Here is a 62,500-nt window from a genome sequence, read left to right as displayed (position 1 = left end):
AAAGGCCTTCCTGGCATGAACCGGACTGAACTGAGTGACAGCCAAGTACCTAGAGAGAGTGAGAGAAAGTGAGAGAAAGTGAGAGAGAGAGAGAGAGAGAGAGAGAGAGAGAGAGAGAGAGAGAGAGAGAGAGAGAGAGAGAGAGAGAGAGAGAGAGAGAGAGAGAGGTTAAAAAGGGGGTTGTTACAATAAAGAATGCAGGATAAAAGAAACGTTGACCCTTCCAGGTCTTTCTGGAAGGGTCACCTTTCTTTATGAACTTAGGTTTTGTATACTATTCCATGTATGATCTTGCCACCCTGCTATTCGGCAGGGTCACATAAAATGTAAATCTTTGTGTTTCATGTGATGTAATCTGGTTTCATATTCCGTTCCCGTGTTGTCTGTAGTTTGGTTTGGGCCTGTTTTGCTTGACCCCCTGGGGAGCGTAGAGAAGCAAAAGGTGATAAGGAACAGCCTCAACCACCTTCTCAACCTCTTAAGGAACTTCAAGAGATAGATTAACATCTGGTTAACAAAGGCTTTCGGTTTATTGGGGGCCAGCTGCCCTCAAGGATCCGATCTAAGTGTATAACAGCAATTGCCTGCAAGTATTGTGTGCTTTTTGCATCTAAATATCTCATCCGTCTTAGAAACAATATCTGAAATTGCCACGACATTGGTCAGGGTTAGGTCAAGGTTAAGGTTATGGACAGGTTAGGGCCAGGGTTGGGGTTAGGGTCAGGTAAGGGTTAGGTTCTAGTGGTTTGCATGCACCCTGTTGCAGTTTTTTCTCTACCAATTTTTCTCTCCAGCTTTAAGCTTTGTTTTTTTATCATGCATATTTTTACTAGTAAGCAATTCAAGCTGTACCCTCCCTACAACATGCTAGTAGAGAGAGTGCTGGTTAGAGTACAGGGAACACTCTACTGGGTACTTACCCTAAAACAGTGAACACTCTACTGAGTACATACCCTAAAACAGTGAACCCTACTGGGGACATACCCTAAAGCAGTGAACACTCCACTGGGTATATACCCTAAAACAGTGAACACTCTACTTGGTATATACCCTAAAACAGTGAACACTCCACTGGGTATATACCCTAAAACAGTGAACACTCTAATGGGTACATTCAAACTATTACACTTGGTTTCAAAACCACCTATAACATTAGATTATATATATATATATATATGTATAATAACTGTACAATGCTACGCATATTATTTCTCCTAGTAGGAATCATCTTCTTTGGCATGTAAATATCTATGCTAATGAAACTCTTGAATTGAACGAGTGAGCGAGGGAGACGGGAAGGAGGGAGAGAGAGATAGAGAGAGATAAAGAGAGAGAGAGAGAGAGAGAGAGAGAGAGAGAGAGAGAGAGAGAGAGAGAGAGAGAGAGAGAGAGAGAGAGAGAGAGAGAGAGAGAGAGAGAGAGAGAAAAAGAGAGAGAGAGAGAGAGAGAGAGAGAGAGAGAGAGAAAAAGAGAGAGTGAGAGAGAGAGAGAGAGAGGGAGAGGGAGATAATATGAACACATGCTGAATTATTCATATAGGTCAAGATTAGTTTCTTGTATATTTTTAATTATGCTTCATTTAAATAATCCACTTGAGATTATGGGATGAGCAGTGTTGCCATGGGCCCAAAACCCTGAAGATGAAGGGTGATCGGTGCTATTGAGAAAGTCTCACAAAGCTTTACAAAGGGCTGATTCAAAACCAACATCCACCCCATGTAGAACGGCAGCATGAACCAATGGGTTAGTTAACCCGGGTTACTTAACCTGGGTTAGGGTAACATGGGTTAGGGTATTATGGGTTTGGTTACTAAGGGTTAGGGTAACATTAGGGTAACATGGTTACCGTTTCTCCTGGTCCTGCAGGTAGGAGCTCCTGTAGAATCCAAGCAGGTCGTTCTCAATGACCGCCTGAAATGTGATGTTCACACGGTACGTTCTCATTGGTCGCAGCTCCCGGTGCAGCGCCAACACATACATCTGATTGGCTGGGACGCTGAAATGTCTGAGGACACGTGCGGCCCCGCCCACTCCTCGGCTGGCTGACCTGGAGGCGGAGCTTCCTGACCAAACTGACACAGAGCTCACCTCAGGACCGACAGGTAGAGAGACAGGTAGGGACACAGAGGCAGACAGACAGGTAGAAAGACAGGGGAGTTAGACAGGTGAGTCAGACTGGTGGGTTAGACAGGTGAGTTAGACAGGTGAGTTAGACAGGTGAGTCCGACAGGTGGGTTAGACAGGTGAGTTAGACAGGTGAGTTAGACAGGTGGGTTAGACAGGTCTATTAGACAGGTGAGTAAGACAGGTAAATTAGGAAGTTGGGTTAGACTGTTGTATTAGACAGGTGAGTCAGATAGGTGAGTTAGACAGGTGGGTTAGACAGGTGAGAGTTAGATAGGTGAGCTATACAGGTGAGTTAGACAGGTGGGTTAGACAGGGGGGTTGGACAGGTGTACTAAACAGGGGAGTTAGACAGGTGAGTAAGACAGGTCAATTCAAATACTGAGCTACAATATGGAAAACGTTTACTAGGAAGTGTGTCAGTATGTACTGTGGTACTATGTTAGTACCAAAATACTATGTTAGTAATATATTACTATGTTATTACCGTGGTATTATGTTAGTACTATAGTAACATGTTAGTACTATATTACTGTGTTAGTACAGTAGTAATATGTTAGTACTGTAGTACAGTTAGTACTGTATTACCATGTGATTATTGTAGTAATGTAAGTACTGTAGTTCTGTTAATATGTTAATATAATTTATTAGTACTATACTATTCTGTACTGTGAATAATGTAATACAGTAAGTACTGTGCTACTATGTGAATACTGTAGCACTGTGAGTGCTGTAGTAATGTTAGTACTGTGCCACTATGTGAGTCCTCCAGTACTATGTGAGTACTGTAGTACTATGCAAGTATTATAGTACTATGTGAGTACTGTGGTAGTTTGCTAGCACTAATCTGGTTGTGATGTGAAGTTACTTTCTAAACCAGCTTGTCTGTTCACACTTGGCTCCATGAGCCATAATTGGATCCGGTCCAGAGGAGACAGATTTAGGCCAATCACGTTAGTCCGCGGTGGGCAGACCCCCGGGCTGCTGCCCTTTTGGCTCAAACGGCGACTGTGACGGCTAATTAGGCTCGTTAAGGGAATCTGTGAGGCTCATCTGGAAATAAAGGAAGCCCGAACCAGAGGTAAACAAGCTCTGGTTAAACTAGAGGTAAACTAGCTCCGGTTAAACTAAAGGTAAACTAGCTCTGGTAAAAACTAGAGGTAAACAAGCTCTGGTTAAACCTAAACTAGAAGTCAACTAGCTCTGGTTAAACCAGAGGTAAAAAAGCTCTGGTTAAACTAGAGGTAAACAATCTCTGGTTAAACCTAAACTAGAGGTGAACTAACTCTGGCTAAACCTAAACTAGAGGTAGAGGAGCTCTTGAGAGACAAGTAATAAAGCCCTGATTAGAAGCAGCTCTTGTCCTGAGGACCTGAATGAGGACCATGACTCTCAGAGCAGAGAGATGGTTGTAAGTGAACCCAGACAGGGTTATGTACCTCCAGGGTTAGGGTAAGGTACCTCCAGCGTTATAGGGTGAGGGTTAGGTACCTCCAGGGTTAGGTACCTGCAGGCGGTCTAGGGTGAGGGTTAGGTACCTGCAGGCGGTCTAGGGTTATGTACCTCCAGGGGGTTTAGGGTGAGGGTTAACCTCCAGGGTTAAGGGTGAGGGTTAACCTCCAGGGTTAAGGGTGAGGGTTAGGTACCTGCAGGCGGTCTAGGGTGAGGGTTAGGTACCTGCAGGCGGTCTAGGGTTATGTACCTCCAGGGGGTTTAGGGTGAGGGTTAACCTCCAGGGTTAAGGGTGAGAGTTAGGTACCTCAAGGCGGTCTAGGGTGAGGGTTAGGTACCTGCAGGCGGTCTAGGGTTATGTACCACCAGAGGGTTTAGGGTTAGGGTTAACCTCCAGGGTTAAGGGTGAGGGTTAGGTACCTCAAGGGGTCTAGGGTGAGGGTTAGGTACCTGCAGGCGGTCTAGGCTTATGTACCACCAGAGGGTTTAGGGTTAGGGTTAACCTCCAGGGTTAAGGGTGAGGGTTAGGTACCTCAAGGCGGTCTAGGGTGAGGGTTAGGTACCTCAAGGCAGTCTAGGGTGAGGGTTAGGTCCCTACAGGCGGTCTAGGGTGAGGGTTAGGTACCTCAAGGCGATCTAGGGTGAGGGTTAGGTACCTCAAGGCGGTCTAGGGTGAGGGTTAGGTACCTCCAGGCGGTCGGTGTGCAGCACGATGTACTTGGTGGCGTTGACACAGTCCAACCGGATGCTGACCTCTCCGGTGAAGGTGAAGTTGTCCATGTGGACGTGCAGGTCCAGGTCGTAATGGCGGGGCAGCAGACTGCCGGGCAGCCGGCTCCGCCTCCAGGGCCGCTCCTCCTCATCCCCCCCCCTCTCCCCCCGGCTGCCGTTCCCCCGGCCCCCCTCGGCCCTCGGCCCCGCCCCGGCCCGGGTCCCCTCCCCGTCTGGACCACTGCAGTCGTCGGCCCGCAGGCTGAGCAGCACAGCCACGCCCGTCACGGTGAGCAGGGTGACCAGGGACAGGGCGAAGACCAGCACCAGCCTCCTGTGGACCGCCACCCGGGACTCCGTAGTCCGGGGCCGGACCACCGCCTCGGACCACTGGTCGGACCGGGAGCTCCTCATGGTTGTGCCGCCCGGCCACGTCCTCAAAGAGTTTAGAAAGCAAACGTCTCGTTTTAAACCAAAAGACCTGAAGTCTCCAGAACCTCCAGAGGAGAAAATCTGGTCCTGGTCCTGTCTCGGTGGTCCTATCGCTGTGGTCCTGGTCCTGTCTCGGTGGTCCTATCTCTGTGGTCCTGGTCCTGTCTCGGTGGTCCTATCTCGGTGGTCCTAGCTCTGTGATCCTGGTCCTATCTCGTGGTCCTGGTCCTATCTCGGTGTTCCTATCTCTCAGGTCCAAGTCCAATCTCTGTGGACCTGGTCCTATCACTGTGGACCTGGTCCTATCTCTGTGGTCCTGGTCCTATCTTTCTGGTCCTGCTCCAATCTCTGTGGTCCTGGTCCGATCTCTGTTAGGGTTAGGTCATCATGTCCCTATGAAGGGTGAGTGGCCACAAGTGTTACACTTCACAGGATCATACCGCGGGAACCCTGAACAGCGCGCGCTTCGATCCGTTCGTCAGATCTCGTCATCCCAGCGCGAGACCTTCCTCTCTATGTCTCGATATCAAGATAGATCCCCAGATATCTATATCTATATATAGATATATAGATAGATCGATGGCTGAAAAATGAATATATCGATAGATCTCTAGATAGATAAATGTCTAAATCGATAGATCTCTAGATCGATGAATAAAATGTACTTTCAGTTCCAACTCTTAAATCTGACACCGGATTTCAGTGCCCCTCTCCCACTCCCGTTAACCCCGACGGTCTGTAGTCCTCCCGTCTGTAGTCCTCCCGATCTGTAGTCCTAACGGTCTCCCGGTCTATAGTGCTGCCGGTCTGTAGTCCTGCCGGTCTCCCGGTCTGAAGTGCTCCTGGTCTTTAGTCCTCCCAGTCTGTAGTCCTCCCTGTCCCCCGGTCTTTAGTTCAGGTCTCGGTTCCGTTAAGGTCTCCGATGAACTGATCGGTCACGAGCTGCTTCTGCTGCTCAAAGCGCGGGACTTCATCTGCTCTCCGGCGCACGAGGAGCTCCCGCTTTAAGGCGCGCGCATCTTGAGACTAACAGATGAGTTCCGCGAGCTAGAGAAGGTATATATCATGTACATATTCTCTCTCTCTCTCTCTCTCTCTCTCTCTCTCTCTCTCTCTCTCTCTCTCTCTCTCTCTCTCTCTCTCTCTCTGCCTCTCTCTGCCTCTCTCTCTCTCTCTCTCTCTCTCTCTCTCTCTCTCTCTTTCTCTCTCTCTCTCTCTCTCTCGCTCTCTCTCTCTCTCTCTCTCTCTCTCTCTCTCTCTCTCTCTCTCTCTCTCTCTCTCTCTCTCTCTCTCTCTCTCTCTCTCTTTCTCTCTCTCTCTCTAATAATTGAAAGAATAACGATTAAAGCTCTGGTACATCAGGCTGGAGAAGTGGTCTTCAGCCGACCTGTCCCCTGGGGTCCAGGGGGGACGGCCGGTGTCCTCAGTCTGACCGGGGGGGGGGGGGGGGGCGGTCATGGGTCTGGAGGTCGGAGGACTGGGGGTCTGAGGACTTGAGGTCTAAGGATGAGGACCTCTGAGATCTGTTCCAACCAGACCCTATCCTGACCTCTGATGGAACCCTGAACCGAACACAAGAGGTCTAAACTATTACCCTGATCCCAGGGTTAGGATGAGGAGGGTTTATAGTGGATTACCCTGATCCAGTAGGATTCAGAGGCGATAACCCTGATCCAGTAGGATTCAGAGGGGATTACCCTGATCCAGTAGGAGGGTTTATAATGGATTACCCTGATCCAGTAGGAGGGTTTATAGTGGATTACCCGGATCCAGTAGGAGGGATAGAGTGGATTACCCTGATCCAGTAGGAGGGTTTAGAGTGGATTACCCTGATCCAGTAGGAGGGTTTATAGTGGATTACCCGGATCCAGTAGGAGGGTTTATAGTGGATTACCCTGATCCAGTAGGAGGGATAGAGTGGATTACCCTGATCCAGTAGGAGGGTTTGTAGTGGATTACCCTGATCCAGTAGGAGGGACAGAGTGGATTACCCTGATCCAGTAGGAGGGACAGAGTGGATTACCCTGATCCAGTAGGGGGGACAGAGTGGATTACCCTGATCCAGTAGGAGGGATAGAGTGGATTACCCTGATCCAGTTTTGGGGGTTAGCCCCGACCCTACATTGGATTACCGGATCAAAATGTAATCTATGGATTATTATAAGAGACATCTGAATACAGAAATAAATCTACCAGTCCTTGACTCTACTGTTGTCATCCTGTTGGTGAGGGCTAGGGTAGTTAGGATGGTTCTCTCTCCCCCCCTTCTCCCTCTCCCCCCTTCTCCCTCTCCCCCTTCTCCCTCTCCCCCCCTCTCCTTCTTCCCCCTTCTCTCTCTCCCCCCTTCTCTCCCTCCCCTTTTCCCTCCCTCCCCACCTCCCCTCCTCTCGCTGACAGTGATGGAGTGTGTTTCTTCACCCAGAGATATTAAATAAAAAACGGAAACTTGATCCTGAGATTAGTGGCGAATCAGAGCGTAAACACATGTGACCCACATCCCATAATGACCCCCCCCTCCCATAATGACCAATAGATCATACTGAATAACTGCTGCTGATGGAAGGCGGCTGTGTCATCTATCTGGATGAGCTGCCATCGCTATGCATTCAGCTCTCTCTCTCTATACATCAAGCTCTCTCTGTTTCTCAATACATCGAGCTCTCTCTCTATATACATCTCATTCTAACGTAGAACCCCTGTTTTCAGGTAGGGTTAGCACTTAGAACCCATGTATTCAGGTTAGAACCCACATGTAGTTCCCTCCAGTTAACAGACACAGACACAAGACGTTCTTCTTCACAGGCATTTATTCGCTGCATCATGTTCAAGCTGCCACCAAACATGCCGTGAGAACTCATTGGCCGCGTTAATTCCAGTGGAGTTAAAACAAAATAAAAAAGGCACTTCTCTTCTTGTGTCTACTCTCAGTGAAACTAACGACATAATAGACTTAATGAGCTCCAAAGCTGCTGTTTCATCAATGAACGTTAAGAACCAACCAAACCTCAGAACAATTTTTGTGCTATAAAAGGCTTAAACAGGTCAGCTTGTACACATTTTTGAAGTAAAAGAAAATGCAGAGAAATATATATTATGATATATTAAAAATGATCAAACTTTAACTATTCTAATGAACTTAAATTACGCAACTGTCTCCGTTGGCAGCCACACCATGTATTCAGGCAGGGTTAGAGCCCATGTATTCAGGTAGGGTTAGAACCCATGTACATAGACACGAAATTAAACCATTTGAAAGATAATTATCTCTAGATAGACTTCAGCGGATCCATAAGCATAATCTTCATCATCTTCATCTTGTGGGGTTTAGACCCAATGCTCACAACATACAGGTTATAAAACGGATCCCTTTTCTACACCTTTAACCAGCAGTAGAATGACTGTTACCCACTGCTGGCTAACAGCAGTTTAAACAGTAGATTGGGATATTGATTTGGACTGAACTGAGAAGGGACCTGTAGTTCCTCATTTTTTGGGTTAGCCCCCCTACCTTAGCATTATTCCTAGATGACCCTACTGTTATCTTAGCCTAGGGTTATCCTGAATTACACCAGGGTTAGCCTAACCAGGGTTAGCCTACACAAGGCTAAGTAGAACCTTTCTCCTCTGTGGTTAGGGCTAGCCTCATCTCAGATCCGGTCCTCCGCTGCGATGGCAAATCCTCTGGGGTGAGCTGTCCACACACTTTACAGACACTTACAGCCATCTGTCTATAGCAGGTTAGGGTTAGGGTGTATAAAGTAGGCCTACAGCCATCTGTCTATAGCAGGTTAGGTTGTATAAAGTAGGCCTACAGCCATCTGTCTATAGCAGGTTAGGGTTAGGTTGTATAAAGTAGGCCTACAGCCATCTCTCTATAGCAGGTTAGGTTGTATAAAGTAGGCCTACAGCCATCTGTCTATAGCAGGTTAGGTTGTATAAAGTAGGCCTACAGCCATCGGTCTATAGCAGGTTAGGGTTAGGGTGTATAAAGTAGGTCTACAGCCATCTCTCTATAGCAGGTTAGGTTGTATAAAGTAGGCCTACAGCCATCTGTCTATAGCAGGTTAGGGTGTATAAAGTAGGTCTACAGCCATCTCTCTATAGCAGGTTAGGTTGTATAAAGTAGGCCTACAGCCATCTGTCTATAGCAGGTTAGGGTTAGGTTGTATAAAGTAGGCCTACAGCCATCTGTCTATAGCAGGTTAGGTTGCATAAAGTAGGCCTACAGCCATCTGTCTATAGCAGGTTAGGGTTAGGTTGTATAAAGTAGGCCTACAGCCATCTGTCTATAGCAGGTTAGGTTGTATAAAGTAGGTCTACAGCCATCTGTCTATAGCAGGTTAGGTTGTATAAAGTAGGCCTACAGCCATCTGTCTATAGCAGGTTAGGTTGTATAAAGTAGGTCTACAGCCATCTCTCTATAGCAGGTTAGGTTGTATAAAGTAGGCCTACAGCCATCTGTCTATAGCAGGTTAGGTTGTATAAAGTAGGCCTACAGCCATCTGTCTATAGCAGGTTAGGTTGTATAAAGTAGGCCTACAGCCATCTGTCTATAGCAGGTTAGGTTGTATAAAGTAGGTCTACAGCCATCTGTCTATAGCAGGTTAGGTTGTATAAAGTAGGCCTACAGCCATCTGTCTATAGCAGGTTAGGTTGTATAAAGTAGGCCTACAGCCATCTGTCTATAGCAGGTTAGGTTGTATAAAGTAGGCCTACAGCCATCGGTCTATAGCAGGTTAGGGTTAGGGTGTATAAAGTAGGTCTACAGCCATCTCTCTATAGCAGGTTAGGTTGTATAAAGTAGGCCTACAGCCATCTGTCTATAGCAGGTTAGGGTGTATAAAGTAGGTCTACAGCCATCTCTCTATAGCAGGTTAGGTTGTATAAAGTAGGCCTACAGCCATCTGTCTATAGCAGGTTAGGGTTAGGTTGTATAAAGTAGGCCTACAGCCATCTGTCTATAGCAGGTTAGGTTGCATAAAGTAGGCCTACAGCCATCTGTCTATAGCAGGTTAGGGTTAGGTTGTATAAAGTAGGCCTACAGCCATCTGTCTATAGCAGGTTAGGTTGTATAAAGTAGGTCTACAGCCATCTGTCTATAGCAGGTTAGGTTGTATAAAGTAGGCCTACAGCCATCTGTCTATAGCAGGTTAGGTTGTATAAAGTAGGTCTACAGCCATCTCTCTATAGCAGGTTAGGTTGTATAAAGTAGGCCTACAGCCATCTGTCTATAGCAGATTAGGGTGTATAAAGTAGGCCTACAGCCATCTTTCTATAGCAGGTTAGGGTTAGGTTGTATAAAGTAGGCCTACAGCCATCTGTCTATAGCAGGTTAGGTTGTATAAAGTAGGCCTACAGCCATCTGTCTATAGCAGGTTAGGTTGTATAAAGTAGGCCTACAGCCATCTGTCTATAGCAGGTTAGGTTGTATAAAGTAGGCCTACAGCCATCTGTCTATAGCAGGTTAGGTTGTATAAAGTAGGCCTACAGCCATCTGTCTATAGCAGGTTAGGTTGTATAAAGTAGGTCTACAGCCATCTGTCTATAGCAGGTTAGGTTGTATAAAGTAGGCCTACAGCCATCTGTCTATAGCAGGTTAGGTTGTATAAAGTAGGTCTACAGCCACCTGTCTATAGCAGGTTAGGGTTAGGGTGTATAAAGTAGGTCTACAGCCATCACTCTATAGCAGGTTAGGTTGTATAAAGTAGGCCTACAGCCATCTGTCTATAGCAGGTTAGGTTGTATAAAGTAGGCCTACAGCCACCTGTCTATAGCAGGTTAGGGTTAGGGTGTATAAAGTAGGTCTACAGCCACCTGTCTATAGCAGGTTAGGTTGTATAAAGTAGGCCTACAGCCATCTGTCTATAGCAGATTAGGGTGTATAAAGTAGGCCTACAGCCATCTTTCTATAGCAGGTTAGGGTTAGGTTGTATAAAGTAGGCCTACAGCCATCTGTCTATAGCAGGTTAGGTTGTATAAAGTAGGCCTACAGCCATCTGTCTATAGCAGGTTAGGTTGTATAGAGTAGGCCTACAGCCATCTGTCTATAGCAGGTTAGGGTTAGGGTGTATAAAGTAGGTCTACAGCCATCTCTCTATAGCAGGTTAGGTTGTATAAAGTAGGCCTGCAGCCATCTGTCTATAGTAGGTTAGGGTGTATAAAGTAGGCCTACAGCCATATGTTTATAGCAGGTAAGGGTTAGGATGTATAAAGTAGGCCTACAGCCATCTGTCTATAGCAGGCTAGGGTTAGGATGTATAAAGTAGGCCTACAGCCGGATTTAGTGCTAGCCCTGATCCCTGTGACTACACAGAGGAGGAGGAGGAGGAGGAGGAGGAGGAGGAGGAGGAGGAGGAGGAGGAGGAGGAGGAGGAGGAGGAGGAGGAGGAGGAGGAGGCGGGAGGAGAGGAGGAGTGATGAGCCATCAGACTTAACCCCAGCATTAACCAAGTTTCACTTGTGACTGCTGAACCCAGCCTTGGATTTATTTGACTATGACTGTGTTTCATATTACTACTTCTAATACTACCACTACTACTACTACTACTACTACTACTACTACTACTACTACTACTACTAATAATAATAATAATAATAATAATAATAATAATAATAATAATTTTAGTTAAATCTAAATCTTTACTTTCATTATTATTATTATTATTATTGTTTTATCCGAAATAGATTAAAATATGTTTCAATAAATACATTCAAAGAGGGGGACATATTGAGGGAAGGGTTGGTTGGGAAATGTTTCTTTGTGAAAAGTCCCTGACTGTGGAATTATAACAACATCCTAGTCATTTACAGGAATCGACCCCAGACTCCAGACCCCAGACTCCGGACTCCTTCCGCTCTGGGCTCCTCCCACTCTAGGCTCCTCTCCCTCTGGGCTCCTCCCCTCTAGGCTCCAGGCTGTTTCAACTGTAACGTTAAGAACCAACCAAACCATAGAACAGTTTTTGCGCTATAAAATGCTTAAACAGGTCAGCTTGTACACATTTTTCAAAGTAAAAGAAAATGCAGAGAAATATTAATATATTATGATATATTAAAATTATCAAACTTTAACTATTCTAATTAATTTAAATTATGCAACTGTCTCTGTTGGGAGCCACCCCATGTATTCATTCTATGCTCCTCCCCCTCTGGGCTACTATCCCTGACCCTCCTGGTTTCAGGCTCACTTTCACTCAAGCGAACAACAAGCGGAGTTTCTCTCGTCCTGACGTCAACATGACTCAAGTTAACGTGTGTCTCAAACGCACTTTCACATTCTTCAACATACTTTTTGCGGTGAGCAGCCTTCTCTTTGAAATATAATACAGGATATATGTTATCACAATATAGAACTGAAATAGTTATCCCAAATATGCCGCTAAACTGGCAGGAATGTGTTTGAAACTGCGTCGCTTGAAAGTAAAGGTATACCTTTACTTTCAAGCGACGCAGTTTCAAACACATTGTCAATAGTAATGACGACCACACGCATACATTACAACTATAGTTGTAATGTATGCGTGTGGTCGTCATTACTATTGACATAGGCCTAAATGCAATAAATCTATTGAAATGATAATGACCGATTGGTGTTTATTAAAGCTGGAAACTTAATCTATTCAAAAGCGATATATATTGACCATAAGATTGTCAATAATGTGATGGTGTGTCGTCATCATAGTTACATTGTTTTTCTAATTCTATAAACGGGGATCGCTGGTTTCTGTCGAGATAAAACCCGGAAGCAGCCGGTCAGTCTACCTGGCCGTACCGTGCCGTGCCGTTCAAGGCCTGTTGGGCATAACTCAAACCTCATGTTTCAGATCCTGGGCGCGCTGGTGATCGGCCTCGCACTGGGGTCCCAGGCGGTATCCCGAAACCATGGAGCCGGGGAGGTAAACCTCTCCTCCCTCTGTCCTTAAACCTCTCCTCCCCCTGTCCTTAAACCTCTCCTCCCTCTGTCCTTAAACCTCTCCTCCCTCTGTCCTTAAACCTCTCCTCCCTCTGTCCTTAAATCTCTCCTCCCTCTGTCCTTAAACCTCTCCTCCCTCTCTCCTTAAACCTCTCCTCCCTCTGTCCTTAAACCTCTCCTCCCTTTGTCCTTAAACCTCTCCTCCCTCTGTCCTTAAACCTCTCCTCCCTCTGTCCTTAAACCTCTCCTCCCTCTGTCCTTAAACCTCTCCTCCCTCTGTCCTTAAACCTCTCCTCCCTCTGTCCTTAAATCTCTCCTCCCTCTGTCCTTAAACCTCTCCTCCCTCTCTCCTTAAACCTCTCCTCCCTCTGTCCTTAAACCTCTCCTCCCTCTGTCCTTAAACCTCTCCTCCCTCTGTCCTTAAACCTCTCCTCCCTCTGTCCTAGAACCTCTCCTCCCTCTGTCCTTAAACCTCTCCTCCCTCTGTCCTAGAACCTCCCCTCCCTCTGTCCTTAAACCTATCCTCCCTCTGTCCTAGAACCTCCCCTCCCTCTGTCCTTAAACCTCTCCTCCCTCTGTCCTTTGACCTCTCCTCCCTCTGTCCTTAAACCTCCTCTCCCTCTGTCCTTAAACCTATCCTCCCTCTGTCCTAGAATCTCCCCTCCCTCTGTCCTTAAACCTCTCCTCCCTCTCTCCTTAAACCTCTCCTCCCTCTGTCCTTAAACCTTTCCTCCCTCTGTCCTCTCTCCTTTAGAGTAAACCTCTCTCTTAGAGTTAGGGTAACCAGGTCTCTTATGCCGCTTTTCCACCGCACATGTAGCTCGACTCGACACGACACAACTCGACACGACTCGACACGGTAGCAGCGCGGGTCCTTTTCCACCGCAAATAGTACCTCCGGGACGTGGGCGGGGTCGGCTGCGCGAAAGGGCCGTGACGTATTTTTTATACGCGACGCAAACAACACCTACGTAAACCACACATGGACCGAACCCACATAACAACAATGGAGGACATCGATGCGATGGTATTCGTGTTTGTATTATTAGCTGGCATGTTGAAGAAGTGGAATATGTTGGCTGCGGCGCTGCTATGGCTGTTACCAGCATGGTTGCCATGTCGCTCTCGTGACTTCGTCACACTCTCTGGCCAATCAGTGGCCGGCCGTCTGCCGACGTCACCATTTAGTATCGGCTCAGCCGCTTGGAACCTAGAGCGAGGCGGTACTAGAAAAAGCAGCCACTTCAGGTACCAGATACCATGTTTTCGCGGTGGAAACGCAAAAAATGCGAGCTGAGTCGAGTCGTGTCGAGCTGGTACCATGCAGTGGAAAAGCGGCATTAGGGTTAGGGTACCAAGGGGCCACATTATCAACCGTGAGTAGAAGAGCCTCTAAATTCTCTTTTACGAATGAAATTTAAGTTAAAAAGGAAAAAAAATGGGTATTTATCAAACCTGGACAAGGAAATCGTACGCACATTAGTAAGTCATCTATCTTGATAAATCCCACCTGTTCTTAAGTTCCATGCTCATGCACGCTCAGACCATTTGCATTTAGAAGTGCCTCGAATTAACCAAATATGGTCACAGACAATATATGGGCCGCCCAGGTGGAGCTTCTGCCCCCGTAACCCGACTCTGGATAAACGGTTTGAGGGAAGTAATTAAACTTCTCCAAAACTAAAATGGGAACGCTCGTAAACAAGGTTGAATCAAACAATAGTCGTTTTTTTGGCTCACCTAGCGCAGGAGGCATTACAATTAAAAGAAAGCTTGCTGCATGGGAAAAAGTGACTGATGCTGTTAATTCAGTTGGGTCGGAAGAGAGAACACTATCTGAAGTAAACACAGACTCGAGACGTCAGCAACTCGCCAAGCAGATCAGCGCAATCTTTGTAAATGCGCTCCCTGCGGCGAGGATTGGTTTGCCAAATCTTTCAATAACGCAAGACAAGACAAGCAAAATTAGACAATTTGAAGTAATTGTTTTCTAATTAAAGGAAACACAGGAAAGATATGGATGTTGATTGCTTAATGCATATGCTGACGCTCTTAAATGCTTTGCTTTTTGCTTGTAATATCACTATTCTACCACTAGATTCTGTTTGTACACATGACCAGAGCTGTGCTTATATTTACACACATTGCACATCCATTCCATACTTTTCATGGCAATGTTCGTACGCACTCCTTGCACACAAATCTGTGCATAAGTAGGCTATGGTTGATAAATGAGGCCTTAGGTATCTTAGGGTCAGGGTACCCGGGTCTCTTAGGGTTAGGGTACCCGGGTCTCTTAGGGTTAGGGTACCCGGGTCTCTTAGGATTAGGGTCCCCGGGTCTCTTAAGGTTAGGGTACCCGGGTGCCAGTCTGGGTTTTCAACATTGAGAAAAACTCAATCCAGCAATTGATCAGTTTGGTTATAATTCATATATTGATAAGTTTGGTAAGGAGTATGTTGATAGGTTTGGTAATAATTAATGTATTGATGAGTTTGGTATTAATGATGTATAAATAAGTTGAGTAATAATCATGTATCGATGAGTATGGTAATAATAATGCATTGATAAACTGAGTTACAATCATTTATTGATGACAGCTGGAAGGCCGGACCACGGGTCTCCTCATGCTCTACATCATTGGCTCCGTCACCATGATGATCGCCATCCTGGGGGCCTACGGCGCCCACAAGGAGAACAAGGGCGCTCTTATTGCAGTGAGTATCAAAGAGTGTTATACCAGGGGTGCTCTTGTTGTGGTGAGTATCAAAGGGTGTCATTACCAGTGGCGCTCTTATCGTGGTGAGCATCAATGGGTGTTATTACCAGGGGTGCTCTTATAGTGGTGAGCATCAATGGGTGTTATTACCAGGGGTGCTCTTATTGTGGTGAGTATCAAAGGGTGTTATTACCAGGGGTGCTCTTATTGTGGTGAGTATCAAAGGGTGTTATTACCAGGGGTGCTCTTATTGTGTTAGTACATAAGTACATAAATATAATTAACTTTGTTTACCTCTGTGTACATTTCTTCCTCCCTACTTCTGTCTAACTACCTGTGTCTACCTGTCTGTCTACCTACCTGTCTGTCTACCTGTCTACCTACCTATGTCTACCTACCTGTGTCTTCCTGTCTGTCTACCTGTCTGTCTACCTACCTGTGTCTACCTGTCTGTCGCTCTACCTGTCTGTCTACCCAACTGTGTTTACCTGTCTGTCTACCTACCTGTGCCTGCCTGTCTGTCTACCTACCTGTCTGTCTGTTTGTCTACCTGTTTTTCTACCTGTCTGTCTGGCGGACTGTCTACCTGTTTGTCTACCTGTCTGTCAACCTACCTGCCTGTCTGTCTAGTTCCTGTTGATCATGGTCATTGGAACTTTGATTATGTTGAAGACCGGAACGTCAATGGCCATCTCCAGTCCACAGGTGCGACAATACTATTATAGTAATTATATTAGTACATAGGTACTAGTATTATATTAGTGCTAGTAGTAATACCAGCGTAGTATAGACTACTAGACAATATTAAAGTACTAATATTAGTGCATAAATACTCTCCCACTCTGCTGCATGCCTTAGTTTAAGATGTTGGAATAAATGTGATGTGCTTATGGTTGCCACAGATTTTATGCAAACTCTACACTAATTTTTTTCACTGCATGGTGCCATGTTAATATTTAACCTTTTAAAAATAAGATTCTTCCCAAACCATTCATTCGAATTACGATCAAAAATCGATTAATCGCCCAACTCTAGTTAGTAGTAGTTTATTAGTAGTAATACCAGTATAGTGTAGTATAGACATTATTTAAAATATATATTTATGTTATACATTTTGTATTTATAACCCTTAATAATATGCATTATTAAGGGTTATAATAAAAGATGTATAATATATATTTTAATATATATATTATATGCATGCATTATTAAGGGTTAAATTATAATGTAGTATTTATCATATTTATAATAGATCAAATTCATAAAGTATTTTTTCTATATATATAATGGTATATTGTTGATATTTTGTAGATTGAAAACGTGATGGAGCAAAAGTTCAGAAGTCTCCTTCCTCTGGACCAATCACCAGAGAGCACTCAGAACATTATGAGCTCCGTCCAGACGACTGTAAGATCATATTTTATCACTGTATAACCCTATATAGAATCACTATTCTATCACTCTATAACCCTATATAGAATCACTATTCTATCCCTGTATAAACCTATATAGAATCACTATTTTATCACTGTATGACCCTTTATAGGATCACTTTTCTATCACTGTATAACCCTATATATGATCACTATTTTATCACTGTATCACCCTATAAAGGATCACTTTTCTATCACTGTATCACCCTATATAGGATCCCTCTTCTAACACCCTATATAGGATCAACTCACTCAGAAAACTATGCATATGTCTTTGTATATTTGTGTGTATATACAGTATGTTTATAGCTAAAGTGCTGTGGACTCTAGTTATGATGAACACATATAGATAGCCGGTGTATATATGTATTGATGTTTATATATGTGTATGTTGAGATATGTATAGATATGTGTAGATATGTTGATATATGTGTGTATATGTTGATATATTTTTAGCTCCAGTGCTGTGGACTCTTCAGTTATCAAGACTGGGAGAATAATATTCCTTCCTCATGTGCGTGCAACTCTGAGCAAGAGATGGAAGGGAACTGCAGGACCGTCAACTACATTGTAATACACCTTATATAATACACATTACACTGCTAGTAATACACGTTATATATAATACCCATTACACTGCTAGTAATGCACGTTATATACTACACATTATACTGCTAGTTATACACATTATATACTACACATTATACTACTAGTAATACACATTATATACTACACATTATACTGCTAGTAATACTTTATATATGTTGTACTAGTAATACACATGATGTAAGACACATACTACCTTTTAGTAAAGTTCACATTATACTGCATATACTGCTATGTGTATTAGGAATACCATACACTCTACAACTATTACTACAATTACTATAACTAATGACATTTGTAATGGTAGTGTATAATACTAATATTGTGAGTAATTTACATTTTCTCCCTTTCAGGAACTTCTCCAGTATCATCAGAAGAAAATTTTCAGGGCGGTAAGATAATAATAATACGTGGCGCTTCCAGCACTTAAACTTCAAATATTTACAATATGACTTTCATGGTTATGTGCTACGTTGCCATAGTAACTACCTGTCGTTTCTACAGACCTGTTTCCCCATCATCATGCACTATGTGGGCATGGCGTACAACATCTACATGGCCGTGGTTTTCTCCCTGGGAACCCTCGCCGTGAGTGGATATTAGGACATCACCTAACCCTATATCAATAGAAATATATTTTCTAAAATACAGTTGTTCATACATCAATATAAATATATTTTCTAAACTACAGTTGTTCATACATCAATATAAATATATTTTCTAAACTACAGTTGTTCATACATCAATATTAATATATTTTCTAAACTACAGTTGTTCATATATTAAATATAAATAGGTCTTTCTAAACTATAGTTCATATATCAATAGAAATATACATTTTCTGAACTAAAGTTCATACATCAAAACAAATATCTTTCTAAACGACAGATGTTCATGCATCAATTGCAATATATTTTCTAAACTAGAGTTGATCATTCATCAATAGAAATATATTTTCTAAATTACAGTGCATATATCAATCGAAATATATTTTCCAAATTACAGTTCATATATCAATATCAATATATTTTCTAAACTAGTTCATATATCAATCGAAATATTTATTTTCTAAATTATAGATGTTCAAATATCAATAGAAATATCTCTTTCCAAACTACAGACGTTCATATGTCAATAGAAATGTCTATTTGTGAATTCCAGCTACTTGGGATGGTGCTGTCCTCCGTGATCATCCACCAGATGGGTCCCAAGGTTCCCAGAACCATGATGGTCCTTTCCATCCCGGCTGTCTTCAGTCCCCAGCCTCCTAAGTACCAGGAGTTGTACAACTCTCCTGCTTAAGGCCCTGCTGTGTCTCCAGCAGCTCAACGCCTTTCTGCTCCTGATCTGTCGTTAGCTCGCTAGCTGTGTGCGGCCGTACTTTGTATTTTGATGTCGGATGGATGAGGGTTAATCTAGTACCACTAGACTAGGTTTGCACTAAGGTAGCATTAAGTTTGCACTAGCTTTGAGTTAGCAGCACTCTAGATATAAAGGGGGGTAAATATTGCTGTGAGATTAGCCTGCCTCCATTTATGCCAGTTTAGCTAACCTAAAACTAGTAACTTCTTAGACTTAGATCAGTAAAGGGCTATTAGTTGATTTAACTGTTTGATGATGAAACCACTTGTGTTTACAAAAGGGACATTTAATTCAGAGTCATACATTAATATTTAAAATGCATATTGTCCCGTTTGCCGAATTTAACTTTTGACTTCTTTTGACTTCTACCCTTGCCAATAAAGACATTTATTTCCATCCTTGGCCATCATGAATATGTAAACTGAGATATAATCAGCATTGTGTGTAATAGCAGCTTAACCCAAGCCGTGTAATCATCAAACCCTTTAGTCATCAAACCCTGTAACCATCAAACCATTTAGAACCTTTTACCTATTCAATCATATGTGTGTAGATACATATAGATCTAAACATATGTTCATAAGGTGTCACCGTCTTCATTACCACCGTTTGAAATAACATCAAGAATGGCCTGGAGGTCACCAGTCACTAAAGTGAAACTAAATAGTTGTTCACGGCTGAAGTGGTATATTATATATAAAAGGTGCATCTCAATAAATTAGAATATTGTGGAAAATGAACTTAATTTCAATAACTAAATTGAAAAAGTGAAACTCATAGCGATTCATTACAACCAAAGTGAAATAATTCAAGCTCTTGTTTGTATGAATCCTGATGAGTATGGCATTCAGGTCATGAAAACCCACAATTCTGTAATCAGCTAATTACCTCAAAATACCTAAAAGGGTTACATTTTTAGGTTAAATCACGTGACCCTAATCCGCCATCCTTCCATACTCACGCTCACCGTCCTGTCCGTCCATATTTATCTACAGGAACCCCAATGAGTTTGATTGTAGAAAAATAATTGTCGGTCATGTTGATAGTTTGTTTGCGTGAACGGAATTTTTTTGTCGTTTTAAATGTCGCTGGCGCAAGGAATTGTGGGAAGGCATCATCCTCTTTCCTTTGGTAATGGCCCAGTGAAGCCTCTTCTAAAGGAGATGAGAACATAGAGAGAATACCTCTCTCCCTAGGAAGGTTCCTAACCTGCTCAGGAAGGTTCCTAACCTGCTTAGGAAGGTTCTTAACCTGCTTAGGAAGGTTCTTAACCTGCTTAGGTAGGACCCTGACCTGTTTAGGATCCTTACCTGCTCTGGAAGAATCCTAACCTGCTTAGGTTCTTAACCTGCTCAGGAAGGTTCTTAACCTGCTCAGGAAGGTTCCTAACCTGCTCAGGAAGGTTCCTACCCTGCTCAGGAAGGTTCCTCACCTATATAGGAAGGATCCTAACGACTGAAACGACCAAGAAAGAAGGACTCAAGACCAGATGCTGCCTTGTTGCGGTTATAATTGTTATCTTTACAAAACACAAGACTAGCAGTTAAAAAAAGTACAAATCAAACATTTTGCTCCAATTTCTTCACCACTATCATTTTGTGCCTCTTTCCTTTCCCAGCTGGTTAAAGCAGATTATATATCATGTCACTGTTGGATAGAAAGAAGATGCAAAACGAGATGCACAGACACCCCAATACCACAAGACAGACAGACAGACAGACAGACAGACAGACAGACAGACAGACAGACAGACAGACAGACAGACAGACAGACAGACAGACAGACAGACAGACAGACAGACAGACAGACAGACAGACAGACAGACAGACAGACAGACAGACAGACAGACAGACAGACAGACAGACAGACAGACAGACAGACAGACAGACAGACAGACAGACAGACAGACAGACAGACAGACAGACAGACAGACAGACAGACAGAGAGACAGACAGACACAAGAGGATGATGGAGAAAGACAGACAGACAGACACAAGAGGACTATGGACAGACAGACACACTAAATGAATGACAGATGCCTCCCCCAAGTAAGAACATATACAGAACATTGTTTATAAAGCCCAACATTTATAACTTATTAAATAAGAGTCATTCTGTTTTTCTATAGTATTTAAACATAAATGAAACCATTACAGAAAACGACTCATTTGAAAAGAAAGTGCGAGCCAGATCTGACATATCCAAGATTTAAAACTTTAGATCGGTTTAAAAGAGAGAGTGAGAGGGGAGAGGAGAGAGGAGGAGAGGGGAGGGAGGAGAGAGGAGAGACAAGATGAGAGAGGAGGGAGGAGAGACAGGATGAGAGAGGAGGGAGCAGAGACAAGATGAGACAAGGGTTGATTTCTAAAGGTTAAGGTTCAGTTTAGAGGAAAAGGCATGATGATGGTGTGTGTGCGTGTGTGTGTGTGTGTGTGTGCGTGTACGCGTGTGCGTTAGCCAGATGAACAGCAACCCCCTGCAGCGGCAGCTTGTGGTTCGTCATCCACTATCTGTACGCCCCGCCTACTGGGCACTGATTGGCCGGCTCCACTGCCCTTCAACCTCTCGTCTGCCTGAGCCGTTTCCATCATTCCTTCAGAATAAAAACGACAACAGCTAAATTTAGATTACATAATTTAGATTACAATTAAATATCTACTCGATTCAAATCTGAGTACATCCTCAAGATAAAGATACGATTAAAATCTGATTATAGAATTTAGATTGAAATTGATTAATCCTATCTATCAATCTAGATCGATTTAAACCGGAGTATATAACATCTAGATAAAAACCATAGTATATAACATCATCTAGATAAAGACCAGAGTTTCTAACATCATCTAGATAAAGACCAGAGTTTCCAACATCATCTAGATAAGACCAGAGTATATAACATCATCTAGATAAAGATCAGAGTATGAACTTACTTTTACAGAGATCCAGGAAGAGCTCTTCAATGCCTTTATTCAACTTGGCTGATGTGTGGTAATGTCTGGCTCCCACCGACTCTGCATAGCTACACAGACAAGACGGACACACACACAAACAAGTTTCCTTCTTAATTGTTACATTCTGAGGTGGTTCACACAGCATGGTAAGTAACAAGATACACACAACAGGGTACACACAACAGGGTACACACAGGGTACACACAACAGGGTACACACAACAGGGTACGAACCTCTCTGCCTCCTCCTCAGCCACGTGCCGTTCTTTGTCCAGGTCGATCTTATTCCCTGAATACATAAACACACTCAGTTACAGGGTGATATATATATATATATATATATATATATATATATATATATATATATATATTACTATAAATAACTATAGATAGAGTTAGGTAGACTGTTGATTTACCTACTATACACAAACAAATGTCGTTGCCAAGCATTTTCCTCAACTCTTTCACCCAGTTCTTCACCTGTGAACACATGTGCAACGTTGACATGTAGTTTCATGTTTTAAATTACATAATTTTGACTACCTCAGATAGCATGTAGTTTCATGTTTTATTTACATAATTTTGACTTCCGCAGATAGCATGTAATTTCATGTTTTCATTCCATAATGTTGACTCTAGCTCAGATAACATGTAGTTTCATGTTTTCATTAAGTTATGTTGACTCTTTCTAGGTTAACATTAGGGTTAACATGCCGTTAACCATAATAGGCTAACATAGTAGTAGCAGCAGTAGTTATCACTCTTCACCTTCAGAAAGGAGTCTTCATCGGTGACATCATAAACCAAGATGGCGCCGTTAGAGTCTCTGTAGTAAATCGGCCCCAAGGCATGAAACCTCTCCTGGCCAGCGGTGTCCTGGAGACAGACAGCAGGCACACAGACAGACAGGTGGATATACAGACAGGGTTAAGGTAAAACAAAGAGACGGACAGGCTTAGGTAAGACAGACAGGGCTAAGGTAAGACAGACAGGGCTAAGGTAAGACAGACAGACAGACAGACAGACAGACAGACAGACAGACAGACAGACAGACAGACTAAGGTAAGACAAAGAGACAGACAGGGCTAAGGTAAGACAGACAGACAGACAGACAGACAGACAGACAGACAGACAGACAGAGACAGACAGACAGACAGACAGGCTAAGGTCAATCAGACAGGCTATGGTAAGACAGGCAGACAAGCTAAGGTGAGACAGACAGATGTTTGAATTACCCAGATGGCCAGGTTGACTCTCTTCCCGGTGATGTTGAGCTTCTTGGTGAGGAACGATGCCTGGGACACACACACACACACACACACACACACACACACACACACACACACACACACACACACACACACAGTCTTTATATTGCCTCATATCAGGGCGTGTCCCCGATGCCCTTTGAGACTTGAAAACAAAACTTGACTCCGATGACATCATCGTCATGTGACGTCGTGCCTCTGGGTTCTGGCCATGTGACCACAATTTCTAACTTAATTCCTATACATATTAATAGCATTTATTATTAAATAGCATGTATTACATAGTGTAGCCTACATCATGTATCGTAGCATGGATTATATTATTACCTGTAGGGTGGTGATGTGTTTGTCGTTGAACTTGTTCTCGCAGTATCTCAGGACCACCGACGTCTTGCCGACGCATCCTTCCCCCAGCAGGACCACCTTGAAGGAGGACGACCTGCCGCCGCCGGACGCCATCCTAACCCTAACTAGTAGTGTCTCCCCTAACCCACTAGTACCACTAAAGTACTAGTACTAGTAATAGTTCAGCTAACCAGTACTGAGCAAGGTTGCCATTAAACGAGTCAACAGGTGAAGCCGACCGATCCCCAACCAGTCAAATGCCGCGGTTCAATAACGCTAATAATAACGTTTACAAATAATATTATAATAATATCACGTTTGATGATGAAATATAATAAATCTGTCCTCTTCCGGAGAGACGGTTAGCCACAGCTAGCGTTAGCCTACTAGCATACACAGTCTACGTCACGATCACATGATCCAGGTCGCGATCGGGCATACGTCTTTACGTCATCAAGCGACAAAATTTAAACCTCACACGTCACCAAACAATGTGGCGGTGAAGTTGGTTTGATGAGAGAAAATCATCTTCTTCAACACGCACTGTGCTCATGATAAAATGTCACTTGTTTTACTATGGGGTATAAACTCTTAATTCAATGAGCAGGTTAGACAGGATATAATTAACTGAAGTCAGGTTAACTGAAGAATAAACATGGCTCCCCCTTGTGGTGCTGCCTCCGTTACACGGCTCATTTATGACGTCATTGCAACGCTCTGGCTACATCTCTGTAGTCCAACCGTTCTACAAAACCGATTGTTTTTTAAAGGGGTGATATTAGGCTTTTTCGGCTTTTCGCTCGGTCTTCTAAGCTTAAAAGAACACCTCGTGTGATTCTCTGCCTACCACAGCCAACCACTAGGTGTCACTCTGCCTACCAAAGCCAACCACTAGGTATCACTCTGCCAACATGCCGACAACAACAAGGCAAAAACAACCCAACAGGCTTGCAAGCGGAATTAACTATATAAACACCGTTACACAGTTACAACTTTTTATCTGTCTATGGCTGGCTGTGGAGAAGCAGACCCGAATGAAGAAGTTTTGCCATAGGCCTACCGGTTCCGGCGGTCGTTGGAAAAGAGAGAGAGAGAGAGAGAGAGAGAGAGTGTGTGTGTGTGTGTGTGTGTGTGTGTGTGTGTGTGTGTGTGTGTGTGTGTGTGTGTGTGTGTGTGTGTGTGTGTGTGTGTGTGTGTGTGTGTGTGTGTGTGTGTGTGTGTGTGTGTGTGGGCAGCTTATAGTGAGGTAGTGGCTGGTTATGGTCAGGGCTAGGGAGATCGTGGGGGTCAACAGCAGAGGCCAAAGGTCTGTTGGGGTGAGACTGAGGGCTGGAAGGTTATGGTGAGGTTAGGGGGAGGTTGAGGGTCAGGGTGAGGGTTAGGGTTGGGGTCAGGGTGAGGGTGAGGGTGAGGGTTAGGGTTGAGGTTATGTTCACTTGAATGGTTCCCTGACCTCGCTTCACTGAGCTCATCCATCTCACCTGCTTCTATTGAATACGGCTAACTAGGTCAAATCAAGTGCTGATGCCATATTAGTCCCGCTCAGTGGATTATTATATTATGAAGACTGAAACACCACGACGTTGACAAGGGAGGGTCCCCACTTAGCAGGCTGCAGGCAATAAGCCAACAAAAAATAACATAAAATACTGTAAAATAATAAACGTGTCTGTGTGCCTGAGTGTGTGTGTTTGTGTGTGTGTGTGCCTCTTTGTGTGTGTGTGTCTGTGTATTATTTTCTGTCCCTGTGTGTGTGTGTGTGTGTGTGTGTGTGTGTGTGTGTGTGTGTGTGTGTGTGTGTGTGTGTGTGTGTGTGTGTGTGTGTGTGTGTGTGTGTGATCAACAGATACAGAGAGGGGGATGTGTCTGTTGTATATATGTTGTGGCCCGTCCTCCACCAGATGGTGCTGTAGAGGGTCGGCCAGCAGGGGGCATTACTCCTTCTGGCCCGTGGAACGTCTGTCAGATAGCCGTGTCTGATTGTGTGTGTGTGTGTGTGTGTGTGTGTGTGTGTGTGTGTGTGTGTGTGTGTGTGTGTGTGTGTGTGTGTGTGTGTGTGTGTGTGTGTGTGTGTGTGTGTGTGTGTGTGTGTGTGTGTGTGTGTGTGTGTGTGTGTGTGTGTGTGTGTGTGTGTGTGTGTGTGTGTGTGTGTGTGTGTGTGTGTGTGTGTGTGTGTGTGTGTGTGTGTGTGTGTGTGTGTGTGTGTGTGTGTGTGTATTTTTGTCATTTCATTTCAAACTTTTATTTATACTCGTTCGGCATTGAGGTTTCCCTAATTAACATGACGACGAGTTTAAACATGAGCAAAACAAATAAAATAAATATAAATACATAAAACTAAAAACAGTTGCAATTTGATGAGCTGAGATTAAACACTGAACAGTAGCAGATTGGAGCACCTCTAACCGTGTGTGTGTGTGTGTGTGTGTGTGTGTGTGTGTGTGTGTGTGTGTGTGTGTGTGTGTGTGTGTGTGTGTGTGTGCGTGCGTGTGCGTGTGCGTGTGCGTGTGTTTGCGTGAGTGTGTGTTGCACAGCATATCTATTTTTCTCGCTACCTGTCCTTTATCTTTCAGTGTTTAAGTGTTGAATAAAACAAAAACGCTGGGAACCTTGGGATCAATCATCAAAAATAATTACCTTCTTAATAATCATTATATAAAAATGACACCCATTTTCCTGGCGGGGCAGACTGTGAGGGTGTATATTGGGTTTAATTATCTGTATGGTCAAACTGCGCCGCTTAGCGGCCGCTCCCCGCCGCTCCACACCGAGCCAGAGGAGCGGCACGCGGCGCGCGGTACACCGGGAGAACGCGTCGTCCTGCCGGGTGTGACAGGAAAGCCGCCTTCCCTCCGTATTTAAGTGCCGAGTGAGCTCCCGTATCCACCCCGCTGGAATATACCGGAGACCCGGACCCAGGACCTCGGAGGCGCCGTTATCCGCCGCATCGAAGCGGATGGAACCCGACAGACATCAGCAGGTAAGCGGATAAGACCGCTGCGTCCCGCTCGGCCGGTCCGGTCAGGGCTCGGTACCGGCCCGGTGGCACCAGAGGCTGGACGGGGACGAGGGGCGGACGGGGGTCTGGGGGTCCATCGGAGGGTCGGGATGCGGGCGGCAGCACCTGCACCAGACCACCACCCTGGGTCTGTACCCGCGTGGAGGTGGTTTTGCGGAAGGTGTTTCATTCATTCATTTATTCATTCATTCATTCATTCATTCATTCATGTGACTGTTGATTGTACCGAAGATGACATCCTGAGCTCCCGGTTCCCAAGTGGCTTAACTTTAAGGGACTTAATTTGTGTGTGTGTGTGTGTGTGTGTGTGTGTGTGTGTGTGTGTGTGTGTGTGTGTGTGTGTGTGTGTGTGTGTGTGTGTGTTCTATGAGGGGCCGTATGGGACATTATTCAGAATAAGCATGCACATACACATATGAAACCAAACTCATTCACATACTATACTGAAAAACTCGCACACATACAAGTGAAAAGCTTTTACATACACAACTGAAACACTCTCACACAAACAACTGAAAAATTATACGCTCACATACACAACTGAAAAGCTCGCATAAAACCTAGTGAAACCTTTTACATGGACTACTGAAATGCTTTCACACATACTGGTAAAATGCTCTCATAAACACAGCTGAAAAATGTTCTCTCACACACATATGAAACCATTCACATACTATACTGAAAACCTCACACATACACAAGTGAAAGCTTTCACATACACAACTGAAACACCTTCACTCAAACAACTGAAAAGCTCTCGTAACAACTAGTGAAACCTTTTACATGAACTACTAAAATGCTTTCACACATACTGGTAAAATGTTCTCATACACACAGCTGAAAAATGTTCTCTCACACACATATGAAACCATTCACATACTATACTGAAAACCTCACACATACACAAGTGAAAGCTTTTACATACACAACTGAAACACCTTCACTCAAACAACTGAAAAGCTCTCGTAACAACTAGTGAAACCTTTTACATGAACTACTAAAATGCTTTCACACATACTAGTAAAATGTGCTCATACACACAGCTACTGATAACCTCGAGACATGTTACTCTAGATTCTGAGTATAGGCGCAGCCTTTTAAGTGTCGGCCCCATTGTCCTTTAAATAGCTGAAGAAAAGCTGTTTATTGGGAGCAGAACGTCCGCCGGCGCCCGACTACGTTATATCTGCGAAATGCGGACGTCGTTGAGGCACGCCGCACGCGGACGTAATTGAGGCCCACGCTGTTGGGCGGGGATTACACATTTTTCAGTGCTACGGCGATTATTGTCGATTATTTGTCTGAATTACGCGCTTTTTCTTTTCAACCACCTTCCGTTTAAACTGAAACGTCTTCCGTTTTCACTGAAACGCCTTCCGTTTTCACTGAAACGCCTTCCGTTTACACTGAAACGCCTTCCGTTTACACTGAAATGTCCTCTCACACACACACATGAAACCATTCACATACTATACTGAAAACCTCACACATACACAAGTGAAAGCTTTTACATACACAACTGAAACACTCTCACACAAACAACTGAAAAGCTCTCGTAACAACTGGTGAAACCTTTTACATGAACTACTAAAATGCTTTCACACATACTAGTAAAATGTGCTCATATACACAGCTACTGAAAACCTCGAGACATGTATGTGAAAGTATTTCACACACATGTGTGTGAGGATTTCAGTGAAAATGGAAGGCGTTTGAAGAGGAAGGCATTTCAGTTGAACAGGAAGGCATTTCAGTTGAACAGGAAAGCGTTTCAGTTGAACAGGAAGGCGTTTCAGTTGAACTGGAAGCTGGTTGGAAAATCACTGATGTCTGCTCAACAGCCTACAGGTAGCCTAACCGAAGCAGCTGCATGAGAAGATCGGGTACTAGTGTACTGAAGTGTGAAGATCAGGAACTTAAACTACAATGTATGTTCATCTGATCCTCTTTGTTTTTCAAGTCCAAAGTTTATTTTTTGAGGTGAGAGGCATTGGAGATGATGTAGCAAGTTTTTTTACTGATGCTCTGCACTGCATTGAGTCACTGCAGAGAGAAGAGTCCAACAATTGTGGTCAGGAGAGACTTTATAGAGTGCTTGATGATCATACACGAAGTCTATCTGCATTTCTTGCTGCTGTGTCCAGATATGATCCTCATGATAGGGATGTCAGTAACCTACTCGGATCATTGTATAGATGCTTTCGCAACTTGCTGCAGGGACATGAGGCCAGACAGGTGTCCACCAATGTGACCAACCATCTGATACCCCCAACAACCTTGACTGGCCATCCAGGTCGGCCCCGATACACCATCGCCGCCGAACAGATTTTGCACTGTGTGTCCATTGGCATGACATGGCAGAGAATTGCATCATGCTTTGGAATCAGTCGTAGAACCCTCTTCCGACACAGGCAAACTCTGAGAATTGAGCCATTAAGATATGCAGTAATGACAAATGAAGAACTGAACAGCCTTGCGACCAACATACTTCAGAACACTCCAAATGCAGGTGAAGCATATGTACTTGGAAGCCTAAGATCACGTGGTATACGGGTTCAGCGTTGGCGGGTCAGACAGAGCCTGCATCAAGTGGATCCCATTGGGCGTTCATTTAGACGTCGTCATGCTATACGACGAAGGGTCTATAGTGTTCAGGCCCCCAACCAGTTATGGTAAGTTCACATGGTTGAAGAATGATTGATTCTTTACTTAGGTAAAAGTAAGGAATAATCACCGAGAGGCCGGGCAATAAACAGTTTGATATGCCCGGCTCGTGGAAGGCTTACCGTCCAGCTCGCGGTAACCTTCCGCGAGCCGGGCATATCAAACTGTTTATTGCCCTGCCTTGAGGTGATTATTCTGTTTATTCTATTCCGTTTATTCTACATGTTGGAAATGTATGTGATAGAAAACGATACAAGCGGCGTATTGATCTACTTTGCTCAGTCAGCAGCAAGTAGAACCGACAATCAGAATCGAGCATTCTTAAATGAAGTAGAATAAGTAGGCCTACTAATACCACACTGAAAATACTCCACTACAAGTAAAAACATGCAAAACCTTACTTAAGTAAAAGTATTACCAGCACAAGTACTTGTATAAAAAGTGAAAGTACTCATTGCGCAGCATAAAGATCCCTGTCAGTGTTTTACTATTATATATGATGTTTTTGGAATTACTATATTACTGCTGCATTATGTTGTATTTTACTGTTGATGTAGATGGACAATAATGCTGATTCTGATCTCCCAACAGGCATTTTGATGGCAACCACAAGCTGGTTAGGTGGCGGATGGTCATGCATGGCTGTGTTGATGGCTTCAGCCGGACAATTATTTACTTGCGGTGCTTATCTAACAACAGAGCCTTAAGTGTCTTGTCATTGTTTGTAGAGGGAGTTGAGAACTTTGGTTTGCCCTTAAGGGTCAGATGTGATCACGGAATGGAAAATATACAAGTTGCCCGTTTTATGTTGGGAAGAAGGGGATTGAACGGTGTTATAACAGGTGTTTCAGTACACAACCAAAGAATTGAGAGACTATGGGCTGAAGTCAATAGAGTTGTATCTAGACACTTTATAAACATATTTTTGTTCATGGAGGAACACGGTATACTAGATTCATTGAATGAAGTACATATTTTTTGTCTGCATTATGTGTATTTACCAAGAATTGAACGGGCAGTAACAGAATTCATCAACCAGTGGAACAACCATGGCCTCTCCACACAAGGGGGGCAGACACCTCTTCAGCTGTGGCATACTGGGGTCATAAACAGCATAGGAATTCATCCAGTTGTAAATGACATCTTTGATGTTGATAACCATTATGGTATTGATGAAGAAGGGCCATTGCCTGAACTTCAAACCAACAATAATGTAATTATTCCAGACAATGACGTAACCATTAATGAGACCACAATGAACTTTATTCAACAGGTGAATCCACTTGAAAATGATGGGAACCATGGGATAAATGTTTTTTCCTCACTTCTACATTTGTTCCATTAATTAATATTATGAAGTTAATGCTGGCAGCACAATGTAAGCTGCACAATGTAACTGTGTTGATATGAAACAGTATAACGAGACATGTTAAATAAAGGTTAAAAAAATTTAACTGGTTTTAAAACTGGAAATATAAAATGCATCATGAGACGATACTCACTCAAAAAAAAAAGTAAAAGGGGACATCAACACCACATCAGGCGACCGAAATGATAGAATGAGCGCATAACAGTGTTTTTGGCTAGTTTCACTTGCCTTAGGTTTTGATTAACTGGTTGAACGAAATGAATGAAACGCATGAATGAATGAATGAATGAATGAAACGCGACCAATTTAAGGTCTTAACTCTACATGGATAGTAGGGTCACAAGTTGATTGATTTGGCTGCCTTTCGTGTTTTCAGGAAGAATTTATAGTTTTTCTACTACGGAAGAGAATTTCTCTGTGGGTCTACGGCACAACGGATTGGAATCCGACCGTAGCCTACTATTATTTTCCCCCACAGTGGTATGAGTTCGAATCCCGTAATGTATCAACTGAAACACCCTCACACAAACAATTGAAAAATGATACGCTAACATACACAACTGAAAAGCTGGCATAAATACGAGTGAAACCCTTTGCTTGGACTACTGAAATGCTTTAACAGATACTTATGGCGACACATTAGTGCCATAATTCACTAATGTGATAAAAGATGCATTCGGGCGTATTATATTATTCCACACGCGTAGATATTAACTGCGAGCGCGCAAATGATCTCTGCGCGCGCGCAAATTACCTCTGCGCGCGCAAAACAGCCTCTCGCGCGCGCAAATTACCTCAGCGCGCGCAAAACAGCCTCTCGCGCGTAACAGCCTCTCGCGAAAGATGTTTTTACGCTCGCTCGAATTTAATTTTGGCACTATCGGGGAGGGAACCAAGGCAGGGCGGGCTTTCCTATGATTGGCCGTTTCTGAAGCGCGATATTTGATTGACAGCCTTCCTCAGCCCTCCTCTCATTCATAGTTAGATAGTTATGATAGTTACGTAGTGTAAATCCAGATTCTATGAGTATAGGCGCAGCCTTTTAAGTGTCGGCCTCATTGTCCTTTAAATAGCTGAAGAAAAGCTGTTTATTGGGAGCAGAACGTCCGCCGGCGCCCGACTATATCTGCGAAATGCGGACGTCGTTGAGGCACGCCGCAATTCAGAATTGAATGAGAGGAAGGCTGAGGAGGGCTGTCAATCAAAAGGCGGAATGCGTTTCAGTTTAAACGAAAGGTGTTTAAAAACAAAAAAGCGCGCAATTCAGACAAAGAATCGCCAGACTTAATGCAGACACGGGCGCTATGTCTGCTCAACAGCCTACAGGTAGCCTATCAGAAGCAGCTGCATTACTAAACAATATATTGGCCTCAGCAGAGACCATCAGAACCCTGACGAATGCCACAACAATCGGGCAGCAACCGAATGTTCTAATGCCATGTGTGGACACGGACAGTCAGTTAGCATCGCTGTTCCCATCCCGCCAGCGTAGCAGCTTGCCGCTGCCAGGTGCAGCTCCAGTCATGACAGAATGTGCACCACGCTATCAAGCGCAGCAGTGCTTCGGCGGATGGACATCAGGCAAACGGAGAAAAAGGTAATACGTAGGAATTTGAAATTATCTTTCATATGTTTCCGAGTTTAAATTAGGGTGACCAAGTTTTACAGGTGTTTCAGTTAAACTCGTGACCGTGAACTGCTGACCATCAGCCGAAATCGTCGCTTGTTGTCGTGGCTACGCCAGCTGTTGGAAATCGGGACCAGGGCCCCGTTTCCCGATATCGATGGATCTTCGCTCGTAAGATCATTCTCTCGATGGATCTTTCGAACCATCGACAATTTCTTTGGAGCGTTTCCCGAAACTCCTCTTAACGTGAACGCGCATTCGCTGCACTCACGACGATCGTAGGATTGTCCTGTCCACTGACATGGTGCTGAAACGGGCTATGACGCAGGGGGAGACGCAGGAATGTCGGAGGAAAATGGGGTTGAAAAGGGTTAAAATATCTCCCCATCAAGGCCAACAGAGTAGCCTACGAAAAGAATAGATTGCAATAATATGAATGCTAAAGATATTAAAACACAATTGATTAAGCCTAGGCCGACATATATATCAGTCCTAATCCTGAGCGCACGATCGAGAGGTGGAAGTTGCGCTTTAGATGCCTTCACAAGTCCAGCGGAGGGCTCCAGTTTTCGCCGGCCAAGTCATGCGCTGTGATATCTGTGACAGCTATGTTGCACAGCATTGCAGCTAAGGCTGGGGTAGCTTTGGTTGAACCGGAGGACATTGAGGACGATGACGACGAGGAAGATCGGTGTGAGGACGGCCTCCCTCATAACTACGCGGCTGGTTTTCATGCACGTCGAAGAGCAAGAGTGATTGAGACTTTTTTTTAACCCCCTCCACCCTCCCACATGTCACTAAACATTCCCGTCAACGTGACCAATCCCCCCCATATGCCAGCCTTTTGCCTGCTCCTTTGCATTTTTTTTTAAAATATTTTTTATAATTAATATTTTTATAATTATTTTGGAAATGTTTTTGACATTTTATTGAAAAACAAATCATCAGAGGCTGCAGCACCTATACTTCCAGCGTCCCTGTCAGTACACATCGCGAGTCGACGTCTTTATTTTAATTGTATTTTGGCTACTACTGAATTTGTGATAAAACAAAGAATTCATGCAATTTTAAGTGTGTTTTCATGTAGTTTAATAGTTACATTCTTATTTCAGAGCTAGGACACAGCTGCATAACAATTTCAACAAGGACATTATACTACTCCCCGATCCATCATGGGGAATAGTGTGCAAACAAGGTGCAAAACTACGGCTACACAAACATGGCCACATCCTCAGTGCCTTTGAATTCCAGAAGGCCTGGGACCACCAGACTGTAGTAGAACGCATCAGGGATGGCTTTGGTGAGCACATTCCGGAGGATGTCAGGTAAAGGCCTATTTTCTTCTTCTTACTTTGTATGTTTAATAAAATAATCTTTATTTATTTATAGACCATTTTAAAAACAATCAGGCAACACCAGCGTACAACATATTGTTAATCTAATCTAAAAGCATTTTTGTTGTAATATCCCCATCTTCTTTGTAGCATCCAGTTACTAATGGCTTGTGGCAATAAACTGGTCGCCCCTAAGATCCAGGAGGGTCAGGAGCTGAATGGGATGTTAATCCATAAGGCTTATAGAACCAAAGCCCTGTATGTGAGACCATCAAGGAACCTTTTAGTAAGTTAGCTTTTTGTTGTTTACCACTTAATAAATTACACAAAATATATAAATATCCTTTGAAAATGAAGTGTACAGTTTATTGCTTGCTTAATTTCAAAGTCAAATTTTTGCTTTTGATATTCGATTATGTATTGATATTTAAATTTTTCATTTTTCTGTTTAAGACTGACTCGGATGAAGAAAATGAACTCTCCCACGTCACTACCTCACCAACGTCAAGCATGCGTGCAAATGCTGAGGACAGTGAGGATGATGTTCCTGTAGTTGTTGGTCCGCAAATCCACACAGGCATGCACAGCCATGGCACCACAAGGGCTGGTACAAGTTTCAGCAGTCATGCAAATAGCCATAGAGATTCCAACCCCACCAGCACTGATTTTGAAAACAGCTCTGGCCCAAATCACGCCGCAAGCAGTGCTGTGATGAGACCCAGAGCAATGGAAGGGAGTGATGGCAACCGTGGCAGTAGTGGTCTTGATGAAGACTACTCTTCATATTTATCACTCGTGGCTACCTTTCCTGACGACTCTTCAGATGATGAAGATTTAAACCAGGCAATAATTGCCAGTATGGCCAGTCAAATGTGAGTAGCACACACAGGATGTGAGCTTGCCTTTGCATTTTAAGATTACTGTGACACACACATTTTGGATTAATTAGTTGCTTATGACCAAAGATTTCATAAAACACAGGTCACATTATTGTGTTTCTGATCATAATTATTTTTCGTGTTGTCTTTATAGTGCAGAAAAGGTCCCGGTTGAGGAGATACTGCTGGAACTGTCGAGCAAAATTAGCTCAACACAGCGGTGTAAATTTAATATAAATCGCTCTGCTGTCTGGGAGGGAGCCATACGGGGCTTCCAAAGGGTATCTTATGACCCCAACTTCATGATCTTTGTCAAGTTCTCAGATGATATGGGGAAGTTTGAGGAAGGGATTGATTTAGGAGGGCCAAGGAGGGAATTCTTCATGCTGCTCATGGAGACCATTACCAGGTCACGCATGTTTGAGGGAAAAGAGAACAGCAAGAACTTGGCTCTAGACAGTACTGGTAAGGACTATAATAATAATATTACGCCATTTTAAAACACGGTGATTGATATCCATGACTTAATGCAGTAGTGCGTCTTTATGTATAATATTTCCTTCCTTGTATTCCATTGTTTTACAGCTCTAAGAGAGGACTGGTACTACACAGCTGGCAGAGCCATTGCAGTAAGCTTGGTACATGGCGGTCCACCACCAAACTTCCTCTCACCAACACTTTTCTCTCAGCTGGTTGATGGTTCAGCAAATCCTGTCCTGGAAGACATAGCTGACATGGAAGTCTTGGAAAAAGCCAAAAAAGTCAGTTGGTAGTTAGTTCTTAAATGTTACATTGTATTAGAATTAGGTTACATTACAATGTTCTCTTGGTATTTTGTATGTTGAGAGGGAGTATCGGTCCAGTCTAGGGAGCCCATTGTTGAATTAGCATGAAATGCCCATCCCTACTTCATTCAACATCTTAATAATAACTTATGACTATTAAGTATCCTCCATAACAAGCCATTCTGCTACTCCTTTGATGCTAGGTATCTGAAAGTACAACCCTTGAGGACCTTGAGGAGTCTATGGCACCTATGCTTGACTACTTGGCCAATGCAGGATGTCTGAGGCCTATGCGGTCCATAAGAGACAGGGATCTGCTAGTAGAGGACATTGTCATGTTTCAGGTCGTCCATAGGGTGCAAGGTCCATTTCAAAGGTATTCAGTGCTGATTCTTTACAGTCAGGTTAATCAAACAAGGCTTCAGAATTTTACCTGTGTGTGTGTGTGTGTGTGTGTGTGTGTGTGTGTGTGTGTGTGTGTGTGTGTGTGTGTGTGTGTGTGTGTGTGTGTGTGTGTGTGTGTGTGTGTGTGTGTGAGCATGTGCATGCGTGTTGAGCAGAGGGTGTAGTATTTTTGCTTGAAATGCCAATCCCTACTTTATACAACAATTTTTAAATGGCTAGTAGCGCTTGGACCACAACAACATGGCATTTATACGTGACACGATGACTTAACGTTGAATACACATGGTTTTGCCTGCGGTTTATGTATGGTGCGGTTAATAGTCAGGAAACTACGGAAGTAACCCTGATTTAAATTCTGCTAAATGAATATAATTGTTCTATGTTCTTTGGACAGATTCTGTGAAGGCCTCAAAACACTTGGGGTTCTGGAGAAAATTAGAGAGCATCCAGACAGCTTTCGCCCCCTGTTCTGCTTTCAGCCAAACATACTGACTGCCGACCAGGTGGAAGACCTTTTTACCATTCATCTGTCTCCGAAAGGGAGCAACAACAGAATTGCTGAGGAGAGAGTTGTTGCCTTCTGGAGAGACTATCTCCAGGATGCAGAAGGTAATTGAGAGTTTACTGTGCATCTATCTTTTCTTTAGAAAACCGCTATATCACAAAAACATTATAGCTTAAACGTCTTTATTCTCTTATTGTATTATTGTCACGTAGCACCTTGAGATTGTTGAAAGAAGAAAGGTGCGTTACAAATTCATTAGTTATTCATTCTTTGGATGCTTTGGTTTTGAGAAGTAAAATATTCTTATTGGACAATAAGATTATTCAGTATCAGCAGATGGTATGGTTTAGTATTTAGCTTAGATGTTGTCATATACACTTTATTTGGACCAACTACCAATTATGTTTTTGTGTTTTTATATAAGAAGAAGAAGGGCCATCCAAACTACAGAAGATATTGGCCTTTGCAACTGGAGCGTCTGTGGTACCACCTATTGGCTTTTCTCCAGCTCCCTCTGTCCAGTTCATTCACAAAGAAGATGACAACTTCTCCTCTACACCAATGTTCCCGATGAGCAACACATGTGTTAACTGCATCAAGTTGCCACTACATGTGTCATATCATCTGTTTAAGGAGAAGTTTGACTTTGCACTAGGAAACGCATATGGGTTTGGCAGGGCATGAATGTCCGTCAGTGTGTCTTTGAAAAAAGTTTTTAGTTCCATTTCTGAAGATGATATTGCCATTTGTGACCATTTTTTTTGAGTGAGCATCATCTCATGTTGCATTTTATGTTCCAGTTTTAAAACCAGTTGAAAAAACGTTGACCTTTATTTAACATGTCTCGTTATATAGTTTCATGGTAGGCCTACTGTTCAACAAAGTAACAGCCTAGTTGTGCAGCCTAGTTACATTGTGCTGCCAGCATTAACTTCATAATATTAATTAACGGAACAAATTTAGTGAGGAAAAAACATTTATCTCATGGTTCCCATCATTTTCAAGTGGATTCACCTGTTGAATAAAGTTCATTGTGGTCTCATTAATGGTTACGTCATTGTCTGGAATAATTACATTATTGTTGGTTTGAAGTTCAGGCAATGGCCCTTCTTCATCAATACCATAATGGTTATCAACATCAAAGATGTCATTTACAACTGGATGAATTCCTACGCTGTTTATGACCCCAGTGTTGGATGTTAAGGCGTCTTATTTTTTGAAACGCGACCAATTTAAGGTCTTCACTCTACATGGATAGTAGGGTCACAAGTTGATTGATTTGGCTGCCTTTCGTGTTTTCAGGAAGAATTTATAGTTTTTCTACTACTGCAGAGAATTTCTCTGTGGGTCTACGGCACAACGGAATGGAATCCGACCGTACTATTATTTCCCCCCACAGTGGTATGAGTCCGAATCCCGTAATGTATCATATTTTAAGCAATCATTTTCCATTTATTTCGGCTTAAAACGGTTCTGCGTGACAAGTTCCTTCCAACTGGTTTCACCAGTTGTTACGAGATCTTTTCAGTTGTTCGAGTGAAGATGTTTCAGTTGTGTATGTAAAAGCTTTCACTTGTGTATGTGTGAGGTTTTCAGTATAGTATGTGAATGGTTTCATGTGTGTGTGTGAGAGGACATTTCAGTGTAAACGGAAGGCGTTTCAGTGTAAACGGAAGGCGTTTCAGTGAAAACGGAAGGCGTTTCAGTGAAAACGGAAGACATTTCGGTGAAAACGGAAGGCGTTTCAGTTGAAACGGAAGGTGGTTGAAAAGAAAAAGCGCGTAATTCAGACAAATAATCGACAATAATCGCCGTAGCACTGAAAAATGTGTAATCCCCGCCCAACAGCGTGGGCCTCAATTACGTCCGCGTGCGGCGTGCCTCAACGACGTCCGCATTTCGCAGATATAACGTAGTCGGGCGCCGGCGGACGTTCTGCTCCCAATAAACAGCTTTTCTTCAGCTATTTAAAGGACAATGGGGCCGACACTTAAAAGGCTGCGCCTATACTCAGAATCTAGAGTAACATGTCTCGAGGTTATCAGTAGCTGTGTGTATGAGCACATTTTACTAGTATGTGTGAAAGCGTTTTAGTAGTTCATGTAAAAGGTTTCACTAGTTGTTACGAGAGCTTTTCAGTTGTTTGAGTGAAGGTGTTTCAGTTGTGTATGTAAAAGATTTCACTTGTGTATGTGTGAGGTTTTCAGTATAGTATGTGAATGGTTTCATATGTGTGTGAGAGAACATTTTTCAGCTGTGTTTATGAGAACATTTTACCAGTATGTGTGAAAGCATTTTAGTAGTTCATGTAAAAGGTTTCACTAGTTGTTACGAGAGCTTTTCAGTTGTTTGAGTGAAGATGTTTCAGTTGTGTATGTGAAAGCTTTCACTTGTGTATGTGTGAGGTTTTCAGTATAGTATGTGAATGGTTTCATATGTGTGTGAGAGGACATTTTTCAGCTGTGTTTATGAGAGCATTTTACCAGTATGTGTGAAAGCATTTCAGTAGTCCATGTAAAAGGTTTCACTAGGTTCTATGCAAGCTTTTCAGTTGTGTATGTGAGCGTATAATTTTTCAGTTGTTTGTGTGAGAGTGTTTCAGTTGTGTATGTAAAAGCTTTTCACTTGTATGTGTGCGAGTTTTTCAGTATAGTATGTGAATGAGTTTGGTTTCATATGTGTATGTGCATGCTTATTCTGAATAATGTCCCATACGGCCCCTCATAGTGTTCTATCAGAGGCTACATCTACATCAATATATCCTGTCATTGAACCCTTGTTAGTTTTAGTGCCTTACTCCAGTCATTGGGAATATAACCTCTAACCCTTCAGTGCTGCGATTGAGGTTCCATCTTCTCACAGAATAAAACATATGCCCACCGAACCCTCCAAACAAACTCACTAAACCCACTGAACACATTGAACTAAACCCACTAAACCCACTGAAAACACTGAACTGATACCACTGAACCCACTGAACTGAACCCACTGAACTGAACCCACTAAACCCAATGAACACACTGAACCCACTGAACTGAACCCACTGAACTAAACCAACTGAACCAACTGAACACACTGAACTGATCCCACTGAACCCACTGAACTGAACCCACTAAATCCACTGAACTAAACGCACTGAACTGAAACCACTGAACCCATTGAACTAAACACACTAAACACACTTAACCCACTGAACTAAACACACTGAACCGACTGCATCCAATTAACAAAACCCACTGAACACACTGAACCCACTGAACTAAACCAAACCAACTGAACCCATTGAACTAAACCCACTGAACCCACTGAACTAAACCAAACCAACTGAACCCATTGAACTAAACCCACTGAAACCACTGAACTGAACCCACTCAACCCACTGAACCCACTGAACCAACTGAATGGACTCAACACACTGAACCAACCAGGAGCCCACGCAGGTTCCCTCAGATTAGTGGTGGTGGAGGCAGGGTGCTGGAGGCATGGTGATTGGCTACGATCAGAGCCTTTTGAGGGATGACCTTTGAACCTTGGCTCCTGTCACCCTGGTGGAAGGCGGCGGTGATATCTGGTCGGTGCGTGACTGAATGTATAAACCAAACCGAACCCTCCTCCAACCCTCTTGGCTCATGGACGTTATCGGAGGTCTGGTTTAGCTTTCTAGAAAGTTCAGAGCGGTGTTGGTCGTGGTAAAAACCTCTTAGTGAGTGATTCTCCTTCCCTCGTTCTCTCTTCTCTCTCCAAATCTTCCCCTGTTCTCGTGGTAAAGCTAAATTCCTGCCCGACGGGTGTCCAGTGCTTGGCGTTTGGTAAACAGTTGCGTGTCACGGAGGAGGTCTCCAGTCTGAGGCTGGGGGCGAGGGGGTCTCTTGTCAGGGTCTTCCTCTATAGGCCTCACAGGGGGGTTCGCTCCGGTGAACCCGAGCCGGGAGCTGATGGGGAGCGAGAGTTCCGGCTCTCTGAGCAACAGGTTCCACTTAACCTCCTGATGAGGCTGTGTGTTTGAGGCTGAAGAAGGCTGTGTGTCAGAGGCTGAAGAAGGCTGTGTGTCAGAGGCTGAAGAAGGCTGTGTGTTTGAGGCTGAAGGAGGCTTTGTGTTTGAGGCTGAAGAAGGCTGTGTGTTTGAGGCTGAAGAAGGCTTTGTGTTTGAGGCTGAAGAAGGCTGTGTGTTAGAGGCTGAAGGAGGCTGTGTGTTAGAGGCTGAAGGAGGCTTTGTGTTTGAGGCTGAAGAAGGCTTTGTGTTTGAGGCTGAAGAAGGCTGTGTGTTAGAGGCTGAAGGAGGCTTTGTGTTTGAGGCTGAAGAAGGCTGTGTGTTAGAGGCTGAAGGAGGCTTTGTGTTTGAGGCTGAAGGAGGCTTTGTGTTTGAGGCTGAAGAAGGCTGTGTGTTAGAGGCTGAAGGAGGCTTTGTGTTTGAGGCTGAAGAAGGCTGTGTGTTAGAGGCTGAAGGAGGCTTTGTGTTTGAGGCTGAAGAAGGCTGTGTGTTAGAGGCTGAAGGAGGCTTTGTGTTTGAGGCTGAATAAGGCTGTGTGTCAGATGCTGAAGGAGGCTGTGTGTCAGAGGCTGAAGGAGGCTGACGAGCTACGCTAACATGTCAGACCGCGCCCGTTAGCCTGAGTGTGGACAGAGTATTCTAGTTCTGAAGGTCCGTCTCAATCTGACCCCATGTGACTTTAACATACTAAATACAAGGGCACCGCCTTAACCCCTGACCCTGTCACCAGCCACTGGTCCAGGGGTCAGCCCACAGTCTCCTGTTGCATGCTGGGTGGTGGACCAGTCCGCACCGCCAGGGGCCTTGGAGGGCCAGCCGGACCGGTCGATACCAGTTCAGCGCAACACACACACACACACAACACATGCAGGGAGAGGTTAACTCTGTCAGAGATTGATTGGTTCCCGTGATTGTGTAACCAGTTAGATCCAGTTTGACCCAGTTGAAGCGCTCTGACAGGACTAGGACACTCCCGCCTCTTCGCTCGTCTTTGTGAGAGAAGAGTCACTTGTTAGTTACTTGCTGCACTTCTGACTGCATTCACGTTGAGAGAGACAGCTCATTGGTCGGCCTCCACACCATGTGATCTTTTATTCATCTTCTGGCTGCCTGCGATGGCTGAGGCCCGCAACACATGCTACAGATAGGTCTACTGGTCTGTCTGCCCGTCTGTCTGCCTTTCTATCTGTCTGCGGGTCCGTCTGTCTGCTTGACTGTTTGTCTGTCTGTTTGTCTATCTGTCTGTATGCTTCTGTCCGTCTTTCTGTCTGCGTCTCTGTCTGTCTGTCTGTCTGCATGTCTGCCTGTCTGCTTCACCAATGAACACAGCAGTGTGTCAAACCCCCTGAAGGGCTGAGTGCCCGTGTGCTCTTGAGCCTGGGTCAGACCTCTCTCTGCTCCTCCAGGGATCCGGTCGATCTACACTCCATTACTCATGCCTGGCCCATCGGGGTGTCCAGCTCGGGGTTGCCCAGAACAACAACCGGCTGCTGCTGCTGCTGTTGCTGCGTCTGTCCCTGATTGGCTGAACCTGACTGCTGTAGTTCCTCTCTGGGAGCCTCCAGTGCTCTCTTAGAGGACATAAGTCTGTTTGTTATTCCTTACCAAAGAGGGGCCAGCTCTCACCGCCTGACACTTCCTTCTTCCTCCTGTCCAACTTCCTGTCTGTGACTATGCGGCATCTCTCGCCGTGCTACGAAAGACTGACTCTCTTTCTCCACCTCCTTGAGAGAGCAGTGGTATCTCATCCTCCTCCTCCACCTCCTGGTTATCCCATCCTCCTCTTCCTCCTTCTCCTGGTTATCTCCTCCTCCTCCTTCTCCTCCTCCTCCTCTTCCTGGTTATCTCCTCCTCCTCCTCCTCCTCCTCCTCCTCCTCCTCCTCCTCCTCCTCTTAATGTGGTGTTGGGGCGTCTCGCTGTGGTGATGAAGACTCGGGGTGAAGATCTGCAGAATGTTCCTCGGGGTTCCAGCGTGTGGTCTGGGTGTGGCTCTGTCAGTGACGTGGTCCTGGGATACCAGAACCCAAAACAGAACCAGAACCAAAAGCAGAACCAGAACCAAAAGCAGAACCAGGGGGCACAAACAGAACCGAGAGGGTCTCGCTGTTCTCCAGGAATGTGGATCTGGTCTGGTCACAGAACAGACCAGAGTTTTCCTTCTGCCTTAGAGAACATTGCTTCTGTTCTTGATGTCTTCATCGACACCTCCAGAACCCCTTCAGGGTGCATGCCTTGATGTACAGTTGATCAAGACGGGGATTAGAACCCCCGACCACGGCAGTATTGCTGCCTTGCTCTACAGTTGAGCGAGACAGGGAATTGAACCCCCGACCACGGCAGTATCGCTGCCTTGCTCTACAGTTGAGCGAGACAGGGAATTGAACCCCCGACCACGGCAGTATGGGTGTCTTGCTCTACAGTGGGGCGGGCTGAGGGTTGAATGTCGTTGGTTTGAATCCCCTCTGATTTGTAATCAAATTCAAATGAAACTCAATAATATTGTCAAGGTTTTCCCAGCCCCCTCCCACCTGATATTATGGGATGTGGAGATTCATTCATCCCTGGCGACGGCACACCGTCTGTTACACAAGTGTCGATAAAGATTTATTCAGTGTAGGGCGAAGCTGTTTTATATTCTGAATCTCTCTTACTGTTCTAACAGTGGGGGGTTGTAGGGTGTAGTGTGTGTGTAGAGTCCTTGTAGTTGTAAGGTTTAGTGTGTGTGTGTGTGTGTGTGTGTGTGTGTGTGTGTGTGTGTGTGGCACAGTGAGTCCTTATAGTCGAAGGGTGTAGTGTGTGTGTATGTGTGTGTAGCATTGTGAGTCCTTGTAGTAGGATTCGTGTGTGTGTGTGTGTGTGTGTGTGTGTGTGTGTGTTGCTGATGGGGTCTGAGGAGCTGGGTGGAGGTGTTGTAGCGTGTAGCACAGGGAGACGTAGCAGAGATGTTCACATCATCAGAACGCACAACCTGCATGTAGGACCATCTCCATGCCTTTTTTTTCATCTCTCTCTCTCTCCCTCTCCTCCCTCCTTCCCTCCCTTGCCCTCCTCCTCCCCCCCCCCCCCCCCCCCCTGAGAGGTAGTGCCCTGGGCAGGGGGCGCGGTGTTCTGTCTCTGGGAGGAGCATTATCCCTCCTGCTCCTCAGGGAGGAGCAGTGTCTTCTTTCGAGAGTCGGACGTCACTCCTCACACCTCATCCCCTCTCAAGGTCTCCTCCTCCTCTCACTGTCAACTCCTGCCTGACCTTGGCTCTCGGACAGAACACTTTAAATCACCTCCGTCTCCCCTCTCCCTCTCTCTCTCTTTCTCTCCCCCCCCTCCCTCTCTCCTCTCTCTCTCCCCCCTCACTCTCTCCCCTCTCTCTCCCTCCTCCGTCTCTCTCTCTCTCTCCCTCCCCCCTCCATCTCTCCTCTCCCTCTCACTCCTTCTGGTCTCTCTCTCTCTCTCTCTCCCCCCTCCCTCTCTCCCATCTCTCTCCCTCCTCCGTCTCTCTCTCTCTCTCGCTCCCTCCCCCCCTCCCTCTCTCCTCTCTCTCTCCCCCTCCCTCTCTCCTCTCCCTCTCCCTCCTTCTGGTCTCTCTCTCTCTCTCTCGCTCTCGCTCTCGCTCTCGTTCTCGTTCTCTCTCTCTCTCTCTCTATGTATCCGGAGGTCTCTCGTGTTCCTCGTTATGGAACGTTTCCCGCCTGTTTTCCCCGGCGTGTAGAAAGAAACAAAACTCTCCCTCCCTCCCACACACACACCTTCTAAACATCACACACACCTTCCTATGCGAGGACTGCTATGAGGGAGTCTCTCCTCTTCTCTCTCTCTCGCTCTGTCTCTCAGTCTCACCCTCACTCTCACTCTTCGATGTGATTGGTCGGCTGGAGGTCCTTCTGGGTCGTTGCAGATTATTCTCTCAGATCTTTCGTCCGTATCTTTTTCATTCACACTTTCATTCATATTTCTTTGTCTCACTATTGTGCATGAGTTCAGACATCCCAGCTCCTCTGTGATCGGGTTATTCTCCTCCTCCTCCTCTTCCTCCCCCTCCTCCTCCTCCCCCTCCTCCTGCTCCTCCTCCGCCTCCTCCTGCTCCTTCTCCTCCTCTTCCTCTTCCTCCTCCTGCTGCTCCTCCTCCTCCTGCTCCTCCTCCTCCTCCTCCCCCTGCTCCTCCCCCTGCTCCTCCCCCTCCTCCTCCTCCTCCTCCTCCTCCTCCTCCTCCTCCTCCTCTTCCTCCTGCAGCCTGGGGGGGGCGGGGGGGCGGGTGCACTGCTGCAGAGCTCTGGTCGCTCGCAGCGTAGCGCTAACCGCTGTTAGCGCTCCTGGGGAGAAGGAAAACGTTCAGCTGATGAAACGCTGTTCCTCCTCACCGAGGAAGACCTCATCCAGCAAACTGCCTGGCGCTATGCTAACGGAGCTCACAGAGCTAGCGTTTAGCTCTTGTGTTTGTGAGTGGTGCGACTCGATTGGTGCATTGTGTTGTGATTGGGGTGTAGTGATTGGTGTGTAGTGACTGGTGTGTTGTGATTGCTGTGTAGTGATCGGTGTGTAGTGATTGGTGCGTTGTGTTGCGATTGGTGTGTAGTGATTGGTGTGTAGTGAGTGGTGCTTTGTGTTAGGATTGATGTGTTGTGATTGGTTTGTAGTGATCGTTGTATAGTGGTTGGTGCGTTGTTTTGTGATTGGTGGGTAGTGATTGTTGTATAGTGGTTGGTGCGTTGTTTTGTGATTGGTGGATAGTGATTGGTGCGTTGGGACTGGTCTCCACGGCCGTCTCTGTGGAAGTGACCGCGCCGCGGGAGGCCAACAGACCAACAGATGGATTTCCCAGCCTCGGGAAACATCAATGACTAACACTGGAACAACCACACACACACACTCGCACACTGATACACACACAAACACACACACACACACAAACACATACATACATACATACATACATACATACATACATACATACATACATACATACATACATATCCACGACATGTGCACACACATAAACTCACATGCACACACAAACACATACGCACGCCCATGAACCCACGAACACACACACGCCACACAAATACAAGCACACACGAACACACGCCCACAAGCACACATGCACACAGGCGCACACGCACCCCTCCCTACCCGGCTGCTCCGTGAGTGTGTGTCGGTCTCTATGGCTCCCTGGTGTATCGGCCCGCCTGTCGTTACCCACAATGCAGCGGTGGGGACTGTTCAGGACTCCAGGGATCACCCTCACAACCCCCATCAGACCCCACCGCTGCAGTCTCACAACCAGCCAATCACAGCCCGCCACCCGTCTCCCTGTCTCCACTGTTGCACTTCCTCCAGAGTGGCCTACAGACAACTCAGACCCAGAGATACACCCTTTAGGAGCGGGTTGGGGGTCAGGGGTCAAGGGTCGGGGGTCGGGGTGGCTCGGGAGGCAGAGCGGGTTGACTTGTACCCGGAGTCTGCGTGGTGGCCGCCGCCGTCGGTGTGTGAATGTGTGTAGGAAAGCTTGTCGCTTTGGATAAAAGCGTAACGCCCTGAATGTAGATGCAGGGGTGATATGGCTCTAGGACAGGGGTCTCAAACTCAACTTACCTGGGGGCCGCCGGAGGCAGAGTCTTCAAAATATCATCCCGCGGGCCTCAATTGGCCCCCGGGCCGCGAGTTTGAGAGCCCTGCTCTCGGAGGTCTACAAGCAGGGGTCGTCTTGCTCTAGGGTTAGAGCTAGATTAGGGTACGATGCCTACAGGTAGACTGTGATTGGGGATCAAACCCAAAACAGTCAAGTGGGGGGGGGGGCGAACCCCCTACTATCCTGCCGCTCTCTGAAGCGGTGCACCCCTGGAGGTCTGGTTCGTACGACCGTTGTGGGGGCTCCAGCGCGGCAGTCTGAGGGAGGGGGGGGGGTCGTACTTCAGGTGTGAGCGTAGCTCCTGTTCTCACGTACCGCTCCGCTATGTTAGGCTAATCAGTCGCTGTAATGTGTAATGTTCCGTGCGCCGCGCGGTATAACAGAGCTAGCCCGCGGCGCATGAAGCTAAGGTCTCCGCCGACGGAAACAGGCGTCAGCAGAATGCTAACAGTGTTCCTCATTACCGCGCTGTCATGGCGCGGGGCCGGCGCCATAAACCACCGCTACGGCGCTACGCCACTGTGGGAGGGGGGGGGGGGGGGGTGGTTAGAATATGAGGCCGGCCCTGCGGTGGGCTAGCTTAGCCTAGCTGTGCTCACCGCTACTGGGCTAGCGAGGACATAACTAAGGGAGGAGGGAGAGGGAGGAGAGGAGATGGGGGGGGGGGGAAGAGGAGATGGGGGGGGGGGGGGAGGGAGGTGAGGGATGAGAGGGGGGAGCGGGGGGGGGGGAGGAAACAGGAGGAGTAGGGGAGGGAGGAGAAGAGAGGAGTGGAGAGGGAGGAAAGGGGGAGGAGAAGAGAGGAGTGGAGAGGGAGAAAAGGGGGAGGAAGAAGAGAGGAGTGGAGAGGGAGGAAAGGGGGAGGAGTGGAGAGGGAGGAAAGGGGGAGGAGAAGAGAGGAGTGGAGAGGGAGGAAAGGGGGAGGAGAAGCAGAGGAGTGGAGAGGGAGGAAAGGGGGAGGAGAAGCAGAGGAGTGGAGAGGGAGGAAAGGGGGAGGAGAAGCAGAGATGTCGGAGGGAAGATGGAGATGGGAGGACGGTATTAAGGGGAGATTTATCTCCTTTCCCTCTTTACCCTTCAGCCTAGCCCATCTCAGCACCTCGTCAGAAACACACACAGCATGGTGCACACACTCTATAGTGCTGTTCTACTGGGAGCGGCCCAATGCAACCAGTCTTCTAGCGGTCCTACTGGGACCTGACCCGTGCAACCACAGCCTTCTCCTGGTAGTTAGCGTGCAATGCTTCAGACAGGTCAGAGGTCTGAGGCCATTAAAGACAGCAGGGGAACCACACACACACAAACACACACACACACACACACACACACACACACACACACACACACACACACACACAGAATAACACAATCCCCTAGCATAGTGTTAGGGGTCAGAGGTCAATGACATCACGTCTTGCCCTGGTCGAATCGACACATCCAGGAAGAGTTTCTGAGTCACCACAGGAGAGAGAGGAGGAGGAGGAGGAGGAGGAGGAGGCGATGTGTGTGAATCACGCTACAGCCCACAGTAGGATCCTGGGTCTGGAGGGATCATGCTCTGCATGAGGACTCCTCTCAGTTTTAGAAGATGATTTCATCGCTCCATGCCCCCCCACTCCCAACAACACACGCACACGGCACATGTCAACATGAATATTAAACGTGTTCTAAGTGTGTGATGATGTCATCCTACCTTTTGCAAACAGAGGGGTGTTTCTGACCTCCACCAGCCGTGTGTGTGTGTGTGTGTGTGTGTGTGTGTGTGTGTGTGTGTGTGTGTGTGTGTGTGTGTGTGTGTGTGTGTGTGTGTGTGTGTGTGTGTGTGTGTGTGTGTGTGTGTGTGGAACAGCTGACTTCTCAGTGTGACAGATGATACAAGGCATTGCTCCTTCAGGTCCTCGTCTAGGCCTCTCTCTGACGCTGATGTCACCAGAGAGAGTTATGGCTGACATCACACTCTGTCACCGTGACAACGCGGCCGGGCCCTGTGACCGGTCCATCTCTAGAAGCACCTCATTCTCAAGTTCAATTAACTCTCTCCTCCTGCATCATAGTGAGCAGCTATTGGTCCATTCTCTGAGAGTGACCGTATCAGACAAGACTAGTCTCCTACTCCTCCTCCTTCTCCTCCTCCTCCTCCTTGGGCTGTGCGATATGACAATATATTTCGTGTGACGAAATAAAAACGTCTAGCGTTTCATATTATGCTCTATCGTTTATTTCGTCTTGTCGCAAATCACACCCTTTACGGTAATATTTTTTGTAATTTGGATGACACTTTACGTTCTTCCACACGGCACATGAAGGCAACACAAACAAACATGGAGGAGGGTGAACGTGACACAGAACGGGGTAATTCCGAACAGGAGAAGGACTCCGACCAGCCAAGACAAATCGAGGAGCTCGTACCTAAAAGAGGGGCTACTTCTGTTGCATGGACGTGGTTTGGGTATGCAAAGTCTGACACGGACCAGAAAACCGTACTTTGCAAAGTATACCGCAGACCGGTTCCCTCAACATACTCAAACACCACTAACCTCTTTTACCACCTACGCAAGAATCATGTCAAACAGTACGGAGAGAGTATAAGGATGAGATCCACCAAAGTACAGTCGAGTGCTCAAAACAAACCCCAGACTCAGACCTTACAAGCAGCTTTTGCCCGCGGCACACCATATATATATATATATATATATATACTGTATATATATTAGAGCTGTCAAGCGATTAAAATATTTAATTGTGATTAATCGCATTAACGTCATAGTTAACTCACGATTAATCGCAAATTATTTTTCTATATAATTCAAAATGTAATACAAAATAGGCCTTTCCATGTGGTCATTTTACAGTATACAAACTATTTATTCGTAGAATTTACAGAAAATGTGCTATATCGTCATCGGGATAATGAATGACCTATATCGGGATATGATATTTTGGTCATATCGCACAGCCCTTCCTCCTCCTCCTCCTCCTCCTCCTCCTCCTCTCGTTATTTTGTTAGCATGTGGGATTTGGCGCTCTGCCCTGATTGGCTGAGGGTGCGGCAGTGATAACGAGCTTCCAGAAGGTATTCCAGAGTTTTAACTTATTCATGTTGTAATGAGGTCTCTGATGGGCATCGTCAGGCCCTTAGTCTCTGTAGCCCATGTGGCTGCGGCCCCTGACGGCTACACATTATGGTCTGTTCAGAGCAGTTCAGCGAGGTGTCGCTCCCACCCCACCTGGACTTACAGCCAATGACTCATTCCTCCTCCCTCTGTCCCCCACCCCCCCCCTGGTGTGGTCGGCATGGTAACCGGGGCTACCTTCCAACCTACTACTAGCTTCCCGTTCCCGCTTGTCTTGGATTCCATTGGACGGCGGGAGCCAGTACCTTGTTAACTCTCAGCCAATCAGGTGTCCTCCCTCTGTGATGCTGGAGAGGTGACCTCATCCTACCGTCAGCAGTGGGCAGGTCTCTGCTGTGGGCGGGATGCACACATATCTCCTCCTCCTCCTCCTCCTCCTCCTCCTCCTGAGGAGACTCAGCTCTTCCTGGATGTGTCTATACGACCAGAACGAGACGTGATGACATTGACCTCTGACCCCTGGCACTATTGGTTAGTTTCTGTGTGTGTGTGTGTGTGTGTGTGTGTGTGTGTGTGTGTGTGTGTGTGTGTGTGTGTGTGTGTGTGTGTGTGTGTGTGTGTGTGTGTGTGTGTGTGTGTGTGTGTGTGTGTGTGTTCCTCCATTGATTCCTGCTGTGTATCCAGTCAGAGGTGTCGTTTAGTGGGCCGATGTTGTCGTACTCTCTCTCTACCCTCTCTCTACTCTTTCTCTATTTAATCTCACCCCAAGCATCCATCTTGAAAGGGTTTCATTTAGACGGAGGCGGACAGAGTACACAGCTTCCTTACTTGAGTAAAAGTACAGATACCCCTTGCAAAATTTTACTCAGGTACAAGTAGGGGTGTGACGATACACTCAGCTTACGAGACGAGACGAGACACGATATTCGGTTCACGAGATCGAGACGAGACGAGATTTTAAGAAAACTACAATGACAAAATATATGACTGGACCAACAGACTTTTATTTAACCGAGTTGCACATGCATTTTGTAATGTTTTATTATAACTCTTAACATTCATGAAATTGAAACTAAAACTAAAATTTATAAAAGTTGAAGTAAATTAAATAATTCTCTTTTTTTTCAAGTGCAAACAATATTATGTGCAAAACCAAATCAAAGTTCTACTCCGCCAATACAGAGTGCAAATAGTGCAAACAGAGAGTCGGACCAAGTATGTCACTGACAACTTGGTATTGTCCGTGTCTTATCAGTCACTCTACTGCCATTCATAATTTCCGCCGGGTACCCAAAATGCTGACAAACAAATCATTTAAAAGTGGCGGGGGCATCTTCGACGGTAATACGGGTATTTATTTATTTATTTATTTATTTTTTTAAATCTCGCGAGACAGATTTTTAACGCGACGGGTAATATCGTCGAGTTTAATCTCGCGAGATCTCGTGGCACGAGATCTCGTCACACCCCTAGATACAAGTAAAAGTACTACAGTCAGATGTCTACTTATGCAAAAGTACTGAAGTACTTGATTTTAAAAGTTCTTGAGTATCAAGAGTACATTTTCTAAATATTGCATTACTACTGCCACAGTGCTTACATTTATGTATAGAAACGTCCTACATGGAGTTATGACATTTTTTAATACCTCTGAGTATGTAAAAGGAATTGAAAGTAAAATCAAGTCATTCATCATTTTCCTCTTTTTACCTTGTTGCTGTATTTAACATTTCTCACTTGCCCACAAGGACATAGCACAATAGTATACAGTAAGTATACTCAAGAACATAAAAACAATTGCTCAGCTTACATAAATATGTAATATCAGAACAGAAAATTCAGCTAACAATTGTATGTATGTGTGAGTTTCTCTGTTTTTTTTTTATCAATCATATCAACAATCGTCTCTCATCTAAATCTGACCATGGAGTTGGCTTTGGCGGAAAGCGAAGGTGATTGCTGATAGGCTGAAGGCTGTCCTAATCAGTGGCACCTGCACAATCCAATCACGTTTGAGAGGGAAACAACAAATTGACGGTTTCCGAGACTTGTCTTTTCTCCTTTTATTTTTTAGAAGAAGTAACGGATACTCACGGTTATGGATAGAAATGTAGCGGAGTAAAGAGTACAATATTTGCCTCTCAAATTTACTTGAGTGAGTACTCCCCAAAAATGATACTCGAGTAAAGTACAGATCCCTCAAAAATGTACTTAAGTACTGTACTCAAGTAAATGTACTCCGTTACTGTCCGGCTCTGCATTTAGACCAGTACAGCAGAAAGCAAGTGGGCGGCAACATGCCCTCCATCCTGCTGCTGATTGGTCCTCCTTTGAAGGGCACACCCAGCATCCAATAGGGACGCAGGCCTGTGGGATGGAGATATTTCTTAAGTTGGAAGACAGTGTTTAAGGTGGTGGAGGGAAGTACAGTATGAATGGTACGTATTGATCATAGCCATGTGATCAGTAGTAGTAGCATCGCCGTATCAATATCACTCAAACACCTCTGGGGTAATAAGAAATGTGACATAGACGTTGCTTTCCTGTCCCAGACCTCCGCAGGTGGAGAGCTGTTGTCCCTCACTCTCTTGCTCACTCTCTCTGGCTCACCTCTCTTCCGCTCACTTCGAGTATTAGCGAGGCTAACAATTAGCTGTGTGTGTGTGTGTGTGTGTGTGTGTGTGTGTGTGTGTGTGTGTGTGTGTGTGTGTGTGTGTGTGTGTGTGTGTGTGTGTGTGTGTGTGGGCTTTAATACAATCTGTTCGGAGCAGTGTTGCTGATGCTGCACCACACACACACACACACACACACACACACACACACACACACACACACACACACACACACACACACACACACACACACACACACGTGTTGGACTGTAGGCATGTATACCCCCACTCCCCCGGGGACGAGAGAATCATGTTCATTATTCTTGCTAAGAGAACCATTAAAATTTCATCAGTTTAATGCAATCGGTACCTAGACAGGGGTGGGGAGAGGGGAAAGAGGAGGGGGGAGAGGAGGCTGGGGGAGGGAGAAAGGGTGTGTGTGAGGGGGAAGGGAGTGAGAGAGCGGGCAGGAGTGTGTGAGTGTGTGAGAGAGAGAGGTGGGTAGTACACTGTGTGCTGTTTGAGGGGGTAGCGGTGTGTAGTAGAGAGGGTTTGAGGAAACACCCTTCATTGTGGTCCTCTTTCTCTCTCCCTCTGTTCTCCTCTCTCTTCCAAATCCTTTGGTCTCTCAGTCATTCTCTTTCTCATGAGCACACACACACGCGCACACACACGCGCACACACACGTGCACAAACCCAACATTGGAGAAACAAGCGTGGTCTCTGAATTCAGGGAGTTCCTTCTCTCTCTTGCTCTCTCCTCTCTCTCCTCTCTCTCCTCTCTCTTCTCTCTCTCATATATTGCGGAGGGTGTTTGATCAGTAATCAGTGATGTTCTACTGATTTCCGATTGGTCGGGTCACATGTGTGTGGTTAATGGAATCCAAGACACTTCCTGTGATTTGTGGCATCACACACACACGCACACGCACACACGCATTAGCTGGGTGTAAGAAGTGACGACACATCAACAATCAATGCTAGTAAAGAGGAGGAGACGCACAGATGTACTAGAGGGGGGAGGAGGGGAGAGGGGGGAGGGGGAGGCAGGCTGTGTATATGTGTGATGGGGAGAGGCATGAGGTGGCAGCGTTTATTGTGTTAAGTCTTTTCTGCAGGTGTTTGCACGTTCTACACATGTCATAAGACTTGTGAGTGTGTGTGTGTCTTTTCTGTGTGTGTGTGTGTGTGTGTGTGTGTGTGTGTGTGTGTGTGTGTGTGTGTGTGTGTGTGTGTGTGTGTGTGTGTGTGTGTGTGTGTGTGTGTGTGTGTGTGTGTGTGTGTGTGTGTGTGTGTGTGTGCTCATTTAAGAGAGGATTTAAAACCTCACACATACCAACTCTCTCTAAACCTGTCTTTGTGTTCCTTTGTCTGCTCGTCTCTCTGCGCTGGCTCCTGATTCGCCGGCTCCTGATTCGCCTCAGAATCAGCGTGTCATCTCCAAGTGTGATCTGATGACATCATAACGGGATTACATGTTAATCCGACACAGGGACCCCAGATTAGGAGCTCAGCCAACTGTGGGGGGGGGACGAGAGAGGGAGAAGGAGAGAGAGAGAGAGAAATCTCAGCATAACAATGCTACCACGTATTGCAACGCTTGCTACCAGATAACATACACACACACCCTCTTTTCACTCTCCACTGTTACCTTGACAACAGGACGTTGTATCTCAAAGCAGTCTCCCTACTATACCATGTGTCTACACACACACACACACACACACACACACACACACACACACACACACACACACACACACACACACACACACACACACACACACACACACACACACACACACACACACACACACACGTGGTTGCCATAGCGACCGGTCGGGACTCCGTCTCCTCTCGTTGTTGCCGCCGCCTCGGGGCGAACTGCTGACTCGGCACAAAGAAGTTCTGCTGACAGGTCACTTCCTGTTCCTGTGGCGCCCGTTCAGACGCCCTGCTGTGTTTCCCAGCCCCCGTCTTCGTCTTCATCATCACCCTGATCCTAATCATCTGCCCCTCCCCTCTCCTCATGGCGGTCTACAGGTAGGGGTCAGGGGTCATCTGGCTCTAGGAGGCCTACAGGTAGGGGTCAGGGGTCATCTGGCTCTAGGAGGCCTACAGGTAGGGGTCAGGGGTCATCTGGCTCTAGGAGGCCTACAGGTAGGGTTAGGGATGGGGATTGAAACCCAGTTCTATCAAGGACCCGGTTCCACTTTTTTCAAAACCCAAAAAAATCATTAACGTTTCGGCTTATCGATACCACTATCGAGTCCCGTCGTCCATTTTTTTTTTTTTTTAGTCCCGTAGGTCCTGTAAGGTAATGTTGTGTCCCTCGAGTCGCGTCACGGCATTTAAATCAAATCACTCCAATCACTGCAGCGTGTCCACCAATGTTTTTGAATGGAATTGTAAGCAAACAGGTATTACAAGTAAAACAAGTGAAGTCTGGCGGTTAACTTTGCTCGCGAGGGTGGCTGAACGGGCGAAAATGGTGACAATAATTTATTGTAAAGGGGGGAACACAACCTCAATGGTCAAGCACATTAGCATTGTGCATCAAATAAAGGCCGAATGCAGTACCTTCGACTGTCTCCGAGTTGAAAAGACTCCTCCTGTCTCCTCCGTCTCCTGTCGTACCACAGACGGGCCCGTCTTAATCATCCACTCAAAGTACGAGTGGTAATAATCGCACACACAGACATTGTCACGAGTCCTGTCAGTTAAAAATAGTAATCCAATTGTGAAATCGGTGTTGTAATCGGCAGCATACAAGCTAGTTATCTTAAAAAGTAAATAAAGTTTCAGGTGTGCTGCGTGAAGATGTGTTGAGATTGGCTCCGTAAACCGACTGTTATCTGTTTGACGGTTGTCATGATGTGTTCAAATGTAACATAGAGAAACGGTAAATTGAGGGTTTGATGAGAAACATGAGTAATACTGTATTACTCATGTTTCTGTATTACTAATACAGTTGTATAGTGCTCTAATCATTTTAGTATCTATAATAAAAACTACTGATGTCAATATTTATTAACAGTGTTGGGAACATTACTTTAAAAAAAGTTATTAGTTATAGGTACTCACTACTTGTTCCAAAAAGTAAGTTAGTAACTGAATTACTCTATAATAAAACTAGTTACCAGGGAAAGTAACTATTTGCGTTACTGTAAAAAAAGAAAGTTGCTATGTGTCAAAGAATTTGGATTTTTCTGAGCAGTTTTCACTTGGCCTTAATGTGTTAAATGGTTGAACTGCCCATTCAAGGCCCTGGTATACTTCCAACTGAATATTAATTTGCTTGGTTGCAAAGGCTGTGGAACATCTGCCGAATACTACAGAAAATGCCAACTTTTCATCGGATTGCTCCGGACTCGCCATTTCTGCAGGGGGGTCATCTGGGGTCATCTGGCTCTGAGAGGCCAACAGGTAGGGGTCAGGGGTCATCTGGCTCTGAGAGGCCAACAGGTAGGGGTCAGGGGTCAACTTGCTCTAGGAGGCCTAAAGGTAGAATGCCGACATCAGGGTTTGAACCCACAACCTCCGGTCTGTGGATCCAGCCCTTCCTGCGGTGAGTGGCATCGTTTCGGTGCGAGGGTGTGGAGGAGTGGTCTCCACGGCAACAGACTGAGTGTGATGGTGTTGTAATGTGGAGCCGGCACTCTGACCTTTGACCTGTTCAGATGATAAACGACCCCCCCCCCCCCGCCCCACACACTCCCAGAGGAAATCAGCCGGGATGTACAGACACCATTTACATCTGCTCAGATTACAGCCGCGTCGTCAATCAAACTTTATTGACCTCCTTGGAGCTCCACGAACACCCGTTGAATACCAAACACTGTGTGTCTGTGTGAGTGTGTGTGTGTACGTGTGTATGTGTATGTGTGTGTGTCTTCTGGCCCGACACACCAACGTGTTGACCTTGTGAGGTTGCCCCTTATAGGTACGATTCCCACCTACATGTCGTCCACCCCCCCACTCTCGTCAGAGTCCTGTTGACTTAAGGAGGACCTAAAGGAGGCCACCACCCATACCAATGTCTGACTATGACGGCGGCAAGCGTCAAACCATCAACCACATGGCTCTGGAGACAGACGGGGTGCTGGTTCAATCCCTGGTGCCGAGAGCCCCTAGAGCAAAGAAATCTACTGTGTGTGTGTGTGTGTGTGTGTGTGTGTGTGTGTGTGTGTGTGTGTGTGTGTGTGTGTGTGTGTGTGTGTGTGTGTGTGTGTGTGTGTGTGTGTGTGTGTGTTAGTCTGTGTGTGTGTGGTATTTTGATTGGCCACTGTGGAGTGAACAGTGCGATACATGCGGTTAATTTATTAATGCACACATTAATATTTTATTCCCAACGAACTTTGAAATTCCTTTGAAGTAAGCCATGGAGAGCAGATCTGAGAGTGGGGGTGTTTAGGGGATAGCCGGAGCACATTAGTGCAGGCAGCCAGTACTCTAGCATGTTAGCGCTGGCAGCCAATACTCTAGCACGTTAGCGCTGGCAGCTAGTACTCAAGCACATTAGCGCTGGCAGCTTATACTCTAGCATGTTAGCGCTGGCAGCTAGTACTCTAGCATGTTAGCGCTGGCAACTAGTACTCTAGCACGTTAGCACTGGCAGCTCATACTCTAGGACGTTAGCACTGGCAGCTTATACTGTAGCATGTTAGCCCTGGTAGATAATACTGTGGCACATTAGCACTGGCAGCTAATACTCTAACATGTTAGCACTAGCAGCTAATAATTTCACACGTTAGCACTGGCAGCTAATACTTTAGCACGTTAGCGCAGGCAGCTAATACTCTAGCGCTGGCAGCTAAAACTCTAGCACGTTAGCGCTGGCAGCTAATACCCTAGCACGTTAGCGGTGTCAGCTAATACTCTATCACGTTAGCACTGGCAGCTACTACCTTAGCAGGTTCAGCTCTGTCAGCTGTTATGAGCCTGCGTGTGGCGAGCGTTGGTCTCTTTGTGTGGGGTATTGTTGGTTTGTCCCCGTGTCAGTGTCGACACAGCCCAGCTGGGAGGCTCAGACGTCTGTCACAACACAACGAGCTCCAGACTGCTCAGGGGCTGGGATCACTGTGTTCTGTGTACGGAGATGAGGCCCTTGTGTGTCTCTGCAGCTATGTGTGAAGGGCTGCTTCAGGTTCCAGGGTTTCTGTGAGGTCGAAGGAGTGAAGATATTCTACTGAGGAGACGTGCAGCTCCAATGTTAATGGGTTCCTTTGAAGATGTTTCCATGGCGATCTGACTTTGGTACATTTTGAAACGTTAAATCACAGAATGGTTTACCGACAGGAAGAGGAGGGAGAGGGAGCAGGAGGTGTCTGTGATGATGGATTATGGCCCCAGATAATACGACTTCTATGAGACTGTAAAGGATTCTTAGTATTAGTGTAGTGCTATTAATGTAGTGGTACCATTACTGTAGTAATAGTACTGAAAAAGGTGTGCTGGAACAGTCTGAAAGCTTCCTTTTAGAGGAGAAAGTGTTACCATAAAAGATGTCCATCACCGGATAGCAGTGTAGTGAGAGACAGGCGCGTTGTTAGACCGGGGCATTCGAGGCTATAGCCCCGGATCTTTTGGGAATAGCCCCGGATCGCTGTGCCGTCAAAAAAAAAAAAAAACATAGTGCTGAAAATAGCCCTGTAGGGTTGACTTCTTTGTGGTTGAATTACCAGCAGCCACAGATGCAACATTGCAGCGAGTGAAAACCGCAACATTCTGACGTGTCCATGTCTGGGCAGATTTAGAATAATTTGTTGCAAAATGTTGCAAATTCAACGTTGGTATTCTTTCTTCTCTATGCATTGCGCATCTCGTCGATAATGCTGTTTCGTGCTGCTAGCCTTTTAGTGAGATCAGAGAGTGTTGAGAAGGACAGTTATAAAATATATTTGGTAAGATGGATATAAGAAGAGAGACCCGCAGTGAATTCAACCCGGTCCACTTGACATCGGGTAGCTGCATGACAGTGGTACCGTAAAACGTCAATAGCCCAGGCTTTTTATTTGTTTCTATCACTGAACTTTCGAACAAAACTCTTGCTCAGCAACGATGGGAAATACTATCAAATGTATTATTTAAACCAGTATGAATATTACCGTACAGAGACGAGGGGGAGAACTGTTACCCAGGTAACAACACCACAACACAGAGCAGCCTTACGCAGTCCGGGGGTATCAACACACGCCTCTCTCCCTGTCACCACTCTGCTGTGACCTCGGACCCTGTGTCCCCCATCAGGCGATGTGTGGTGCCTTCTAAACGCTCCTTTGAGGAGGCCGCTGGACCCAAGACCACCTGACAGATAGTTGTTCATGCCGTGGTGGTCAAAGATTCACGGGGACACAAACATGTTGATGTGTGGTAAAGCAGGCTGATTCATACCATGTTAGTGTGGTAAAGTGAGCTGACTCATAACATGTTAGTGTGGTGAAGCACCTGATTCATAACATGTTAGTGTGTGGTAAAGCACCTGATTCAAAACATGTTAGTGTGGTGAAGCACCTGATTCATTACATGTTAGTGTGGTGAAGCACCTGATTCATAACATGTTAGTGTGGTAAAGCACCTGATTCATAACATGTTAGTGTGGTGAAGCACCTGATTCATAACATGTTAGTATGGTAAAGCACCTGATTCATAACATTTTAGTGTGGTAAAGCAAGCTGATTTATAGCATCAACATTTTGATCAAAAAGTCTTACTAATCTTTACACTCCAGGTATGTTAACAATATGAACTGGTAGTTACTAGGCTGTCCTGTGTGTCACTGGTAATCCACCCAGCACAGCACAGTAGGGCGGGCTCCCCCCCTGTCCCGGTCTGAGAGGATATCCTGTTCGGAGCTCATGATGTGGTGTAGTATTCACGAGGCCTGGAGGACCTCGGCAGCCCGGGGAATGGGCGGCGGCCAGGGGTGCTTCAGGAGTTTAGCGTTGGGCTAGCTCAGCGTTCCTGGGCGCGAATGTGTTTTTTTTAGGAGAAGTCTGGGATTCTCGCCTCTGATTGGTTAGAAGGGCTCTCCTCCGATTGTTTAGGGTTAGGGTTAACCTAACCCTAACCTGACCACCACTGGCTCAGTGGTGGTTGTTGGGGAGGGGAGGAGAGAGAGAGAGAGAGAGAGAGAGAGAGAGAGAGAGAGAGAGAGAGAGAGAGAGAGAGAGAGAGAGAGAGAGAGAGAGAGAGAGAGAGAGAGAGAGAGAGAGAGAGAGAGAGAGAGAGAGAGAGAGAGAGAGAGAGAGAGAGAGAGAGAGAGAGAGAGAGAGGGAAGGGAGTGAGGAGAGGGATGGTGGGTGAGGAGTGGGGAGGGAGGGAAGGGAGTCCTAATGGCCTTATAGTGGCCCAACTGGGAGAGGGATGTTTACGACTCTCCCTCCCTCCCCTCCCACCTGTGGATGGGGGCGTGGTGATGGAGGAGGAGGGGGGGGGGGGCTTAGGGGTCCAGCTGCCTGACGGCGGAAGTCAACTCAGACAGGCCCCTTGGGGACTGTTTTCTGAGCCCCCCCCCCCCAACTACCTCCACCTCCCACCTCTACCTGTAGTAGACTCCAGAGTCCTGGTCCCTGAGTCCAGAGTCTAGACTGTTGTGGACACATGGTCACATAAGACAATACTCAGCAACAAGCCCTCATCAGAGGATGAGCAGGTGATAAAAGGAGGCTTCCCTCATCACACGGCGCCATGGCAACCGGCGCTTTGATGTGCGGATACAGGGCAGCACTCTCCAGATTAGTGGAAAACTTGACACTTGCGCATTAATTGACGTGATTGATGTCCACCATCATGTCTCAGTGGGCTACCATGTCTCACTAAGCTTAACATATTCTCTCTTTCCCTTTACTTGTTTCACAGGCAAACTGAGGACCTAACGGAGGACTGAAGACTGAGGGCTGAAGACTCTGGGTTTCCTCCTTGCTGATTGGGTGAACAACGGGACCCCTGATCCCTGGTCCGACACCAGGACCCCCGCTGACCCCTCTGGTCCTACGAGAGGACCTCCCCGCTGACCCCTGTGGTCCCCCCGGTCCCTGGTCCCAGATTGGGATCCGGCACCTCCAGGGTCCTGTTGTTAAACCATCGGGGCCAGGTGCTATGGCTCACCTGGGCTCAGGTGAGGCAGTGAGCCGGACCCCCGGGCCGCTGTAGCCCCCTGCCGTCAGCCGGTCCGTGGACCTCATCCTGGAGGTCCTGCCGCCGGACCAGGGATGGACGCCCCGGAGAGCAGAGGAGCCAAGAAGTCCAGCAGCCAGAAGCTGGAGGACCAGAAGAAGGTAGGAGGACCGGGTCGTAGGTCTGTGGGTCCTGGGGGGGGGACTAGGATGGGGCCGAGGGGTCCTGGGGGGTCTAGGGGGCCCTTGGGGTCCTTGGGGACGCTGGGGAGTGCTTAGGGGGGCCCAGAGGGGGCCCTGAGGGGGGGCCCTTGGGGTTCTGGGGGATCTTGAGGTAGCGGTAGTGCTGTCTCAGCCCAGCATGTGATCACTTCAGAAAAACAATAGCTCCCAAGAGTGAGGCAAACCTAGCAGGATGTGGGGCGGCATGTGGCTCAGGAGGTAGGGAGGTTGGACTTGTAACCGGGAGGTCGCTGGTTCGATCCCCGGCTCCTCCTCCCTGACTGTCGACATGTCCCTGAGCGAGACGCCTCACCCTAACTGTTCGGCGCCTTGCGTGACTGACTCCGCTGTCGGTGTGTGAAAGTGTGCATGAATGGGTGATTGTGAGGCAGTATCGTGAAGCGCTTTGAGTGGCCTCGGGTTAGGATGTGCGACATGAATGCAGTTGCTTTACCATTTACAAGGGTGTGCAAGTGGGTATCCTCACTCTTCAAAGCTCCATCTGCTTATTAAACATCTGAACCCAAACAAGATGGTCGAAGCTGCTCTGGCTGTTGGTGGTTGTCAAGTATTCTGGGGGAACAGGGCTTGTTGTGTTGTTGTGTTGTTATTTTGTTGCTCCAGTCTGTAGTCCCACTGGTTGATCTCATGCTATTTATAAAGACAGACCCCCCCTCTGAACTGGAAGTCTTTTATCTGGGCCCCTAAGACACACACACACACACACACACACACACACACACACACACACACAAATACCAACACACACACGTACACACACCATCAGAGACACACACCAACAAACACACACACACACACGATTAGAGAAACACACACCTCAACCCTTGGGACTTCATATTTACATTGTGTTTGAGGCTGCTTCCTTTTGTGGTCGTTCCTGTGGGAGGAAGGAAAGATTACGAGAGAGAGAGAGAGAGAGAGAGAGAGAGAGAGAGAGAGAGAGAGAGAGAGAGAGAGAGAGAGAGAGAGAGAGAGAGAGAGAGAGAGAGAGAGAGAGAGAGAGAGAGAGAGAGAGAGAGAGAGAGAGAGAGAGAGAGAGAGAGGTTGGGTTCTGACCCAGGTTGGGTTCAGACTCTCTGAGCCAGGTTTGGTTCAGTTCCTCTGACCCAGTTTGGGTTCTGACCCAAGTCAGAGGGTCTGACATGGTTGTTGGTTTGATGCTGGTCTATTTCACCAAGATTGAATGATATTTTATGGATTTACACAGAATGTTGTACGTCCTGGCACTTGAAAATACTACTTAGCATTGTGTAGCGTCTTATCCTAGCTATCTTTGTTGTATACTGAGAATGGGTTTACCTAGCGATTGTTAGTGCTTGGCACTAACAATCGATTACGCTCAATCGATTACGCAGGGCGGAGAGCGTAATCGGGGACAGGCAGGATCGGGAAACCGGGACGGAAGACAGGCGAACTAGGATCCAGAAGGACGAGGCGGGGAACGTAGTCGGGGACAGGCAGGATCGGGAAACCGGGAACAGGAGACAGGCGAATTGCTGGAGAGACTTGCATGAACCAAACAGCGAAGACAATCTGGCACCAGGTGAACAGTGGTCAGCTAACTTATAGGCTCCACTAATCACTTGGTGAAGCCCAGCTGCGAGGGTGAAAGAGGCGTGGCAGACAGACCGTGACATAGTGTTACAATGTAGAGCGGAGCCTTGTGTTTTCTAAGATAGCCTAGCTAAGCTTAGCCTAGCATAGCATAAGGGCAGCCTACTGTAGCACATCATAGCATAAGCGAGTGGAGCAGGTGTTAGCCTAGCATAGCGTAGCCTAGCGTAGCGTAGCGTCTGCTGCCTCCAAACGGTGACAGCAGACATTCCAGCGGAGCCGCTGTGGGAGGGTGATTGATCATCCCTCCCCCCCCCCCTCAAGAGGATACAAAATGGAGGACATATCTCAGGCTAATGGCCTGCTGGAGGCAGGATGCCGCTGAAGAACACATCAAATATTCATCAGGTAGCAGTGGGGGGGGGGGGGGGGGGTCTGCACACTTTAGCGAGCAGCGTAGTGGAGAGTATGGGACCTCCCCCTACTCATCCTCCCCTTCCCCTCTCAGGGGGACCCCGCCCCTCAAACAGCTGTTGCCCTCCGCTGAGGCGGTCGATCATCTTTGTCCGGCAGCTCAACATGCTAGCCAGAGCGTACCAGACATTTTTGAGGCTTCAAGGCTGTGGAAGTGTCCGTCATGTTGTCTACTAGCCGAAGATGACCCCTGACCCCTAGTGCCTAATGACCTGTCCCTGTACTGTCTAACCCCTACCTGCTCCTTAATGAGCTGACTGTACTGTCTAACCCCTACCTGCTCCTTGATGCTCTCTGAACACACTTTGGGTCTTTGATGAAGGCTCTTCTAGATGACTGGAGGGTTAATAGTGTGGTGCCGTCTGATACCAGTCTGGCCAGTGTAATCCGGTTCCACAGAGTCAAACCGACCCTAGCATTAGGATGATAAGCACATCCCTGCAGTATTAGCAGGCAGCGCTTTTACTTTGAAAATGACATCATGTCCAGAACTCCAACAGGCTTAGGAAGCACTCGCTGTTTCAGGACACAAAGTTTGGTGGTGTTATGTAATATCTCTCTAATCCTCCGTCAGCTCAGAGACTCCGAGCTCCTCATACACCTAATCCCTCCACACTGTCCTCTCTTTCAATTACATTCAATTAAAGAGAGTCTCTCTCTCTCTCTCTCTCTCTCTCTCTCTCTCTCTCTCTCTCTCTCTCTCTCTCTCTGTATCTCTCTCTCTGTATCTCTCTCTCTGTATCTCTCTCTCTCTCTCCCTCTTTCGCTCTCTCTCTTGCTCTCTTTCGCTCTCTCTCTCTCTCTCTCTCTCTCTCTCTCTTCTCTCCCTCTTGCTCTCCCTCTTGCTCTCTTTTGCTCTCTCTCTCTCCCTCTCTCTCTCTCTCGCTCTCTCTCTCTCTCTCTCTCTCTCTCCT

General features: G+C 46.1%; 5 protein-coding genes across 5 annotated transcripts in view; 3 read left to right on the top strand and 2 right to left on the bottom strand.

Annotated features, from left to right (window-relative positions):
* LOC130381692 (thyrotropin-releasing hormone-degrading ectoenzyme-like) overlaps positions 1-5,661 on the bottom strand; it is a 24,358-nt gene extending 18,697 nt beyond the window's left edge. Inside the window, exons 1-3 of the mRNA XM_056589403.1 lie at positions 4,264-5,661; positions 1,847-2,088; positions 1-49 (exon numbers count right to left, since the gene is read on the bottom strand). The exon at positions 1-49 is cut by the window's left edge and continues 225 nt beyond it. Coding sequence (XP_056445378.1) covers positions 1-49; positions 1,847-2,088; positions 4,264-4,701 — 729 coding nt within the window. The 5' untranslated portion in view covers positions 4,702-5,661. The remainder of the gene's footprint in view (positions 50-1,846; positions 2,089-4,263) is intronic.
* Positions 5,662-11,896: 6,235 nt separating this feature from the next.
* Positions 11,897-19,172, top strand: LOC130381683 (tetraspanin-8-like). The gene is made up of 9 exons (XM_056589394.1): positions 11,897-12,015; positions 12,543-12,614; positions 15,232-15,348; positions 15,981-16,055; positions 16,662-16,757; positions 17,240-17,353; positions 17,743-17,781; positions 17,894-17,977; positions 18,551-19,172. Exons 1-9 carry the CDS (start codon positions 11,956-11,958, stop codon positions 18,689-18,691), a joined length of 798 nt encoding a protein of 265 aa, XP_056445369.1. The 5' UTR covers positions 11,897-11,955; the 3' UTR covers positions 18,692-19,172.
* A 1,429-nt stretch (positions 19,173-20,601) lies between these two features.
* Positions 20,602-23,747, bottom strand: rab21 (RAB21, member RAS oncogene family). The gene is made up of 7 exons (XM_056589399.1): positions 23,297-23,747; positions 22,937-22,996; positions 22,470-22,577; positions 22,118-22,181; positions 21,936-21,990; positions 21,682-21,770; positions 20,602-21,344 (listed from the first exon to the last, which is right to left on the bottom strand). Exons 1-7 carry the CDS (start codon positions 23,426-23,428, stop codon positions 21,205-21,207), a joined length of 648 nt encoding a protein of 215 aa, XP_056445374.1. The 5' UTR covers positions 23,429-23,747; the 3' UTR covers positions 20,602-21,204.
* A 2,961-nt stretch (positions 23,748-26,708) lies between these two features.
* LOC130381670 (uncharacterized) lies at positions 26,709-32,899 on the top strand. The gene is made up of 2 exons (XM_056589378.1): positions 26,709-29,005; positions 29,589-32,899. The coding sequence occupies exons 1-2, from the start codon at positions 28,260-28,262 to the stop codon at positions 30,340-30,342; spliced, it is 1,500 nt and encodes a 499-aa protein (XP_056445353.1). The 5' UTR covers positions 26,709-28,259; the 3' UTR covers positions 30,343-32,899.
* A 197-nt stretch (positions 32,900-33,096) lies between these two features.
* LOC130381677 (G2/M phase-specific E3 ubiquitin-protein ligase-like) lies at positions 33,097-37,313 on the top strand. Its single transcript, XM_056589386.1, has 8 exons — positions 33,097-33,318; positions 33,478-33,613; positions 33,781-34,199; positions 34,360-34,670; positions 34,791-34,966; positions 35,194-35,366; positions 35,790-36,004; positions 36,325-37,313. The coding sequence occupies exons 2-8, from the start codon at positions 33,491-33,493 to the stop codon at positions 36,582-36,584; spliced, it is 1,677 nt and encodes a 558-aa protein (XP_056445361.1). The 5' UTR covers positions 33,097-33,318; positions 33,478-33,490; the 3' UTR covers positions 36,585-37,313.
* The last annotated feature ends 25,187 nt before the right edge of the window (positions 37,314-62,500 follow it).

This window comes from Gadus chalcogrammus, chromosome 4 (assembly GCF_026213295.1).
Source record: "Gadus chalcogrammus isolate NIFS_2021 chromosome 4, NIFS_Gcha_1.0, whole genome shotgun sequence".
Taxonomy (NCBI): Eukaryota; Metazoa; Chordata; class Actinopteri; order Gadiformes; family Gadidae; genus Gadus; species Gadus chalcogrammus.
This window is presented reverse-complemented; position numbering and strand designations above follow the sequence as displayed.

Excerpts from the sequence above, each read along its gene's own strand:
- LOC130381670 (XM_056589378.1), top strand. The coding sequence starts at position 28,260 with ATGTATGTTCATCTGATCCTCTTTGTTTTTCAAGTCCAAAGTTTATTT. Across the intron at positions 29,006-29,588 it reads CAGGCCCCCAACCAGTTATG|GCATTTTGATGGCAACCACA; the intron begins GTAAGTTCACAT and ends ATCTCCCAACAG.
- LOC130381683 (XM_056589394.1), top strand. The coding sequence starts at position 11,956 with ATGACTCAAGTTAACGTGTGTCTCAAACGCACTTTCACATTCTTCAAC. Across the intron at positions 15,349-15,980 it reads ACAAGGGCGCTCTTATTGCA|TTCCTGTTGATCATGGTCAT; the intron begins GTGAGTATCAAA and ends CTGTCTGTCTAG. Across the intron at positions 16,056-16,661 it reads TGGCCATCTCCAGTCCACAG|ATTGAAAACGTGATGGAGCA; the intron begins GTGCGACAATAC and ends GATATTTTGTAG.
- LOC130381677 (XM_056589386.1), top strand. The coding sequence starts at position 33,491 with ATGGCTTGTGGCAATAAACTGGTCGCCCCTAAGATCCAGGAGGGTCAG. Across the intron at positions 34,967-35,193 it reads TCTTGGAAAAAGCCAAAAAA|GTATCTGAAAGTACAACCCT; the intron begins GTCAGTTGGTAG and ends CTTTGATGCTAG. Across the intron at positions 35,367-35,789 it reads GTGCAAGGTCCATTTCAAAG|ATTCTGTGAAGGCCTCAAAA; the intron begins GTATTCAGTGCT and ends TTCTTTGGACAG.
- rab21 (XM_056589399.1), bottom strand. The coding sequence starts at position 23,428 with ATGGCGTCCGGCGGCGGCAGGTCGTCCTCCTTCAAGGTGGTCCTGCTG. Across the intron at positions 22,997-23,296 it reads AACACATCACCACCCTACAG|GCATCGTTCCTCACCAAGAA; the intron begins GTAATAATATAA and ends TGTGTGTCCCAG. Across the intron at positions 21,771-21,935 it reads GCTGAGGAGGAGGCAGAGAG|CTATGCAGAGTCGGTGGGAG; the intron begins GTTCGTACCCTG and ends TTGTCTGTGTAG.